Source organism: Papaver somniferum, chromosome 7 (genome assembly GCF_003573695.1).
Source record: "Papaver somniferum cultivar HN1 chromosome 7, ASM357369v1, whole genome shotgun sequence".
NCBI classification, from domain to species: Eukaryota; Viridiplantae; Streptophyta; class Magnoliopsida; order Ranunculales; family Papaveraceae; genus Papaver; species Papaver somniferum.
Genome location: NC_039364.1, coordinates 211083417 through 211155505, shown reverse-complemented (window position 1 = coordinate 211155505; position 72089 = coordinate 211083417). Strand labels below are relative to the sequence as shown.

The following is a 72089-nucleotide window of genomic DNA, read 5'->3' as shown; positions in this document are numbered from 1 at the left end:
TCAGAGTAAGAGAACTACAAAGGTTAGTGGGACTACTACCATTCTTCTTATTCTTTGAGAGACATGTATACACTCTGTTTAGTTCATTTGACCATCCCATTGTGTTCACAAATATTCCGAGGAGCTAATTGTATGATGCATATCGAAACACAGCTATACTTCCTGGCTCTACTTCCTGAGAAGATTGCATGATGTTGTGTAGATGGATTCAGTGACTGCAATAAATATTTTTCTCTCTCTGCTATTAATCAACGCAAGTCCAAGAGTAATAAATTGATGATCTATATATAATAAAACAAGAATCCCATTTTGTTCTTGAAAACACAGATACAAAATTACAGAAATAAATGTGCCAAGACCATTTAGCCTGATCTAATACTTTTTACCCTACAATCTGGATGTGAAATACCAATAATATAGCACCTATTACCCAAGATTCTAGTTCCCCGTTTATCGGGCTTCTGTTATTGTAATTGTCCTGTTGTATAAGAAGAATACTTGGTGTTTTAGAGCTCTAGATTTCTTAAGCAAACTAAACTGACCAAACATTATATACGGGCATGGTTGTTCATTAATTCTGGAAGTCTTAGCTCTACTATCTCACTCTTTTTGAACTTTAGGAAACGCACAGTTGTATCTTTTGCATTTCATACTCCTATTACTCAGAATCATAGCGAACATATTAGCCTAACATTTTGAATCATTTTTGAACATTTAATTAACTAATTGATTACATTGTGAGTTGTAGAGGTAGAAAATTCGAATTATTATTTGCGGCGTTGTCATGCTACTGATTGGCTCTACATATGGCTACGGTGGCTACCGTAATTAGAAGATAGATTTAAAACCATGGGTAGTTCAAATTCTCCTAAAGGCTTATGTTATTCAAGTTTATGCATTCGGTTTGCTTTTTTTTTTTTCTCTCTCTCTTTTTTCATTGAATCGACTGGTGGTGTCCCAATAGTATTGATTGGGATAGTTTAGTTAAGGATGAACAATGTGGAAAAAAAAAGGCTGTAACACGGCATAAGAAAAAGGATATTAAGTAGATAATTTTACAAGACATATTGACATGGAACCATATTTCCCAATCATAGAAAAATTGACATGGAACCGTCTTCTACGACTGGGAAATATTGCTGCAGTTCGTCACTCTTTAGTTTATGAAAACTAATAATATCCCTCTCCACTCTCAAGTAGATAATAGATAATGTCCCTCTAAGTTCATAAAATGGCTACTTATGAAATTTTCGTAATAGTTCAGTTAAATTTAACTAGGAAACTTTATTGATTTTTTTCGGTTTGGATTACAGGAAAACGGAAAGATCACATGGCATAAAGTGACTTCATGCACCGGCAAGGATAGTGTGTGCTCTTATATGCAATTACATACCTTCAGAAGTAAGTACGAGTATGTTTCATTTTTATTTGGGTTATGTATGTTCAATATGAGTAAATTTGTGAATCCAATTACTCCAATTCATGGAGAATTATGCAATCAAATGTCAAACAATAAAAAATAAGTCTTGAACATACAGTGGCATTTAAGTTACTGTAATGTACTTGAGCCAGTGTGATTGGATTTACATCAAATTAATTTGATCCGTTTTTGTTCTCTAATGATCTGCTCAAACCATTTCCAGTTGGTGTTACATGGTCTGAATGGATTCCTTATTTTTTTTTCTTTTGTTTTTATGCAAGCAGTTGAACTCCACACATTTTTGATGCAGTGTCATCTCTATCCCTTCTACATCCTAAATTCCTAATTAGATTGAGAATGTAACAGTTTTTTTTGAAAAACCACTGCTTTTACCTTTCTTCCATCTGAACCCTTTAAAGTATTGTGTTTGTTGGGTGATTATTAAGCCCAAAAGGCCTCCATTGCCTAATGTTTGAAACATTTGGTACCGAATTTTATGCAAGGGGGTAACAATGTTCTTCATTGCAATCTATTGGAGTCTCGACCAAGCTGCGGGTGTCATTTCTGATTCTATTGATTGTCCTTAACCCCACTCGATAATGTGCAGCTCATCTTAGGCCTAACCACCTATCACTTTTTTCCTCTCTATTTTGTCCTATCTATGCTTCATTAGAGGTTACATCTCACCGCCCAGTCATTCATTTTGCCTAACGTAAATTTGAATATTTTGTCTCACACTGAACTCATTTGGCTCTTTTTTGTTATTGTCTCATCTGCTCGCTAAAAGTGTGTTGTAGCCTCTGGAAAATTTAGCCAATCCTATCCATGTAATTTTGGTGATGCAGGGTAAGCAACGACGACCACTGTTCCACTTTCAGAATTGCCCTTCTGTTGTCCCTTTACTTGCAGTGGTGTCTCATCATCCTCGGTAAGTCCTATTATCCATTTCCTCCACTGTATGAAATGTAAAATCCTAATTTTAGATATGCTGCATCCAAATTATAGATTCCAACATATTTTTGGTATTATGTAACAATGCGGGTCAAGTTATTAATATGGTGTTACGCAGTCCATAGAGATATGGTGTAATGTAAGCTTAGGTCACCCTACTATCAATGTTTTAAGGATGTTTTGAAGTAATGAAATTCATGTCCATGAACTAGATGGACCAAATTTCGATTTTTTTGCACGTTCATCACAGATACCTTTTTGAACAACTCTAGGCGACTGGCCGGACTACATAAGGACCCATTCAACAGTCAGAGTTTTTAATTGAAATGTTTTGCTTTTACTGCTGTCGGTAAATATTGATCTCCCCGAATGTGGGAATGTGGATGGCAGAAGCTACAAATGCATATTGAAGACCTAAATATTGGTTAAACTATTCACAATTGTATTCCTGAGGTTAGCCTTACAATTTTCTAATATAATTAGAGGGAAAAATATATTGGTTCTTGATCATTGTGTGTCCAAACCCCTGATGAAACCATACCTGAAAAGACTTGAATGAGGTTTCTGAAGTGGTTATGTGGCAATAGTTAGGTGGTGAGTGTGTGAGTTTTGGATTATATGAAAAAGAAGTTAGGGTCAATGTCTTGCGTCTAATTATTAGATTAGTCTGAAGCATTAAGTAGTTGTATACAGGTATACAAAACTAAGAACTAAGAAGTATTGGTCCAAGAGCTAAAAGTAGATGTAGATGGTGTATAGCAGTCACCTGAGTTTCCGAATGAAATGTTTCTGCTCGCTTGATGTGATATGTATGTTATGTTGGTATGTTTCCGAGCTTTGGAGACAATGTTCTATGCCATATGGAAAGTTATGTGATTGGTTCACTCATTTGAAAGTTTTATGATTGTTCTGCAGGTTCTGCTCGCTTAGTCATGTTTATTTCTGGTAAATGGCTATAATGTGGTTTCTCTATGTGGTTTCTCTATGTGGTTTGTATAAGGTCAGTATTCATTACACTATATAAAAACATATTACATCACAAAACTTGCTCACAACCGAATATATACTGAATTTAATGCATACCCAAAGCATTATGTGAGGTATCAGCTAATGGCATTTTGTAATGGGTACATTTACTATACCCAGATAACAGATTCTTTCTCCCTGATATGAGGTCTCACATTCTCACATATAGATATGGAGGAATAAATATGGTTGTATTCGCTGTCTTAGCTCAAATGGAAGAGCACATGGTTTTCACCATGTAGTTGTGGGTTCGACTCCCACAGATGGGCACAACGCCATTGATCCAGCCCCAGACTTCTCTCTCACTATCTTGCACCATAAAGCATGTTTCTCTTTATCGTATCTCCATCGAATGCCTAAATCACCTTTCCTTACAGATTTTTTCCTTTAAAATTTATTCTCTTCTGTCTGCACTTCAGCTTAATATTCTCATCCCTAATCTTGGCATCTTATTCTCCCCATTCATCTATGTATTGGTAATTTTCAACTCTCATAGCATTGAATTTTTACAGCATCGTTTTAGTTTGACGTATTATGAAAGTTGATTGTGGTTTTGATTTCGTCGTTGAAGATGTTTTTTTCTTATGCTTTTGTCTGAGGATAGTCACTATTAGGATTTCAATTCGATTTCTGCCAAGGTTTTCAATCAAATATAAATTAGCGCTTCATTTGGGGTTTACAGGTATTAAGAATTATCTTCTTAGTTTGATGGGGCATCAATTACTGCAAATGATACTACAGTTAAAGATGGGAGGTAATGTTCTCACCGCTTTTATCTCTATTAAATCTTCTCATTGTGTTTACTGCAAATGATGCTCCGATTAACAATGTGAAACATAATCTCTCTCCACATACTGATCTCTCTCCACATACTCAGTGTTGTAGGTACATTGACTCTCAACTTCCTGATTGGTTATTGGTAAAGGTTAATTTGTTAAAGTTACGAACTGAGGACTTAAAATAGAATTGTGGTGTTTGAAGATTCCTTTTCGAGTTTCAAAAGTGAAGGAAGTTGGGTTCATTGTTGAGAGACAGAGAGAGAAGTTGGTCTTGCAGAAGAGTTAATAAAGGGTGTTTTCCCTTCATCCCTTTGGGTCCTTTGAAATAGATTTCAGTTATTTATGGTGTCATTGGATTGCATATTTATGTTTTTCATATGTTTTTGGCCGTTGGATGCAGATGTGTTTCTTATAAAACCCATTTTCTCTTGCCACTTCTATTTTTTGTTTTTGGGGGTAGGGGAGACGGAGCAAGAGGTTTGTTCTTCATCTCCCACCCTAACAACGACAATTCTTACCGAAAAGAATACAAGTCATCAGTATGATATTGTCTGTGAAGATTAATTTTTGCTGGAAAATTGTTGAAAAAAATCGTCGAAACCCTTCTTCATCAAACTTCATATTTCAAGATTAATGATCTGTTTATTTGCTAGGTTGATTGGGGCTTTTGAGCGATTGATTCTCGGTTTTTTACTCCCCCGTTTCAGCCACTAACGGTTGATGAAGATGATGTTACTCCATCACCATCTCTACCTGTAACTGCAACATCAACACCTCTTTCATGTGATTCCTGCTGCATGGTGGCATGCCAGCGGCCGTGGCATAGCGGCATGTTAGCGGCCGTGGCCTAGTGACATGCCAGTAGCTGTGGCATGGTGGCATGCCAGTGGCCGCGGCGTTGTAGCATGGCCAAAGTTTAAGATTCGGCTCCATGACTAAAGTTAAGGCTTGGCGCCGTGGCCAAGGCTAGAGATTGGTGGCATGGCCAAGGCTAGGGCTTGGCGCCGTGGCCACTTTAGGGTTTGGCACTGTGGCCGAAATTAGGCGCCGTGGCCAATTTAGGGTTTGATGCCGCGGCCAAAGTTTAGGGTTTGGCGGCGTGGTCGCTCAAAAAGTTGCCACAAGCCTGTTAGTTTGGTGGCGAACTTGGATGGCTGAGATTGCATCTCAGGAGGAAAGGTAGCCGTCGATCATGGCTACCTTTAATTGGCAGTGGCGCCTTTAACTTGCGCTAGCGGCATCGCGGTATGGCTGGCATGGCTCGTGCATGCCTTCGGCGCGGTTGCACGCGTAGCCATTGCCACTGAAATTTTGGCACATTGGTGTGGAAATCTTGCCTAAATTAGGGTTTGGCTTGTCGAAGCCCTAATTAGCCTATATGGCACGTCGCATGGGGTGAGTGGCCATGTTTGGCGCGTCTGTCATGTGCATCTGGCATGTGTGCCTGGTATGTGCGTTTGGCATGTTTGGCATGCTGCTTTGGCGTGCTGGTGCGTTTTTGGGAAACCAATTGGCTTTGCGGCCATTTGGCGCAGTTTCCTTCTTTTCAACACTGTGACGAGTTTAAAGTAACGTGATTGGTTAATGTAAGAGGGCCGGCCAGGCATGGGCGTGGCTACACTTCTGTGTGAGTGTGGCGGTTTTAGAGCGACCTGATTGGTCGATGGGAAGTGGGTCCGACAAGCTAGGGCGTGGCCACACTTCCAGTGCGTTGTGGCGGATTTAATCGCCTAGTTTGGCTAAGCATAGTTTTTCGACCAACGGGGTCTAGTGTACTGCGCGGGGCGCGAAATCCTAATTTTGCAAATTAGTCGGGTTTATGAGCTTTTTGTGAGTTATCACAATAATTGGCTGGATTTTGTATGCTGCCACAAAAATCCTTATCTACAGAATGCAGTGTGCTTTCCGTCTGAGCATTTCGTGCGATGGCCTTAACATTGGTACTTGGAGGTTCATGCTACTCCCCTGCGAGTGAACATAAATCCGTCATGCCATACCGATATTAAGGGTTCTGCCGGGAACATAGCACATGAAAGTACTCAGTGAGTCTTGTATTGGCGAGGTGCCGAAATTTACAGAGTGTGTTTGGGATGGTTGCTACATTCTCCAGTCTGGATAAATTTCATGTAAATATATCGAATGGCTCAATAAATATGTCGGTGGAGAGGTTAGCACTTACGACACCGTTTTCTTGCAGAGTGACATCAGATGCAAGGTTTTACGATTTTAACCCTAAGCTAAAAACCACCATCAACACCAGTGTTCCCATGAAAAAAAATTGCATTGATAAGTGTCTCACTGACTACCTTACTGACGAGTCATGAAGTTGAAAGGAATGCAGACAAAGAGAGTGTAGTAATTCTTAAACTTGTGAGAATCCAGGCTGATAATGTCAATCGGTTGAAACACAAAGTCAATGTTCTTGTTGGTATAATAAATGAGCGTGACTCTCTTCTAAAAATCCTTCGTGAGGAAAACGCCTTTGTCTATCCTTCACATACCTTGCATGAGGAGAAACTCAAAGAGGATGCTTTGGAAACTGAACTTCTTTTGAGTAAACTCTCTATTCAAGAATGTTCCAAAGAGTCCACAAAACCAACTGCTCCTGCTTTAACTGGAAAAATTTCTGGTTCAGAAGCAAAATTGAAATCCCTTCCTGTTGAAAAAGATGTGCCTATGTCTTCCTCTAATCAAGGAATGTCCACATCACATGGAAGGAATAATTCTCCCAACAATGGTGTTAAGACTGTTCTGTCTAATCACTTAGGTGATCAGAAAGTGTGTCTCTTTTGTGATTCAAAAGGGATTGGTGAACAAAAGAGGAATTCTAGGTTGAATGACAATTCTATTATTCGTCTTCAACACACCATAGATTTAATTCTCAAAGGTGTAACTGACATTCGTATGTCTAAACCAATTGGTTTTAGCACTCACCCTATGTACCCCACCAGAAAAGTCATTTCAGTGTGTTCCTCAAATGTTCAAATGCAAAACAGTCTTCCTAAACCATTTCGTCGAAGAAGAACTCAAGGATATTTTTCAAGTAAGAAGGGAGATTATGTTGTTCATGACGTGAAAAAGGTACCAGAAGAAGGATGCAATAGAGAGATGGAATCCAACCTAAAAAGGATAATTGAAGGATATAAAGATATCATCAACAAGATGTAATTCCCTCTGGTCAAAATTCTTCAAGTAAGAATCAACACTATGCGTCATATTTTGATGATAGTAAATTTTATGATAACTTTTCATATCATAACGGTTTTTCTCCAAAGATCGGGAAATAAAGGTTTAACCAGAAACAACGTTCATTTAATGAGCTCAAGGCTCATACTTGTGCTAATTAACCATAAGGTTGAAATCTCACTCACAAAAATCCCGGTTGAGTGAGATATGATCAGGTATACTTGTTGGAAAATATGTTTCCTGACTCTCCGTCTACCTTCTTATTGTTCTTAGCCGGTTTATCACTTACACACATTTTGCACGAGTATTTGTTTGTTCTGTTTTGCTGTTATTTTTCGTTCTTCAAAAAAAAAAGGGGTGTCAAAAATTGTTATGCTCTAAATTTTTCTCTTATAAGAACAAATTTATCTGAGAGCCGAGTTTTTGTGAATTTACTCACTATGCAATTTTCTGCTAAATTTTGTTTTTTTTGCAACCTTTGTGTTTGGTATTTTAACCAATAAGGGTAAGTATATGTACGTGTGTGCACCAACTTTACATGGCACAGATCAAACTTGGAAACCCTAAATTCTGGTTCTTGTGAAACCTTTTATGAGAGTACGCATACTCTAGTTTTTCTCTTTAAGGATGGGGTATCCTCCAAGTTCTTGGAATTTACCAGCCTATTCAATTGATGATTCGGTTTATTTGGAGTTTTTTTTGAAGAAGAAAAGAACCCTAGTTAAGTCTGACGAACTCGAATCTTGTGCCTCATGTTATTATGCGTTTTCTCATCAAGATCGAGAAAATGCTGAGATGGCCTCTGCTGAAGTGGTTCATGGTTTTCTCACTGATCTTGGGAAGACTCAACTAAAGCTTGAGAACTCTGTAAAGGATCTTAACATGCTGCGAACTGAGTTGAAAAAGGTTGACTCTGACCTTGTTCTCATGAAGTCACAGGTTAAGGATCTTCTCAATGAGGATATCTTCTCGGAAGATGCAGTTGATATCGTCAGTCACAAGCTTGAAAGTTCTAGATCTCCTAAAGCTTACGTACTCTGATTTTTGGCTTGTGTTTGTTCTTTGTTTTTAGAGTTGTTTTTATTTTTGTCTAGAAAAACTTCTTATGAGAATTTTATTCTTGTGTTTTTAAGAAGGATAACTAGGGTTTGGAATAGCCATTATTGTGAGTACACATAGCTATGTCCAACGTCTTTCATCTTCAATGTTTTTAGATTTATTTGTTTAAATTATAAGTTATTTGGAAGATGATTTTTGCAATTTTAATCTTTATGATATATTGCAAATTGTTATGGGATATGTTGTTTAAGTCTGTGAACCTGTGACTGTCCCATACTTGTTTAAAAGTTATCTCTATTATGTGTCAGTATGAAAGTATTGATAAAAGATAGAATGAACTTTTGAATACAAAAGTTAAAGCCTTTATGTCATTATTTTGATAGAAGAAAGGATAAAACTTTTGTTTACAAAGATTAAATCTATTACATGTCATTGTTCAAATAGTGATGAAAAATAGAATGAATCTTTGTTTATTCCGCAGTATTGGTATATCCCTGATCCACAATTTTTGTGCATATACTGTGTTGCTCTGTAAGTTCTCTTATGTTGAGCATGGTCAATTGAATTGATCATTTTTGTTGTTGATTCAATTGAGATTATTGGATTCAAATATATGTTTTTCATGTGATTTGGTTATGTCCAAAGAAATCCTTCTTTTCTTGTAAAAGTAAGGTCGCCTTTGTTGTTCTTTCGAGAATGACATTTTACGGGGGGAGAGTTCTTTTTGAACTTGTGCTTTATTGCCAAATCTTTGTGGGGAGTGCGGCTGTGGAATATTATAGGGGTTATCTTGTATCTTTATAAACTCCTTGATGAATGCATTTAGCTTCGGCTTTATGATTGCATCTAAATTAGTTGGTATGTTATTCTCTTTTGGTCGTGAAGTATCTCTATGAAAATTTCATGAGGATCCCACTAGTTTTCGTACCTTTGCCAATTTTTATTGAAAAAAAAGGGGAGAATTAATGTGTAGTTTTATACTACAAATACATATGATTTACGGATCATTATGTGAGGGAGAGCGGTTTTCATGTCGAGATGAAGTATTGACTAAGGGGGAGTGACACATATCACCATAGTATTGTTGTCAAAGTTGTGATGCAATTGAACTTTGATGCTGTGTAATAATACTATGATACTGTATAATAATGATTGAGAGCACTTGATTTCATTGTTATCGCTACGGATCTTCAACAACTATGATGCTGAGTTGAACACGTTTAGAATCATGGAGTACTTGGAAGTGATGAATATTTCGAGTCGTGTTGAAGATGCCAAGGAGATCAAGCATTTGGATGAGAATCTACAAAGTTTTATTTATTTTGTAATCCTTGTATATTGATAGTTTTGTCACTAAAATTGACAAAGGGGGAGATTGTTAGATCAATGCTCGGTCGAACTCGCATGCGTTTCTATCTCAAGCATGTTTGTCAATGTTAGTGATCAAAACTATAAGTCTTGATTTCTAGCCTATTTATAGTTGTCTCGGATTAGGACATAGATTGTGTAGTTGAGCATTAGACTTCACGGCGTTCATCATTTGAAGACGAAGAACTACTAAGGGGAGCTTGTGGAACTTCATCAACAAAAGGTATGTGGAGACTGAAACTCATTTATCACTTGGAAAGTCTATTTCTACTCTATTTCCTATATTGAGACATAAGTCGTATTACGATATAGTTTTATATTACACATTTGAGATTTCGACCTGAGTTTATCTCGCTTACATATTTCTCGAAATATGCATTGGAAAGCTTTCGCTTCGACCAAGTTCATCTTATATTATTGACGAAAGTCAGAATATGCTCATGTGAAAATTGCTGAGTAATATCTTACATGGTTTGTGTGATACAATCATTTGGTGTAGACTTGGAATGTTTCGTTATGATTATTTCAATATCTTGAAAATTGCTTTAATGCTAATACTGAGTGAAAACGACTATTGTCATCCTCTAAGAAAGTTTCAATGATTGAAATAAAGAGTTTAGAATCAAGTAACCATGTTTGGATATAAACATAGTGTGTTCTCACATTTGTGTATACGTCCAAAACCGGAACCTGAAGTATGCGTACCCGTACGCGTACTGGCGGTTGTTGGATATCTGGGCAAGTATGTGTACCCGTACGCATACTAGCGGAAGTCTCACGTCCGTGAATTTCTGTTGGAGTTTGGAAGTGTGAATTGGTATGCGCACCCCTATGCAAACTCGGTCCGGCTACTTAAGTATGCGTACCCGTTTGCATACTTGAGTTGGTTACTTTCTAAAATCGGTAATACATGAACTTAAACATTTATAAAAATAAGGAATGCAATCTTTGCAAACCGTGGATATAATGTTCATGAATTGATTCGAGTGAATCAAACCGATTTTGCTTCAATTGTATTCTTGTATACTTTTATGAGAATATAGAAATTGAACGGATCTTTAACTAGTTTCATTTGAGTCATTTGAACTAGTTATGTTTAAGATGAATAAGGTTGATATGATAGTAATCATATGGATAACTTCGATTGTTGAGCCAACATGGTGTACACGTTTGGGTACGGTTACATAAACCTAAACGAGGGTACATTTCATTTGTGTGTAACAAGCTAAGTTCGATCTAATGGTTGAAAGATATTAGCTTGGTTGAATCAGGTTTTGCATCTAACGGTGAATATTGAATGTTTTGTTACCAAGGTAACTTGTATTGCTAGCCATGATTTTAAAACTATATAAAGAGAACTCTAGCAACTGGGAAACCTAATCCCCACACCTCCTGTGTGTTACTAGTTGCATCAACTAGAGTCGATTCTCCTTTAACCTTAGGTTTCTATCGAGACCCTGTAGGTTAACGACAAAGACTTCATTGGGATTGTGAAGCTAGACCCAACTATTTTCCTTGTAGTTGCGTGTTCTGATCTTTCCTGGTTCCATCGTTTGAGTACTATCTTCTCTAAGATTTGCTCGAGATTTAATCTCTGATAGGCAAGATAAAAAGTAATCACAAACACCTTCGTCTCATCGTTTGTGATTCCACAATATCTAGTTTCTCCATCATACGATTTAGATTATTATGAGGTGATTGATAATACTAGATTGTTCTTCGGGAATATAAGTCTGGTTTATCAATTGGTTCCTGTTCACCTTGATTTATCAAAAGACGGAACAAAAAATCATAGGTATTTCTATGGGAGACAGATTTATCTATTCCAATACACTTTTCTGTGTGAGCCAGATTTGTTTATTAGGTCTTCAACTTTGGGTCGTAGCAACTCTTAGTTGTGGATGAGATCATCTAAGGGAATCTAGTGCGTAGTATCCTGCTGGGATCAGATACGTAAGGAACACAACTGTACATTGAATCAGTGTGAGATTGATTAGGGTTCAACTACAGTCCAGTCCGAAGTTCATTGGTAGTAGGCTAGAGTCTGTAGCGGCTTAATACAATGTGGTGTTCAAATTGGACTATGTCCCGGGGTTATTCTGCATTTGCGGTTTTCCACGTTAACAAAATTCTGGCGTCTGTGTTATTTCTTTTCCGCATTATATTTTGTTATATAATTGAAATATCACAGGTTATGCGTTAAGGTCAATCAATTAGATAATCCAACCTTTGGTTGTTGATTTAAATTGATTGACACTTGAACATTGGTCTTTAGTACCGTTCAAGTTGTTTCATATAATAATCAGGCTCGTGGATTTCTATTTGTTTGATTTACTGATTACATTGTGAAACAGAGATATAAAAATCTTTGATATACTTTTCTCTAGATTGAGTCTGTCTGTCCAGTTGATTCTCTAGAAAGTATATTGGAGTAAGTCCTCTCAGATTTCCAAACAAATTGTTGGGTGTGGTTGTTAGACCCCCACATTTTCACTTTGTATAACGGATTAATTCTAAGGGTATTCAAAAATGGACTAGGTCCCGGGGTTTTTCTGGATTTGCGGTTTCCACGTTAACAAAATATTTTTGTGTGCTTTTACTTTACTTTCCACATTATAATTTGTTTAAATTATAATTAAAGTAATTGCACTTGTAAGTTAATCCCAAACACTTGGGTTGATCCCTATAGTTGTGTCTAGTTTCGAACTAGAAATATATACCAAGTGTATACCTTGTGGTTTGTTATGTTCTTGACAGTCTCTGTCTATATTAGATCATGCAAGGTATTAGGTTTATATCGAAAAGATTGTGGTGTACTTGGTACCCTCGTCGTTTCAAGAAATATAAAGATTATGCTCTTTGATGGTATCAGAACTAGATTTAGTATCAAACCAGTGTAGAATCCAATAAAAAATACTTGAGGACAAAAACTAAACAGATGTAATGTAGAACATTTTGTATTTAGAGTTTTCATTATTTTTGGAATTTGTTACTGCTCGGTCGAACTCGCAAGCGTTGCTATCTCAAGCTTGTTTGTCAAGTTTAGTTGCCAATACTATAAATCTTGATTTATAGTCTACTTATAGCTAAGTCTCGGACTAGGATAGTAAGTGTATTTGAGCTCTAGACTCCATGGTGTTCATCATGCAAAGACGAATAACTACTCAAGGAACTGGTGGATCTTCATCGACAAAAAGGTATGTGGAGACTTGAACTTATCTATCACTCAAAAGTCTATCTATTATATCTCCTATCTTGAGACAAAAGTCGTATTGCTATATAGACTTCGATTATACACATTTGCTATTTGGAGCCGAGTTTATCTCGCTTATCTATTTCTCGAAATATGTATTGGTAAGCTTTCGCTTTGGCCAAGTTCATATTTACTCATGGCGAAAGTCATGTTGATTATTTCAATCTCATGAAAATCGCTTTGATGAAAAATAGTTTGTGAATAACAACTATATAACATCCCCTAGGAATGTTTCAATGATTGAAATGAGAGTTTAGAATATATAACCATCAATGGATATAAACATTGTATGTGAACTCATACTTGTGTAAGTCCAAAATCCTTGAACCAAAGTATGCGCACTTTACTGGTTTAGGATGACCGGAGCTAAGTATGCGTACCTGTACACGTACTGTCGGAAGTTCACATCCCGTGAATTTCTGCTGGAGTTTGTGAACTAAAAACAAGCTCAATCCGGGTACTTAAGTATGTGTACCGGTATGCGTACTTAAGTGGGTTATTTTCTAGAAAAGGTTTAATCGTGAACTAAGACATTTATAAATTAAGGAATACAATCTTTGCAAACCGTGGCTATAATGTTCATGAATCGATTCGAGTGAATCAAAATCATTTTTGCTTCGATTGTGTCTTATATACTTCTATAAGATCTAAGCAACCGAAAAACTCTCTAACTAGTTCTTTTGAGTCATTTGAACTAGTTATGGTGAAGATGAATAAGGTTGATATGAAAGTACTCATATGGCTAACCATTGGTTAACTATTGTTGAACCAACTAGGTGTACACGTTTAGGTACGGTTACTCAAACCTAAATGAAGCTACATTTCATTTGTGTATAACAAGCTAAGTTCGATCTAACGGTTGAAAGATATTAGCTTGAATCTAATCAGGTTTTCATATAACAGTGAATATTGAATGCTTTGTTACCAAGGTAACTAAGATTACAAACCCTGATTTGGAGACTATATAAAGGAGAACTCTAGCAACTGGGAAACCTAATACCCACACCTCCTGTGTGATACTAGATGCATAAGATAGAGTCGATTCTCCTTTAAACTTAGGTTTCTCTTGAGACCTTGTAGGTTAACGACTTGAAGACTTCATTGGGATTGTGAAGCCAGACCCAACTATTTTCTCTGTAGTTGCTTGATCTGATCTTGCTGTTTCTATCGTGATTGAGTGCAATCGTAAGATTGGCTTGAGATTTATATCTCCGATAGGAAAGATAGAAAAGTAGTCACCAACATCTTCGTCTCATCGTTTGTGATTCCACAATATCTTGTTTCGCCAGTCGATTAAGATTATTGTGAGGTGATTGATATTTCTAGGACGTTCTTCGGGAATATAAGTCCGATATATCAATTGGTTCATGTTCACTTTGATTTATCAAAAGACGGAACAAAAACTCGTAGGTATTTCTGTGGGAGATAGATTTATCTATTCTTGTAGACTTTTCTGTGTGAGACAGATTTGTTTATTAAAGTCTTCGACTTTGGGTCGTAGGAACTCTTAGTTGTGGGTGATATCAGCTAAAGGAATCAAGTGCGTAGTATCCTGCTGGGATCAAAGACATAAGGAGCGCAACTGTACCTTGGATCAGTGTGGGATTTATTGGGGTTCAAATATAGTCCAGACCGAAGTTAATTTGTAGGAGGCTAGTGTCTGTAGCGGCTTAATACAGTGTGTGTTCAATCTGGACTAGGTCCCGAGGTTTTTCTGCATTTGCGGTTTCCTCGTTAACAAAACTTCTGGTGTCTATGTTATTTCTTTTCCGCATTATATTTTGTTATATAATTGAAATATCACAGGTTGTGCGTTGAATCGATCAATTGGTAAATCCAACCTTTGGTTGTTGATTGAAATTGATTGATCCTTGAACATTGGTCTTTGGTACCGTTCAAATTATTTCTCTTGTATTCAATCAGACTCGCAGATTTCTATTTGTTTGAGTTGGGATTGAATCGAGAAATTGAGATATAACTCTTTGATATACTTTTTATTAAGATTGAGTCTGACTATCTAGTTGACTCTCTTAAAAGTATATTGGAGTTAGTCCATACAAATTGTGATGAATGCCAAATATTGCATATTTCCACATCTTTTTATTGACATTTAACTCATCTTTTGTGCTCTAGCTCTCTATTTTATCCCAAATTTGGAGTTTTCATTGTTTTCAAGAATAAATACTTGTATTAATTAATTTTGTGCTTTTAGATAGTAAATAAAGTTTGGATGAATCAAAAATCCAAAAGAGCAGAGAAATGGTGGCTAGCGACTACGGAAGAGAGACAACACAAAGCTTCAGCGAGAAGGCCGTGAAGCGCAAAGGAAAATCACGCAAAGAGCAGTCGCAATCCGCTTGCGCGCCTTCAGCAATCCGCTTGCAACTCACCCACAAGACACTTGCATGATGAACTGACCAATGGGCTTGGTAAAGATATCAAAACCCAAACCCAAGATCCAAACCCATTTCCATACATGAGCCGTCAGATCTAATTCAACTGCTTATCATCTAACGACAACTCTTTCAACGATGCATCAAACTGGACACAACTGCCCAACACTCGAGTCGCCTCTCTTCTTTTCCCTGTCGAACAGAACCCCAATTTTTTCCCCTTCATTTCTCATTACTCCGCCTGCAGAACCACCAGTACCACCTCCTTCATCTCAATTACTCCATGTCCCCGACTATCTCTGCTCTCAACTTCCATCATAAACACCAATTAAGCCTCTAATTGCTACCTCTCTCAATCTTATCTCTTTTCTTATCAAAAACAGTAACCCTAGAAGATAGATCGAGAAAGCTAGGGTTAGGGTCTATCTTCTACAGTGGAGGAAACATCAAATTAATGAAGTTGTGGAGATGAATTGAAGAAGGGAAACGCGTTTTGGTGAGTGGGTCTTCATTAACTATCGGATTAAAGATGAATTGGAAAGAATTTAGTGTATAAATAGAGGCTTGCTTCTTTGTAACAAATCATCCGAATTGAGCTGGATCAATTGCTTAGTTTAAAACCATTGTTTAATCGTCTTCATTATGTTTTAATTCCATTTGCTAGGGTTTAGATGAATCCCTAACTTTCTGCTATGTTATTCATTCTATATGTGTTGCTCTTGAATGCTTAAGCTGTTTTAGGATAGATTTAATCTTAGTGCTTCAATAATTTGCTCTCACAGTGTATGTCAGGCATCCATTGTAGTTAGAATAAATCTGTGTTGATTGTGCCGCATCTCATGCTTGATAGATTATTGTTAATCCCTTGACTAGTTGTGCTTAATTAGACAGTTAGTGCTCCGGATTAATACATTAGTTGCGATTGAACTATCCATTGGTGAAACACCTTAGATATATGACAAACTTGAATCTTCACCCTTATCTGTTACAAGGACAAGAGTAGTATAATTAGTTGAATACATAGTGTGGGTTAGTGGTGGATTTGACAAACCTAGTGCCTTCATTTTCAGTGTTAGCATCTTTGTTATTGCATCTTTATATTGTTGTTATAATCCTCATCAACATCTTGTCGTATCGACACAACAAAACCCCTTTTTGTCACTTCTCAGTGAATCAGTATAGGAAGACTTTGGACTCAAATCAACATCGCCCTAGTCTCCGTGAGACCGACCTTTATTTGCTCTATCTACAATAGACGTTGTGCACTTGCAGTTAGACATAGTCATAGGCTTGTTTACAGACCTACCAAGTTTTTGGCGCCGCTGTCGGGGACTCGATGGCGGTGTAGCTGCTTCTTTGGTTAACTTCACTGATTTTTAGTATAACCCTGTATATATTTAGTTGTTTCTGTTTTCATGTTGTTAGTATAATTTATCTGTCATCTGTTATATTTCCTGCATCATCATAATCCTATAAGTTTCAGTAGCATATTTGTTAGCTTTTCTTTTCTTTTCTTTTCAGTTCATTGATTTTTACAATCTGTAGCTTAGTTAATCCATCTGTTCATATACCCTGTTAAAAGTTCTCTATTCATCTCTTGTTACCTAGTCAATACTGTCTGTCTTTGTATCTTGTAGCTTTTTAGCATGCTGTAATTTTAGATGTTGTAAACTGTTTTAGAACGACTTAGATTTAGATTAGAGAATCTGTAGCTTTAACTTAGTAGAAACTTAGCTCAGTAGTAGTAGCTGTAGTTCTTAAAATTTCAACCATTCCATATTCAGTTTCATTTAGTTGTCGCTGTAGTTAAGTTCTGTATATATACTTGTTTAGATTTCAGTCATTGGTATAACTTAGGTCTTCAACTCCATCTGTAATTAATCACATCTTGTAGATATTTGTCAGTTTGCATCTAATCATAGTAGAATCTGGAAGCCAAAACCAGTTTGAGTCTGTTGCATTTTGTAGTTTTAGCATGCATCTTGGTGTTATCATTAGCTGTAGTTTTTAGTTCTAGTCATTCCATCACTATTCACATAGTTGCATCGATTTAAATTTTTTTCAATATTTTTTTCATAGTCACACACATCATTGTCTTAAACTGTTTCTGTAGATCAAGTCTAGTGTTAATCAGTTTTATTTATAGCTTGTAATATCCTGTAACTTTCAGTTTGTTGTATTGTTGTAACTTGTAAGTTTCAGTCCTTGTATATCAGTCAGTTCATCTGCATCTTAGCGCTGTACATTGGTGGTAACTTTTATTTTCAGTTATTCCATTTCAGTCTGCATTCTTTTAGTCTTTTTGTTAGTTAGTTTACTTTGCATCATCATCCTATAACATATCAAGCATTCCTGCATATAGCACAATCTTTTTCTTTTTTTGACTTTGTCTATAATTACATGTTGAACATCAGTCATTCCAAATAAGCATAATAGCTACCCATTTATCCCGGCAATATTCTGGAATAGATCATAAGAGTATCCTGGTAGTTGCATCTTGAGAAATCTTAATCATGTTCCATTGTGAGTCACTGATAACTTAGTCTGTTCTAGTTGAGAAAATCAGTGGGACAAGTCAAAAGCATTGCCATACTGCAATTTTCTCTCATTTGTTCATAATCAGTATCGATATTCATTGACTTTGTTTTTAAGATTGCATATTTCTGAGAACTGAAACTCTTCTTTGAGTAAACAGGCACCTGTGAAGCTTTTGTACAAGCCAAAGAAGAGGAGAAAAATGAGAAGGACGATCTGTTTGTCGTGCCTAAACCCGATTTATACCGGTGGTATTGTTTTTCAAACCTTGTTTTACTGAATGGATGTGTAAATGATATAACATGCTTGTCAACTGAACTAGTTACTTGTTGTAGTATCACCCAACCCCTGCAACATCTAGAACATATCCCCATAATTCTGTGATAAGTTGAATAACATGAGTGCTTGCTGAAACCTTCATATTTCTTTTCAATTTTCAAACTCTGAACCTATGATGTGTGTATGTATGCTTGCATAGTCTCTACACGAAAGTCCTGAGTCTCTGATGTTTGCATTTGATATATGTTTGGTCACCATGACATGTTGAATGTTCTGTATGCTGGGCTATGATTGTGACCTTTAGAGACCAAACTAATCGCTTAGTCAGAATTAGCCAGGTGGATATTGTTGATATTCCCAGTTCTGAAGTAGACAACCCTGACCAATATAAAACAATGGGTGAAGAATTGAACCAGGACCGTAGTATCAAGGAGTATATGTACCCAACTAGGGCAAGCCAACCCTCTTGCATCATTCTACCAGCTGATGCTGGCCAGTTTGAACTAAAAGCAAGCACAATTCATATGTTACCTGTGTTTAGAGGGGTTGATGCTGAAAACCCTTACCACCATGTAAGAGATTTTGAACATATATGTGGGACTCTGCGATTTAACCAAATGCAGGAAGAGTCCCTCAAACTGAGATTGTTTCTTTTCTCTTTGAAAGAAAAAGCCAAGTCTTGGCTGCATGCCCTACAACCACAGTCCATTAGAACATGGGATGATCTTACAAAATAATTCTTCAAAAAGTTTTCCCTAATCATAAGACTGCGATAATTCGTCAAAGTCTGAATAATTTTGTGCAATTAGATGGAGAGACTCTAGCAAATATTTGGAGAGATTCAATGAATTATTGCTCCAATGTCCTCACCATGGTTTTGAAAAATGGAAACTTGTGCAAATTTTGTATGAAGGTTTAGATGTCAAAACCCGAACCACAGTTGAGTCAATGTGCAATGGTGCATTTATTGACAAAAGTGCTAATGAGGCTTGGACTTTCTTAATTGAAGTCGCTGAGAAGACTTAGCAATAAGCGTCCATCCGTGAACCCAAAAAGACCAGCCCTGTAGCTAATATCCATAGAATCGAGTCCGATTTTGAAGAAAACGCAAATGTTGCATCCTTGGCTAGGAGAGTAGAAGCGCTAGAGCTGCAGAAGAATATGAAAACTACTGCCCCTACTCTCTGTGACCAAATTGAAATGGCCACTTGTGCCGCATGCCACAGTTCAGACCACCTAGTGGATAGTTTTCCAGACCTACAAGCATTTCATGAGTCTAGACTTGAGCAGACTAATGCTTTGTATCATAAGCAACAGAACAATCCTTATTCTCAGACCTACAACCCAGGGTGGAGGAATCACCCTAACTTTTCATGGTCTAAAGGGTCCGTACAAGGGGGTACAACGAGTAATAACCAAGAATATTCATATCCTAGAAACCCCCAAGTACAGTCACACACACAGTACCCTGTAGAGAAAAGGCCAAACTTTGAGGATGGTGTAAACCAAATGAATCAAAATATTTTGCAATATCAAAATTTAAATGACCAGAGGCTTGCGAGTTTAAAACTCAAATTGGGTCAAATTTGGATGCACTAACTGAGAGAGAAAATGGTAAACTCCCTAGTCAACCTCAAAAAATTCAGAAAAGTGCATTTCAGGCAAGTACGTCATCTTCCAATGAGTCCTCACATAATCACGTGAATGTTGTCACTACTCTTCATAGTGGTAAGGTTGTTGATAACAATGTAGGTGTACTACAGTCAATTGAGTCTAACTCAGACTCGCCAGTACATACAACTCTACAGAAACACCTGTTGTAGAAAAGGAATCTGAGCATGATAGTGAATCTAAGAATTCCAATGATGTTGATGTCCATGTTCCCCCTGTTGTACCTATTGCTCCTTTTCCTCAAAGGCTGGTGCAACAGAAGAAAGGTAACCAATACCATGAGATGTTGGAAATGTTTAAACGAGTCAATATAAATATTACTTTTCTCGAAGCAATCCAGCAAATACCTGCTTATGCTAAACTCTTGAAAGATCTATGCACACAAAAACGAAAGCTTCATGTGCATAAGCGTGCCTTTCTTGCTGAGCAGGTGAGCTCAATCATTCAAAACAAAACACCACCTAAATTTAAAGATCCAGGTAGTCCAACTATCTCATGCACTATAGGCGATCATTCGATCGAAAAGACTTTATTAGACTTAGGTGCTAGTGTAAACTTACTGCCATATTTTGTATATGTGCAGTTAGGTCTTGGGGAGCTGAAACCCACTCCTGTTACGCTACAATTAGCGGACATATCTGTAAGAATTCCTCGGGGTATTGTTGAAGATGTGTTAATCAAGGTTGATAAATTTTATTTCCCTGTGGACTTCATTGTGCTAGATACTCTACCAACACCCAGATTGTCATATTCCTGTAATTTTAGGACGTCCATTCTTGGAAACATCCAATGCTATCATAAATTGTCGTAGAGGAATATTGAATTTTTTTTTTGGTAACATGACCGTGGAATTGAATATGTTTTATGTTAACCAGCTACCCATGGATTTTGATGATAGTGAATTGCATGAGATTAACATGATTGAGAGTCTGATCCAAGATTCATTGCCTGACATCTTGTCTGTGGATCCTTTGCAAGCATGTTTAGATAACTTTGACTTAGATCTTTTTGATTCTGAGTACATTAGTGAAGTACACTCTTTGTTTGAATATGTACAACTCATGGATATTTCTAAATGGCAGACTACTGTGGAAGCACTTCCACTTTCTGATTCCGAGTGTGCCACATCTCTTGTCAACCCACTTAAGCTTGTTTTGAAACCATTGCCTGACACTTTGAAATATGCATTCTTAGGTTCTTCGGATACTTTGCCTGTTATTATTACATCATGTTTAGACGTAGAACAAGAGAGTAAACTTTTAGAAGTGCTTAAAGAACATAAAGAGGCCTTAAGTTGGACCATCTCAGACCTTAAAGGTATAAGTCCCACAATTTGCATGCATCATATAAATATTGAAGAAAATACTAAACCATCTAGGTAAATGCAAAGGAGACTTAACCCCAACATGAGAGATATTGTTAAAGGTGAAATTCTGAAATTGCTTGATGCAGGTATCATATACCCAATTCCAGACAGCCAATGGGTCAGTCCCATTCAAGTTGTACCCAAAAAGTCTGGCATCACTGTAGTTCAAAATGAAATGAATGAGCTAGTCCCTACTCGTGTAACCACATGGTGGCGAGTTTTCATTGACTATAGGAAATTGAACACAACAACGAAGAAAGACCATTTTCCTCTTCCCTTCATTGACCAAATGCTAGAAAGATTGTCGAGGCATAGTCACTATTGTTTCTTAGATGGCTATTCGGGTTATAACCAGATTCATATAGCACCCGAAGATCAACCAAAGACCACATTTACCTGTCTTTATGGTACATTTGCTTATCGTCGCATGCCTTTTGGGTTATGTAATGCACCCGTTACTTTTCAACGATGCATGATGAGCATTTTCTCTGACATGGTAGATAAATTTCTTGAAATTTTCATGGATGATTTTTCTGTCTTTGGGTCTTCTTTTGATGAATGTTTGCATCATCTTACTCTTGTGATGATTCGATGTAAAGAAAAGAATTTGGTTTTGAATTGGGAAAAATGTCACTTCATGGTTAACTCAGGCATCGTTTTAGGGCATATCATTTCTGAAAATGGCATAGAAGTAGATAAAGATAAAGTTGATCTCATTCAAAAATTGCCTCAACCTCGCTCTATGAGGGAGATAAGGTCATTCTTGGGCCATGCCGGTTTTTACCAACGATTCATCAAAGACTTTAATAAAATTTCAAGACCTTTGTGTAGTCTTCTTGCAAAAGATGTTGTGTTTGTCTTTGATGATGCTTGTAAATAAGCATGGGAGCAATTGAAAGCTCTTCTCACATATGTCCCTATAGTCAGACCACCCGACTAGACCTTGCCATTTGAAATTGTGTGTGATGCATCTGACTATGTTGTAGGCGCTGTTTTAGGTCAGCGAGTAGATAAAATACCTTATGTGATCTACTATGCTAGTAAAACACTTAACGATGCTGTTAGAGCATTGCTCGGTCGAACACGCATGCATTGCTATCTCAAGCATGTTTGTCAATGTTAGTGATCAAAACTATAAGTCTTGATTTATAGTCTACTATAGCTAAGTCTCGGACTAGGATAGAAATTGTAGTTGAGCTCAATAACTCCATGGAAATCATCATACTAGAGGAAGAACTACTCAAGGAACTGGTGGAACTTCATCGACTAAAAGGTATGTGGAGACTTGAACTTATCTATCACTCAAAAGTCTATCTACTCTATCTCATATCTTTGAGACAAAAGTATAGACTTTGATTATACACATTTGCTATTTCGAGCCGAGTTTATCTCGCCTATCTATTTCTCGAAATATGTGTTGGTAAGCTTTTACTTTGGCCAAGTTCATATTTACCTAGTGATGAAAGTCATGTTATGTTTCAATCACTTTGAAAATTGTTTACTTTGACGAAAAATAGTTTGTGAATAACAACTATTTAATAACGTCCTCTAAGAATATTTCAATGATTGAAATGCAAGTTTAGATTATATAACCAATGATGGATATAGGCATTGTGTGGTAACACATATATGTATAAGTCATTTTTCTTTGAACCGAAGTTTGCAAACTTTGTTGATCAAGAGAACCGGAACAAGCGCTGTGATCTCAGTCCGCGAATTAAGTCCGCGAACCCAGTCTGCGAACTGGTGGAAGTTCTCGACCCGAGAAAATCTACTGGAGTTTGTGAACTCCTTCCGGGAACTTAAGTCCGTGAACTAAGTCTGCGAACTTAAGTTGGTTATATCTAAAGACGATTGTTTGTGAACTTATATTTATATTAACTAAGGAATGCAAAATGAAAACCGTGGCTATAAATTTCATTAACCGATTCGAGTGAATCAAATCGTTTTTGCTTCGATTGTGTCTTGTGTAGTTACATAAGATTTCCTTGCAATTGAACAACTCTCTAACTAGTTCATTTGAGTCATTTGAACTATTTATGGTGAAGAAGAATATGGTTGATATGAAAGTGCTCATATGGCTAACCATTTGGTTAACTATTGTTGAACTAACAAATGTACATGTTTGGGTACGGTTACACAAACCTAAAATCGTGCATTTCATTTGTGTGTAACAAGCTAAGTTTTCGATACAACGGTTGAAATATATTAGCTTGAATCTAATCAGGTTTTCATCTTACAGTGAATATTGAATGAACCCGTTCTTGTACCTTTACCAATTTTATTGACAAAAAGGGGGAGAATTAATATGTAATTCACACTACAAATAGATATGGTTTTCGGATCATTGTGTAAGGGGGAGTGGTTTCCATGATCGAGATGGAGTATTGACTAAGGGGGAGTGATACATATCACCGTAGTATTATTGTCAAAGTTGTGATACAATGAAACTTTGATGCCGTGTAATAATACTATGATGGATCTTCAACAAGTATAGGATGAACATACGAAGAGTTGAAGAACCAAGGAAATCAAGATTGACGTTTTTACTCTTAACAAGTACAAGCCATATGTAAAATGGTTTTGTCACTAAAATTGACAAAGGGGGAGATTGTTAGAGCACTGCTCGGTTGAACCCATTAGCGTTGGTATGTCAAGTTAGTTGTCGATTTTAGTTGCCAAAATGCATTCTTGATTTAGCATACTAAATATAGTTTCAGACTAGTTTAGGTCTAAGAAGTTTAATCGAAGCTATCCAATGAGCCGAGAATCACTCAATTCCGAGTTATAACGACAAAGTTATGAGTGATTTAAGTTCATTAGTAGGAAACATTCCATGAGCCTTGGAGTGGTCCGCGAAGTTGGGCCCAATACGTGACTAAAAGGGATTTTGGTCAAGTTGGTGATGTTTCCTTATCTAGGCAAGTTAGCTATTGGTCCAAACAATTTTGATTACCACATTAAAGTGTTTGTGATTCCTGCCTAAGTTAAAATGTGATTTATTCACATAAATATAATTTTTGCTAACTAAGTTATTTATTTAATTATTTTGGCAAGAGTTTTAACTTAGGAAAGACTCCCATATTTAGGAGAGTCTTGTAAAAGGAAAATATCTTTGCTTAGCTTCCAAGCTATTATTCATTATAAATAAGGAGTTCGTGAGTTTACACGTTTTTTATCCCTTTGGAAAATTGGTGTAAGCCCTGCAGGTTGTTTTCCACGTCTTCCGTTCTTCGTGAACGAGAGTGAGATAAAAGTCTTTGTATTGGGGATCACAAAGCCAAGTTGGATCTAATCTTCGTGATTGATCATACAACTTGTAATCTAGGTTTTTCACCTCTTGTCTATTCTAAGGTTTTCTCTTATGATATAAAACCATTCAAGAGTTGTTGATCATAAACCCTAGGTTTTGATAGATTTCAGTTTCCGATCGTATATCAACACTTGTTAGTCGAAATCGGAGACTAGAAAGAAAAAATTCTTTTGAGGCATCTCGTAAAAATCCTTGAGAAGTTTTAAACAAGATATCTCTAGATTTATTCTAGTTGTTCTTCTGGTAGATTTATTAGGGTTTTCTTAACTTGAAAATTGATCTTTGGAATCACCCAAGTTTACTTACGGAAATCAGGTTCACAGACTACTTGTGTGTACGCATACCGATTGTAAGTTAAAACCCTAATCTTCAAGTTTGTTTTGATATTACTTTTACCTAGTAATTGTCTTTATCAAAATAAACACAAGATTTCCAAAACCTTGATTCACATCTAAAGGGAAATCAAACTGGTTTTTTGTGCAAACAAAATATCAAATCGTATCGATCGCTGTGGTGTATCTTCTAAGGAGAATTATGGGTTCTGCTAGAAGATTTGTGTGAAGAATTTATAAAGAGAATCGGTATTCTGCTAGGAGTTCTACAAGTGCTGAAGAATGTATTACATCTAGTCCGAATAGGTAGTAGGAATTCGGTGTAACAACTTATAATTAGTGTGTGTTTATTCTGGACTACGTCCCGGGGTTTTTCTGCATTTGCAGTTTCCTCATTAACAAAATCTGGTGTCTGTGTTATTTCTTTTCCGCATTATATTTTATTTATATAATTGAAATAATATAGGTTGTATGTTAATCAATCATAGTTGTTAAATCCGACCTTGTTTGTTGGATAAGACTTGATTGATCTTGAACAATTGATTTTGTTATTTTCACATTGTTAGACCAGTCTGGACTAACCCTAATTTCAAGTCGACACTGTGTTGAAATATTCCTTTAGTGATTGTTGCTTAAAGAGGTTTATACACGATGGATATTGAATAGGTTGTGATTAAAACAAAAGACTTTGTTTCAAGAGCTTCACACTAAAATCAGGTTTACGGACTTGTTTCTGTTTAACTTTGATTGTGTTGAAATAGAGATATTAAACTCTTTGATATACTTTACTCTAGATTGAGTCTGACTGTCTAATTGATTCTCTAGAAAGTATATTGGAGTTTGTCCACACAGATTGTTAATCGAAATATGGGGTGAGGTTGTTAGACCCCCGCTTTTTCAATTGGTGTCAAAGCAGGCAAACACGTTAAAGACCTTACAAGTTTGTGTTTGTAGCGATCTGACTCTATGGACAAAGGTGTTATCTCTATTAACATACCACAAGTCTTCGATGGCTCTAATTACTTATGGTGGAAAATTCCTATGCGAGCTTTTTTTCAAGCACGTGATTTTCAATCATGGGTATATGTTTTTAATGGATATGATGCTCCCATTATGGCAGTAGGAAATGTAAACGTTCCCAAGAATATTGGTGAATACAGTCCTGCCGAGATACTTGCTGCAAAGCAAAATTCCGACGGTTTGAATGCCATCATACATGCCATTACCCCAAATCTTCAGCACCATGTGTCAAATTGCACTAAGTCTAAAGAATCTTGGGATATATTAGAAACCGTATTCGAAGGTAATACCAGTGAAAAGGAAGCTAGGCTTCAAAACCTTAATTCCGACTGGGAAAACCTTCGTATGGCAGATGAAGAAACATTTGATGAGTTTAATCACAAAGTGTCTGAAATTGTTAATGCATCTTTTGCATTGGGTAAGACTATTCCTGAAAAGGACATTGTGATGAAAATTCTCAGATCATTACCATCTAGATACGATTCTAAGAAATATGCCATTGAAGAAACAAACGATCTTTCTACACTCTCCAGAAATACTATTTTTGGAAAGTTAAAGATCTTTGATAATGAACACGCTAGAAAAGAGGTGATTTCTCTTAAAGCTGCAAACAATTCTGAATCCTCTAAGGATAAATCTGGTTCGCCAGATATTAAAGATGTTACTCCTCGACAATTTAGAAAATTCTTGAGAGACAGGAAAAAGAGTTTTTATAAAGGTGCAACATCTCCTAATAATGATGTACAATGCTATAACTGTCGAGGTTTTGGGCACTTGTCTGCAGTATGTCCTAGATGGAATCGTAGACAATCGGCATATGCAGCAGACTTGCCTACTCTTGATGATGGACCTGAATATTATAATCCTCAAGAGCTCATAGGCGAGGTTGCATTAGCTTCTGAAAAAATTCTTTCGGATACTGATTCTGATTCTGACGAAGAAGTGTTCCATGTTGATCCAGTTTCTAATAATCTTCTTAAAGAATGTCATCGGAAACTTTCGGAAGCTGATAGTACCATTTTCAGTGAGAAAGTTAAATATGACAGACTTCGTAGTCAGAATAAAGACTTGCAAGACCAACTTGATTCTAGTGGTGAAAGAGATTATCTCAACGAAATACGAAAGCTTAAAGAAGAAATTGCCGAAGGTCGATATCGGGAAATTACTCTTCAAGCAAAGCTAGATAACTTGGAAAACATTGAGATGAACTTGTTATTTGATTTGGAACGAGAAGATCTCAAAGTTCAATGTGAATCATCCAAGAAAGATCTAGTTATTGCGATTGAGAAGTTCAAAAGTTTGGAAGAAGAAAACTTGAGCTTAAAAGAGAGTTTGTCTAGAAATAGCATCTCAGATAAATTAACCTCGATATTGGGAGCATGTGGAATTCATCGTGATACACGAGGATTTGGATATGAAGGAATAGACGCTCCTAGTATTTGCAAAGAGGTAAAATTTGTCAAATCTAAATATTCTTCTCAACCAAAACCTTCCCCGGTTGACAAAAGTACAGTATCTCTACCAACTACGGATGGCGAAAAGAAGAAATCCTGCCAAGCTCCAAAGAAAGCACATACACATTCAGGTAATACTAAACATAACTTTTTCCATTATACTAAACATTGTTTTTATTGTGGAAAACTAGGTCACTTGCAAAGGAATTGCAGATTTCTTAAACGAGATAAAACCAGATATGATTCTGTTAGGATGACAAGATCTGATGTTCCAAACTGGATAAAAACTGAGCCTCATAATATCAGTTCCTTCAGTATTCCCCCAAAGAAGTTTCACAATTATATTGGGGAGTAAAAGAAATACGTTGCTCCAAAAGCTACTCAGAAATGGGTACCAAAGAAGACCAATAAAGCAACGAGTTCTATTAAGAAGGATCTCCCAGACAAGAGTTTGACAAGGGATAACATCTTAAAAAGGTATGGAACATTTATTGAAAGTTTCAAGGAAGTTTTTAAGTTCCTAGAGTCCATGCATGATTTTGTTTCGAATACCTGTAGTGAGCAAGATTTTGCTCACCTCAGCACAACCTGATTGTGTTGAAAGTGCATCCTCGCCAAGAAGCCCTAATAAATGCGGTGAGGATTGCAAAAGAATTGGGGCGCACATATTAAGTTTGGAAATTTCTGAATATGTGGAACAATTAATTGTTTCGAGCTGAGTTTAACTCGCTTATATATTCCTCGAAACATGTGTTGGTAAGATTTCGCTTCAATCAAGTTTATCTTCACCTAAGGACGAAAGTCATGAAAAGTTTCAATTACTTTGAGAATTGCTCTAACGTGAATCGGTCTGTGTATAACGGCTACATAGTGTCCTCTGAGAACGCCTCAACGATTGAAATGAAAGTTTAGATTACATAACCATGTATTCCTTGAACTGAAGTTTTCGAACTTTGTTGATCAAGAGAAATCGGAAGGATTGTAGAATTGGCTTGCCGAGTCCGCGAACCCAGTCTGCAGACCAGTCCGCGAACTGTCGAAAGTTCTCGACCGAGAATTTCTGCTGGATTTTCTAAAACTCGTTGTGTGCTAAGTCCGGGAACTGGCGGAAGTTCTCTTTCCGAGAATTTCTGCTGAGTTTGGAAAACTCAACCGGTTTACTTAAGTCCGCGAACTCGTTTCTAAACTTAAGAGGTTATGATCTAAAGATGTGCTCTGAACATGAAACATTAAATTACTAAGGAATGCTTTATGCAAACCGTGGCTATAATGTTCATGAGCCGATTCAATCGAATCGAATCATCTTTGTTTCAGTTGTGTAGTTACATAAGATCTCATAGCAATTGAACAACTCTTTAACTAGTTCATTTGAGTCAATTAAACTAGTTATGGTGAAGAAGAATATGGTTTATATGGAAGTGATCATATGGCTAGATACCACATGTATGAGTCTTAATTACCTAACTTGATTTGTGATTGAAATTCTTAAATTTAACAGGTTAGAAGCAATTATCAAAGCCATGGATGTTGGATTCTATTGTCAAAGAAATTTTTTCATACTCCTATGGTAACCATTCTTGGTGTAAATCCTTGTGGAAAAGTTTATTCTTCCTTCTAAGCATATCAAGTCTTGTTTATACAAGTTTGTATCTTAGAAAAGATGATCACAATACTTGATCTTCATGATCACATATTGTGTATTGTTACCATGAGATAGTTCTAAACTTTTTTAGTAACATGATCTCATGAGAGACTTTCAATGATTGGTTCTTAAATCACATCTCCTTGTGGGTTTTCTAAAATCCAATTTTTAAATCCTTATATCTGGAGTTAGGTCACTCTTGTTGTTCTTTCGGGAATGACATCAAATGGGGGAGAGTTCTTTTGAACTTGTGCTTAATAGTAATATCTTGCGGGGTGTGCGACTGTGGAATCTTATAGGGGTTATGTTGTATCTTAAAACTCCTTGATGAATGCATTTAGCTTCGGCTTTATGATTGCATCTAAATTAAGTTGGTATGTATTTTTCTTTTAGTATATGAAATATCTCCTGTGGAAATTTCATTATGATCCCGATCTTGTACCTTTGCCAATTTTATTGAAAAAAAGGGGGAGAATTAATATGTAGTTCACACTACAAATACATATGGTTTTCGGATCATTGTGTAAGGGGTAGTGGTTTCCATTATCGAGATGGAGTATTGACTAAGGGGGGGGGGGGGTGATACATATCACCATAATATTATTATCAAAGTTGTGATACAATGAAACTTTGATGCCGTGTAATAATACTATGATGGATCTTCAACAAGTATAGGATGAACATATGAAGAGTTGAAGAACCAAGGAAATCAAGATTGTCGTTTTTACTCTTAACAAGTACAAGCCATATGTAAAATGGTTTTGTCACTAAAATTGACAAAGGGGGAGATTGTTAGAGCTCTGCTCGGTTGAACCCACTAGCGTTGGTATGTCAAGTTAGTTGTCGATTTTAGTTCCCAAATGCATTCTTGATTTATAATACTAAAAATAGTTTCAGACTAGTTTAGGTCTAATAAGTTGAATCGAAGCTATCCAATGAGCCGAGTATCACTCAATTCCGAGTTATAACGACAAAGTTATGAGTGATTGAAGTTCATTAGTAGGAAACATTCCATGGACCTTAGGGTGGTCCGCGAACTTGGGCCCAATACATGACTATAACGGATTTTGGTCAAGTTGATGATGTTTCCTTATCTAGGAAAGTTAGATATTGGTCCAAACACTTTTAATTACCATATTAAAGTGTTTGTGATTCCTGCATAAGTTAAAATGTGATTTATTCACATAAATATAATTTTTGCTAACTAAGTTATTTATTTAATTATTTTGGCAAGAGTTTTAACTTAGGAAAGACTCCCATATTTAGGAGAGTGTTGTAAAAGGAAAATAGCTTTGCTTAGCTTCCAAGCTATTATTCATTATAAATAAGGAGTTCGTGAGTTTACACGTTTTTCATCCCTTTGGAAAATTGGTGTAAGCTCTGTAGGTTGTTTTCCACGTCTTCCGTTCTTCGTGAACGAGAGTGAGATAAAAGTCTTTGTATTGGGGATGACAATGCCAAGTTGGATCTAATCTTCGTGATTGATCATACAACTTGTAATCTAGGTTTTTCACCTCTTGTATATTCTAAGGTTTTCTCTTTTGATATAAAACCATTCAAGAGTTGTTGATCATAAACCCTAGGTTTTGATAGATTTCAGTTTCCGATCGTATATCAACACTTGTTAGTCGAAATCGGAGACTAGAAAGAAAAAATTCTTTTGAGGCATCTCGTAAAAATCCTTGGGAAGTTTTAAATAAGATATCTCTAGATTTATTATAGTTGTTCATCTGGTATATTTATTAGGGTTTTCTTAACTTGGAAATTGATCTATGGAATCACCCAAGTTTACTTACGGAAATCAGGTTCACGGACTCCTTGTGTGTACGCATACTGATTGTAAGTTAAAACCCTAATCTGCAAGTTTGTTTTGATATTACTTTTACCTAGTAATTGTCTTTATCAAAATAAACACAAGATTTCCAAAACCTTGATTCACATCTAAAGGGAAATCAAACTGGTTTTTTGTGCAAAAAAAATATCAAATCGTATCGATCGCTGTGGTGTATCTTCTAAAGAGAATTTTGGGTTCTGCTAGAAGATTTGTGTGAAGAATTTATAAAGAGAATCGGTATTCTGCTAGGAGTTCTACAAGTGCTGAAGAAGGTATTACATCTAGTCCGAATAGGTAGTAGGAATTTGGTGTAACAGCTTATAATCAGTGTGTGTTTATTCTGGACTAGGTCCCGGGGTTTTTCTGCATTTGCAATTTCCTCATTAACAAAATCTGGTGTCTGTGTTATTTCTTTTCCGCATTATATTTTATTTATATATGTTAATCAATCATAGTTGTTAAATCCGACCTTGTTTGTTGGATAAGACTTGATTGATCTTGAACAATTGATTTTGTTATTTTCACATTGTTAGACCAGTCTGGACTAACCCTAATTTCAAGTGGACACTGTGTTGAAATATTCCTTTAGTGATTGTTGCTTAAAGAGGTTTATACACGGTGGATATTGAATAGGTTGTGATTAAAATAAAAGACTTTGTTTCAAGAGCTTCACACTAAAATCAGGTTTACGGACTTGTTTCTGTTTAACTTTGATTGTGTTGAAATAGAGATATTAAACTCTTGGATATACTTTACTCTAGATTGAGTCTGACTGTCTAGTTGATTCTCTAGAAAGTATATTGGAGTTTGTCCATACAGATTGTTAATCGAAATATTGGGTGAGGTTGTTAGACCCCCGCTTTTTCAATTGGTATCAGAGTAGGCAAACACGTTCAAGACCTTACAAGTTTGTGTTTGTAGCGATCTTACTCTATGGACAAAGGTGTTATCTCTATTAACGTACCACCAGTCTTCGATGGCTCTAATTACTTATGGTGGAAAATTGTTATGCGAGCTTTTCATCAAGAACGTGATTTTCAATCATGGGTATATGTTGTTAATGGATATGATGCTCCCATTGTGGCAGTAGGAAATGTAAACGTTCCCAAGAATATTGGTGAATACATTCCTGCCGAGATACTTGCTGTAAAGCTAAATTCCGACGGTTTTAATGCCATCATACATGCCATTACCCCAAATCTTCAGCACCATGTGTCAAATTGCACTAAGTTTAAAGAAGCTTTGGATATATTAGAAACCGTATTCGAAGGTAATACCAGTGAAAAGGAATCTAGGATTCAAAACCTTGATTCCGATTGGGAAAACCTTCGTATGGAAGATGAAGAAACATTTGATGAGTTTAATGACTAAGTGTCTGAAATTTTTAATGCATCTTTTGCATTGGGTAAAACTATTCCTGAAATGGACATTGTGATGAAAATTCTCAGATCGTTACCATCTAGATACGATTCTAAGAAATATGCCATTGAAGAAGCAAACGATCTTTCTACACTCTCTAGAAATACTCTTGTTGGAAAGTTAAAGATCTTTGATAATGAACACGCTAGAAAAGAGGTGATTTATCTTAAAGCTGCAAACAATTCTGAATCCTCTAAGGATAAATCTGGTTTGCCAGATACTAAGGATGTTACTCCTCGACAATTTAGAAAATTCTTGAGAGACATGAAAAAGAGTTTTTATAAAGGTGAAACATCTCCTAATGATGATGTACAATGCTATAACTGTCGAGGTTTTGGGCACTTGTCTGCAGTATGTCCTAGCTGGAGTCGTAGACAATCGGCATATGCAGCAGACTTGCCTACTCTTGATGATGGACCTGAATATTATAATCCTCAATAGCTCATAGGCGAGGTTGCATTAGCTTCTGGAAAAATTCTTTCGGATACTGATTCTGATTCTGACGAAGAAGTGTTCCATGTTGATCCAGTTGCTAATAATCTTCTTAAAGAATGTCATCGGAAACTTTCGAAAGCTGATAGTACCATTTTCAGTGAGAAAGTTAAATATGACAGACTTCGTAGTCGGAAAAATACTTGCAAGACCAACTTGATTTTAGTGGTGCAAGAGATTATCTCAACGAAATACGAAAGCTTAAAGAAGAAATTGCCGAAGGTCGAGATCGGGAAATTACTCTTCAAGCAAAGCTAGATAACTTGGAAAACATTGAGATGAACTTGTTATTTGATTTGGAACGAGAAGATCTCAAAGTTCAATATGAATCATCCAAGAATGATCTAGTTATTGCGCTTGAGAAGGTCAAAAGTTTGGAAGAAGAAAACTTGAGCTTAAAAGAGAGTTTGTCTAGAAATAGCAGCTCAGATAAATTAACCTCGATATTGGGAGCATGTGGTATTCATCGTGATACACGAGGATTGGGATATGAAGGAATAGATGCTCCTAGTATTTGCAAAGAGGTAAAATTTTTCAAAGCTAAATATTCTTCTCAACCAAAACCTTCCACGGTTGACAAAAGTAAAGTATCTCTACCAACTACGGATGGCGAAAAGAAGAAATCCTGCCAAGCTCCAAAGAAAGCACTTACACATTCAGGTAATACTAAACATAACTTTTTCCATTATACTAAACATTTTTTTTATTGTGGAAAACTAGGTCACTTGCAAAGGAATTGCAGATTTCTTAAACGAGATAAAACCAGATATGATTCTGTTAGGATGACAAGATCTGATGTTCCAAACTGGAGAAAAACTGAGTCTCATAATATCAGTTCCTTCAGTATTCCCCCAAAGAAGTTTCACAATTATATTGGGGAGTAAAAGAAATACGTTGCTCCAAAAGCTACTCAGAAATGGGTACCAAAGAAGACCAATAAAGCAACGAGTTCTATTAAGAAGGATCTCCCAGACAAGAGTTTGACAAGGGATAACATCTTAAAAAGGTATGGAACATTTATTGAAAGTTTCAAGGAAGTTTTTAAGTTCCTAGAGTCCATGCATGATTTTGTTTCGAATACCTGTAGTGAGCAAGATTTTGCTCACCTCAGCACAACCTGATTGTGTTGAAAGTGCATCCTCGCCAAGAAGCCCTAATAAATGCGGTGAGGATTGCAAAAGAATTGGGGCGCACATATTAAGTTTGGAAATTTCTGAATATGTGGAACAATTAATTGTTTCGAGCTGAGTTTAACTCGCTTATATATTCCTCGAAACATGTGTTGGTAAGATTTCGCTTCAATCAAGTTTATCTTCACCTAAGGACGAAAGTCATGAAAAGTTTCAATTACTTTGAGAATTGCTCTAACGTGAATCGGTCTGTGTATAACGGCTACATAGTGTCCTCTGAGAACGCCTCAACGATTGAAATGAAAGTTTAGATTACATAACCATGTATTCCTTGAACTGAAGTTTTCGAACTTTGTTGATCAAGAGAAATCTTATAGGGGTTGTGTTGTATCTTAAAACTCCTTGATGAATGCATTTATCTTCGGCTTTATGATTGCAACTAAATTAAGTTGGTATGTATTTTTCTTTTAGTCTATGAAATATCTCTTGTGGAGATTTCATTATGATCCCGTTCTTGTACCTTTGCCAATTTTATTGACAAAAAGGGGGAGAATTAATATGTAGTTCACACTACAAATACATATGGTTTTCAGATCATTGTGTAAGGGGGAGTGGTTTCCATGATCGAGATGGAGTATTGACTAAGGGGGAGTGATACATATCACCGTAGTATTATTGTCAAAATTGTGATACAATGAAACTTTGATGCCGTGTAATAATACTATGATGGATCTTCAACAAGTATAGGATGAACATATGAGGAGTTGAAGAACCAAGGAAATCAATATTTTCGTTTTTACTCTTAACAAGTACAAGCCATATGTAAAATGGTTTTGTCACTAAAATTGACAAAGGGGGAGATTGTTAGAGCACTGCTCGGTTGAACCCACTAGCGTTGGTATGTCAAGTTAGTTGTCGATTTTAGTTGCCAAAATAAATTCTTGATTTAGCATACTAAAGATAGTTTCGGACTAGTTTAGGTCTAAGAAGTTGAATCGAAGCTATCCAATGAGCCGAGAATCACTCAATTCCGAGTTATAACGACAAAGTTATGAGTGATTTAAGTTCATTAGTAGGAAACATTCCATGGGCCTTGGAGTGGTCCGCGAAGTTGGGCCCAATACGTGACTAAAAGGGATTTTTGGTCATGTTGATAATGTTTCCTTATCTAGGAAAGTTAGCTATTGGTCCAAACACTTTTGATTACCATATTAAAGTGTTTGTGATTCCTGCCTAAGTTAAAATGTGATTTTTTCACGTAAATATAATTTTTGCTAATTAAGTTATTTATTTAACTATTTTGGCAAGAGTTTTAACTTAAGAAAGACTCCCATATTTAGGAGAGTCTTGTAAAAGGAAAATAACTTTGCTTAGCTTCCAAGCTATTATTCATTATAAATAAGGACTTGTTTCTGTTTAACTTTGATTGTGTTGAAATAGAGATATTAAACTCTTTGATATACTTTATTCTAGATTGAGTCTGACTGTCTAGTTGATTCTCTAGAAAGTATATTAGAGTTTGTATATTCAGATTGCCAAACGGAATATTGGGTGGTGTTGTTAGACCCCCGCTTTTTCAGTCTTTGGTACCGTTCAAGTGATTTCTCTTGTATTCAATTAGATTCGCGGATTACTATTTGCTTGAGTAAAAATTGAATCAAGAAAGAGAGATATTAACTCTTTGATATACTTTATTAAGATTGAGTCTAGTTGATTCTCTTGAAAGTATATTGGGTTTTATCCATACAGATTGTTAATCGAAATATTGGGTGAGGTTGTTAGACCCCCGCTTTTTCAATTGGTATCAGAGCAGGCAAACACGTTCAAGACCTTACAAATCTGTATTTGTAGCGATCTGACTCTATGGGCAGAGGTGCTATCTCTATTAACGTACCACCAGTCTTCGATGGATCTAATTACTTATGGTGGAAAATTTTTATGCGAGCTTTTCTTCAAGCACGTGATTTTCAATCATGGGTATATGTTGTTAATGGATATGTTGCTCCCGTTGTGGCAGTAGGAAATGTAAACGTTCCAAAGAATATTGGTGAATACAGTCCTGCCGAGATACTTGCTGCAAAGAAAAATTCCGACGGTTTGAATGCCATCATACATTCCATTACCCAAAATCTTCAGCACCATGTGTCAAATTGCACTAAGTCTAAAGAATCTTGGGATATATTAGAAACCGTATTCGAAGGTAATACCAGTGAAAATGAAGCTAGGCTTCAAAACCTTAATTCCGATTGGGAAAACCTTCGTATGGCAGATGAAGAAACGTTTGATGAGTTTAATCACAAAGTGTCTGAAATTGTTAATGCATCTTTTGCATTGGGTAAGACTATTCCTGAAAAGGACATTGTGATGAAAATTCTCAGATCGCTGCCATCTAGATACGATTATAAGAAGCATGCCATCATTGAGGGAAATAACCTAGATAATCTCTCCAGAAATACGCTGGTTGGGAAGATTAAGATCTTTGATCATGAGCATTCATCCAAATCTAAGGATATTGCGTTCAAAGCACTAAAGGACACAAAATTACTTGATAAAAGTAAAAAAGTGTATATCTCTGAAGACGATCACTATGAGACTGATTCATCAGATGAAGATCTTGACAAATCGGCTCGATGATCACTAGAAAGTTTAGGGATCTTCTGTTGAAGAGAAGTAAATGGTTCTCCAGAGATAAGTATAAAGCATCAGTCAAACCTCATAATTGTGTTCGTCCTAAAAATAGGGATATTGATGAAACTGATGACAAGGATATGCCTCAGTGCTTTAAGTGTAAAGGATTTGGTCATTTTACAAACGAGTGCCCAAATCGTAGAAAATACACTGGGAACAAAGGTCTTGCTGCAACTCTTGCTGAAATGTCTGACATCTATGATTTTAATGAAGACAAAAAATCAAGTGTTGCACTTCTTGGGGAAAATATTGATTTTGATAATTGTAGCAATATATACATCAATCTTGATATTCTTTCTGAAGAAAACCCAACTAATCTGGAAGAAAAAATTGACCAATTCTTTGGAAACTCTATATGTAATGTTTCAGGTTCCACCATGTGTCTAGCTGCTTGCACATCTCAGAAGCCTGATTTTATCCTCGATTGACGTGCTCATATTATTCTCTAAAGGGTCGTGAAATTTCAAAGTGTTACAAGTACAAACACCAATTGAGGCACTTCAACGAAGAGAAAATCAATTAGCAAATAAGCTTAAACTTGCTCAGAAGACCGCTGAGGTATGTAGGTTTTTATCTTCGTCTAAGAAGTTAGTTTCCAAGGATAAACCAAGACTATTAGAGAAGAAAGTATGGTCAAATCACTTTGATAGACAGAGGTGGATTCCTCTCAAGAGGAAAATGGTGGACAAATTGTTGTTCGCCACAACTTGATTGTGTTGATTGGTGAATCCCGTCTCATGTTCCTGATCAAAAGAGACAAGATTTTCCATATCTCAAGCTTTAAGAAAAATTTTGTTTTTTCTTCTTTTCTTAGTTTTGTGTCTATCAATAAAGGAGGGTTATTCTCGATAATTCTACTCTCTCTAGGGTTCAGAGTTGTGCGTGCACGAACCTGTTAAAAGGTTGCGTGACCCTACATTCTTTTTTCCTTCCCTGAAACTTCTTTTTATCTCAACAGCACTTCTTGAGAATGTGAATTCCTCTCACAAATCCATACGCCTATGGATGCTCCAAGTACCATGTCTTCTGATGGAAAGGATGTTAATATGATTGTCAAGCTATCAATCATGAAGGAAAAAGAGAAATCCCCGTTAGCTCCGACATTGAAAAGAAAAAGAAGGAATGTGAGGAAGCCTAGAACCGTTCCTTCAAATTCTCAAAAGTTTTCTGATGTTCTTGAAGTGTTGAAGGAGATGCAAATGGAGATTCATCAAATAAAGGCTTTTGTGTTTAAGACTCATGAGATTCAGAAGGCCCTGGTCCGATATCAGTCAAGAAGGTTTATTGATATTAAATCCTATCTTCATGAACCCTATGTCCCAATGGCTGTTGACGACAAGGAGTTCGGGGACGATAAATAATTCTTCAAAGGTCTTAACGTCTAGTAAATCTTCTATTTTCTTGTTTTATTTAGATGAATATATAGAGTTTGGAATAGCCATTATTGTGATTACACATAGCTATGTCCAACGTTTTCATCTTCATGTTTTTAGATTTATTGGTTTAAAATCTAAAATTGTTTGGAAGATGATTTTTGCAGTATTAATCTTTATGGTTTTATATATTTCAATTTGTTATGGGATATGTGTGTTCGCGTCCGTGAACTGTGATTGTCCCATACTTTGTCAAAAGTTAAGTCCTTTAGATGTCGATATGCATGTGTTGATAAAAGAAGGAATGAACTTTTGACAATACAAAAGTTAAGCCTATTATGTCAATTATTGATGGAAGATAGGTTAGAATCTTTTGTTTACAAGGATTATGTCTATTATATATCATTGTGCAAATGGTGATGGAAAATAGAATGAATCCTTGCTTATTCCACAATATTTGGTTGACCTCCGGTCTACAATTTTTGTGCATATACTGTGTTGATCCATAAGGTGTCTTATGTTGAGCACAATCGACTGAGTTATTCATTCGCTTATGATTAGATTAGTTGTTGCTCTGTGAGGTACTTTATGTTGAGCATGATCAACTAAATAAATCATCCTCGTTTGGTTATTTAGTTGTTGCTCCGTAAGTTCTCTTATGTTGAGCATGACCAATTAAATTGATTACTTTTTATGATTAATTTGGTTGTGTATTCTGATTAGATTAGTTATGGGTTCTCTTGTGATTAATCTAATAGAGTATTTTTGAGACTCCATAAGTTCACTTATGTTGAGCACTTCCGATTAAATTAATCATGAGTTCTCTTATGGTTAATTTAATTGAGTATTTTGGATTCAAATTCATACTTGTATGTGATTTGTTATGTCCAAAGAAATCCTTCTTTTCTTTTGAAATTAATGTCACTCTTGTTGTTCCTTCTGGAATGACATTTTATGGGGGAGAGTTCTTAATTGAACTTGTGCTTAATCGCCAAATCTTTGTGGGGAGTGTGGCTGTGGAATATTATAGGGGTTATCTTGTATCTTTATAAACTCCTTGATGAACGCATTTAGCTTCGGCTTTATGATTGCATCTAAATAAGTTGATATATGCTTTCTTTTGGTCATGAAATGTCTCTTTTGAAAATTTCATTAGGATCCCGTTTTCGTACCTTTGCCAATTTTATTGACAAAAAGGGGGATAATTAATATGTAGTTCACACTACAAATACATATGGTTTTGGGATCATTATGTAAGGAGGAGTGTTTTCCATGTGAGATGGAGTATTGACTAAGGGGGAGTGATACATATCACCATAGTATTGTTGTCGAAGTTGTGATACAATTGATCTTTGATGATGTATAATAATACTATGAAATTTTATAACAATGATTGAGAACTCTTGTTTTCTCATTGTTATAGCTACGGATTTTCAACAACGATGATGCTGAACTTACAACCTTTGGGATCATTGGAGTACTTGGAAGTGACGAAGATTTCGAGTAATGTTGAAGATTAGGCATGTAGAATAGGAGCTACAAAAGTTAATTCATTTATTTTTGTATTCCATATGCATTGATAGTTTTGTCACTAAAATTGACAAAGGGGGAGATTGTTAGAGCATTTTTCAGTCGAACTCGCATGCGTTTCTATCTCAAGAATGTTTGTCAATGTTAGTGATCAAAACTATAAGTCTTGATTTCTAGTCTACTATAGCTAAGTCTCGGACTAGGATATAAAATGTAGTTGATCTCAAGAACTCCATGGCAATCATCATACAAGACGAAGAACTACTCAAGGAACTGGTGGAACTTCATCGACTAAAAGGTATGTGGAGACTTGAACTTATCTATCACTCAAAAGTCTATCTACTCTATCTCCTATCTTTGAGACAAAAGTCGTTTTGCTATATAGACTTTGATTATACACATTTGCTATTTCAAGCCGAGTTTATCTCGCCTATCTATTTCTAGAAATATGTGTTGGTAAGCTTTTACTTTGGCCAAGTTCATCTTTACCTAGTGATGAAAGTCATATTATGTTTCACTCACTTTCAAAATTGCTTACTTTGACGAAAAATATTTTGTGAATAACAACTATATAATAACGTCCTCTAAGAATGTTTCAATGATTGAAATGAGAGTTTAGATTATATAACCAATGGATATAAGCATTTGTGTGGTAACACATATATGTATAAGTCATTTTTCCTTGAACCGAAGTTTTCAAACTTTGTTGATCAAGAGAACCGTAACAAGAGCTGTGAACTTAGTCCGCGAACTCAGTCCGCGAACCCAGTCCGCGAACTGGCGGAAGTTCTCGACCCGAGAAAATCTGCTGGAGCTTGTGAACTCCTTCCGGGAACTTAAGTCTGCGAACTTAATTTGGTTATATATAAAGACGATTGTTTGTGAACTTATATTTATATTAACTAAGGAATGAAAAATGCAAACCGTGGCTATAAAGTTCATGAACCGATTCGAGTGAATCAAATCGTTTTTTCTTCGATTGTGTCTTGTGTAGTTACATAAGATTTCCTTGCAATTGAACAACTCTCTAACTAGTTCATTTGAGTCATTTGAACTAGTTATGGTGCAGAAGAATATGGTTGATATGAGAGTGCTCATATAGCTAACCATTTGGTTAACTACTGTTGAACCAACAAATGTACGTGTTTGGGTACGGTTACACAAACCTAAAATCGTGCATTTCATTTGTGTGTAACAAGCTAAGTTTTCGATCCAACGGTTGAAATATTTTAGATTGAATCTAATCAGGTTTTCATCTAACGGTGAATATCGAATGCTTTGTTACCAAGCTAACATTGATTGCAAAACCTGATTTGAAAGACTATATAAGGGATAACTCTAGCAACTGGGAAACCTAATCCCCACACCTCCTTTTGTGATATTAGTTGTATTAGCTAGAGTCGATTCTCCTTTCACCTTAGGTTTCTTCTTGTAATCCAGGTTAACGACTTAAAGACTTCATTGGGATTGTGAAGTTCGACCGATACTACTTTCTCGTAGTTGTGTGATCTGATCTTGTTGATTCTATCGTTTTGAGTACAATCGTAACGATTGGCTCGGGATTAATATCTCCGATAGGCAAGATATAAAAGTAGTCACAAACATCTTCGTCTCATCGTTTGTGATTCCACAATATCTTCTTTCACCGCATCGACTAAGATTATTGTGAGGTGATTAATAATACTAGGTTGTTCTCCGGGAATATAAGTCCAGTTTATCAATTGGTTCTTGTTCACCTTGATTTATCAAAAGACGGAAAAAAAACTCGTAGGTATTTCTGTGGGAGACAGATTTATCTATTACCGTATACTTTTCTGTGTGATACAGATTTGTTTATTAAAATCTTCGACTTTGGGTCGTAGAAACTCTTAGTTGTGAGTGAGGTCAGCTAAGGGAATCAAGTGCGTAGTATCCTGTTGGGATCAGAGACGTAAGGAGCGCAACTGTACCTTGGATCAGTGTGAGATTGATTGGGGTTCAACTACAGTCCAGACAGAAGTTAGTTTGTAGTATGCTAGTGTATGTAGCGGCTTAATACAGTGTGGTGTTCAATCTGGACTAGGTCCCGGGGTTTTTCTGCATTTGCGGTTTCCTCATTAACAAAATTCTGGTGTCTGTGTTATTTTTATTCCGCATTATATTTTGTTACATCATTGAAATATCACAGGTTGTGCGTTAGAATCAATCAATTGGAAATCCGCCCTTTGGTTGTTGATTGAAATTGATTGATACTTGAACATTGGTCTTTTGTACCGTTCAAGTGATTTCTCTTGTATTTAATTAGACTCGCGGATTACTATTTGCTTGAGTAAGAATTGAATCAAGAAAGAGAGATATTAACTCTTTTATATACTTTGTTAAGATTGAGTCTAGTTGATTCTCTTGAAAGTATATTGGAGTTTGTCCATACAGATTGCTAATCGAAATATTGGGTGAGGTTGTTAGGCCCCCGCTTTTTCAGATGCTCAATTGAATTATTCAACCACTGAGAAAGAATTGCTACATGTGGTGTTTGCATTGGATAATTTTAGATCTTATTTGATAGGGTCTAAAGTCATCATATATTCTGACCATGCTGCATTGAAATATATTCTGTCTAAGAAAGATGCTAAGGCTCGTCTAATTCGATGGACACTCTTGTTACAAGAGTTCAATCTCGAAATTCGAGATAAGAAAGTGTATGAAAATGTTGTTGCTGATCACTTATCTAGGTTGAATGTTGAATCTGTTGATGAATCATTGCTTATTAGAGAGTCATTCTCTGACGAACAATTGATGCTTGTATATGAAATGCCTTGGTTTGCTGATATTGTTAACTACCTTGCTACTGGTAGAATACCCTTGCATTGGTCTAAACAAGACCGTTCTAAATTCTTGGATGAAGTAAAATACTTCTTTTGGAATGACCCATGCTTGTTTAAATACTGCCCTGACCAACTCATTAGGAGATGTGTCCCAAATTCTGAACAAAGAGATGTCATCTCTTTCTGTCATGACCGTGCATGTGGAGGCCACTTTAGTGCCAAGAAAACTGCTGCAAAGATCTTGCAGAGTGGTTTCTATTGGCCATCATTGTTCAAAGATAGTCATGCCTTTTGTGTTTCTTGTGAACGATGTCAGAAATTAGGAAGTATCTCAAAAAGAAACATGATGCCCTTACAACCTATTTTGATTATTGAATTGTTTGATGTATGGGGTGTTGATTTCATGGGTCCCTTTCCTAATTCTGAAGGTAAGTTTTACATTCTTGTTTCCGTTGATTATGTCTCCAAGTAGGTAGAAGCCATTGCCTCCAAAACAAATGACCATAAAGTAGTTCTTTATTTTCTTAAAGAAAATATCTTTTCTCGTTTTGGAAAACCTAGAGCCATAACCAGTGATGGTGGCAAGGTAGTTAATATCGCGTATCGGTCTCGTATCGGCCGGGTCCGATACACCTATACAAAAGATATTATCGATTTTATCGGCGATACATCATTTAATATATAATTTAAATAATTATAAAACCATAATAAAAAATAATAGGAATCATGCACATATCTCAAATTTTTAAAATACAAGGTGGTTTATTAGCCAACGTTGTGATTGTTGTCCCATGCATTATGACGATAAATCTTTTTTATTATCCTTCATACTTATCTTTTATATTTCTCAGCCTTGCAATCGAAATATGGTTTCCATCTTATATCATACCATATAGTCATTGATATCTCTTTATTAAGAAAAAATGGTGGTTATGATTGGGGTCATTCGTGATAGTAGGATTGGGCGATCTTGTGGCCTGGAAAGGCTGCTGGGGGAGAAAAAAAAGAAATACTTGAGACATATCCGCCGTCGGATCGGGCGATCATGGGGCCAGGATATATCGTGGGCGAGGGATATATCGTGTCCGTCCAGGTCCTCGGGAGTAATTCAGGGCCGTCCGATTATGTTTTAAAACACGGGATCCTGTTGTTTCTTTTTCTCCTTAACCTCACCAGCATAATATGAGGAGAATCAATCAGGCAGAACCCCAACACCACCATCAACAACAATTGATCACGGCAATCGAACATAAACTGGTTATTATGTTTACAACGGAAATCGAACATAAACTGGTTAATATGTTTATAACAGAAGCAAAGCTTTGATTTTTAACATACGATTTTCTCCTGGGAAGGAATCAAAAAATCACAGGTGAAGTAGGATTAGGGTTATGATTGGGGTCATTCGTGATAATAGGATCGGGCGATCTTGTGGCCTGGAAAGGCTGCTGGGGGAGAAAAAAAGAAATACGTGAGACATATCCGTCGTTGGATCGGGTGATCCTGGGGCCAGGATATATCGTGGGCGAGGGATATATCGTGTCCGTCCAGGTCCTCGGGAGTAATTCGGGGCCTTATTTTTTAAAACACGGGATCATGTTCTTTATTTTTCTCCTTTACCTCACCAGCATAATATGAGGAGAATCAATCAGGCAGAACCCCAACACCACCATAAACAAAAATTGATCACGACAATCGAACATAAACTGGTTATTATGTTTACAACGGCAATCGAACATAAACTGGTTATTATGTTTACTACAGAAGCAAAGCTTTGATTTTTAACAGACGATTTTCTCCTGGGAAGGAATCAGAAAATCACAGGTGAAGGTCTCTCATGTCACTGTTATTATCCCAGTTCAGTTTTTGTATACTTATTAGGTTTCTTCGAATTAATCGTGATGAATTTTTATTTTCAATTTTGGTGTAGAAATATAGATTAGGTGAGCGATTCGTTTCTAATAATTTTAGATTTGAGAAACTTCTCTCGGTTTCTGCTCTTGGTTCTCATAGAATTCAAGCCATCTTGATTTGTTCTGATTGCTCTGTGATTGATTTCTCGGTTGATGCATGAATTTCTCGAAATTGTGGCCCTCAGGTTGATCAAGCAGGTGTGAAAATACTGGATACTTTGATTGTTTATTTTGTTCAATGTATTTTACTGTATTCATTAAATTATTACTGTGTTATTTGGGATTTTAGGGCAAGTTGATCGAATAAACTTTGAAATTCTTCTTCGCAAAATATCAAAGATCCTTCGACATCAATTAGTCCTTCTCCGGATTTCTTTTTAATTAGTGCTGGTGGTTGTCGGATTAAGGTAAAGAAATATTCTGATTTTGTATATAATTGGAGGGTGCTTGATTATTAAGATGTGAAGTTTACCATCTCAAATATTCGTCTCCTCTTTTTTCCGGCATGTCTGGGTATTGAAAACCCTAATACTCCTTTGCATGTCTTTGTGCTTTTGGTTTTCACATGATGCAGTTTCGTATTGGTTCAATACGAACATAAAATGAGCCACTATTCTAATGCGTGCGTACTGTGAATCTTTTGTTAGACATTTTGGTTTAGACGACCTTTGGATCATCAAAATTCACACGTGACAACAATAAATCAGCCAGGAAGAGATTTTTCAAGAGATTCTCTTATGTACTAAAATATTTCAAAAGGCAACGACCAAAGATATCGGATATTATTCGAATGCTTGAAGGTGATGGGCTTGAAGAGAGATAGTTCTCTATCTTTGGCCCAATGTGGAGGAAACATAAGCATGTATCTAAGGATTTTATATAAGGGAGCCATCTTTGAAGCGCAGGGGTTTATGTATGTCGATACCGTAAGAACAGTGGAGAATTAGAACCTTAAACGCGAGGCTCAATATCATAACTTAACAATTATCTTTTATTTTTTAAATCGGCATCACAACTTAACAATACCAATGGTCTAATGCAGGTAATCTTCTTAATAATTTACTATCTGTTGATATTGAAGAGTTTTCCTGTATTGGTTTAGCTCATCATCTCCGGGTGCTTGATTTCGAGAATGGTGCATCGAGTGTTTCTTATAACCTCTTAGAAGACATTTTAGAGTTGAGGTGAGTACTATATTCTTAGGGTTATTTGTTTTTCTTTTGATTCTTCTGATTAAACTATAACGAGAGTACATCCCAATAACGCTGTGGCGTTTGTATTTCTAATATATGTTATGGTTGTCTAACTAATATATGTCGAATTTTGGGTTGTTGATGTTGTTATGAGTTCTATATCATCTTCAAGTTTACTGACTCTAATTACTTGATATTAGATGGCAGCATTACTCTTTGCGTGAGCAGTGAACTTAATAAAACGTTTTGCATATTGGAGGTACCGCCTATGCTAAGGAAGAAGGCAGATGTCAGGAAAAGGGAAAGGGAATAGCAGCGACACCATTACAGGTTGCTAATGGTTCATTTTTCTCCTGTCTTCTTTGTTTTGGCGTTCTTTTAGTAGTACTACATTTTAAAACTGAATTACTTGGCTAAATTGTGGACATCAAATTTTTATAACATGACAATCAAGGAATATTTTGGCTTTCTTTCATCTGCAGTTGGTTCTTTGAAAATCTAGCCATAAGAATTTTCTTATTGATTATGCAGGTGTGAACCCTTATACTGGATGCATTGAATTCAAGTACTTCTTTTTCTAATAAGTAAAGCTAATCAATGTGTCGACTAAATCCCGATTGAATTTAATTTAACTTCTTTAGGGTGGCAGCTGCTTTGTGCTAATAACCATTTTCATATTTTCTGTCGAATTCGAGTTCCGTTACTTTAAGGTAAATATAGTTCAAAATTATTGTACGATTTTTATTTTATTTACATACATTTTGTTGCATCTCAGTAGGAGTAATAATGCTTCCATTGAATAGTTTCCGCAACATTGTGGTTGTCCGAGAACTAAATTGGAATTTTGGAACATCTTATACAGTGGTTTAGTAGTTCATACAATTTTTTTCTATTTGGGTTCATGTTTATTTAATTTTGGCTTTGTATTTTATGTTGTCGTGGTCAATGTGTTTTGGTTTAGTGCACATTAATGATCATTAGCTCCATCTGTTTTCTTTTCTGCAGATGCACATGGGAATAGAGACGATCAGGTATGTGAAAAGCTTCAAGGTCCGGTGTTGGGATTGTTCAGTGCTGTTGTACAACCTCTAAGGTAATTTAATCCTCTTTTTGAGGGTTCATTATCGGTTTTGCTATCAATTAGGAATTAGTGTTTTGAAGGTCTAATACCTTTGTTCGATAAATTCTTACATGTCAAGAGGCTCATTGCAGATTATCAAGATGTAGGTGGTGATGAGAAGGAGGAGGATGTAATGGCACCACTAATTTGGATATGATCTTGATAAGGGAAGTCGTGTTTCAAGAGGATGTCCCAGATAAGATATGGTAAGATTTACTCTTTTGTGTAACTGTTGCTGTCTTAGAATAGGGAGTCGTGTTTAAAGGGTAATGAAAAGTAACCATTGATTAACCTAGGACCCTTTTTCTAAATATTAAGCTACTTCGTTATTGCTGGTAACTATGAAATAACGGGATCTGATTTCGAGATTGTTAGTTTTTGTTTTTAGTTTGGCATGGAAGATTCTCTTGGTGATTACCATGGTGATTTTAGTTTTGTTTGATTCGGTGTGTTTTATGCATTGATAAATCAACATATTTCTTTCTGGTATCTCTACTCCATGGAAATAATATTTATTTAGACATAAGTACTACAGGACTTGGATGGTGGAAATAAAGAACAAGTGCTATTTAAAACTGAGCAGGAGAAAACATTGCTTCCGATGAGGTATGGTTTTCTGACTTTAAATTGTTAAGTGCTACTTTGTTTGAAACTAACTCGGATATGCTATTGTATCTAACACATTATAATATGAAACGACCAATTAAATATTGGGACCGTTCTACTATGATCCGACTAAAAAAATATGCTCCCGACTATTATAGACAGGACCAACAAACACGTTAGTTTTAACGTTGGCACTATATCTGCCTTTGAATTTTCTCCACACGACCAATTAAATATAGGGACCGTTCTACTATGACCCGACTAACAAAATATGCTCCCGACTATTATAGACAGGACCAACAAACACGCTAATTTTAACGTTGGCACTATATCTTCCTTTAAATTTTCTCCACGTACGGCCCCGGCCATATCCGGATACTATGATCCAACTAATTAAACACGCTACTGTGACCTGACTAACTAGCACACTATAATATGACACGACCAAGTAAATATTCAGATTGTTCTTCTATGACCCTACTAACTAAATATGCTCCCGACACTAACACACTAATTTTAATGTGGGCACTATATCTGCCTTTAAATTTTCTCCACCGCCGGGGCCGTAGGCCCCGACCCTATCCGGATACTATGATCCAACTAATTAAACACGCTACTGTGACCCGACTAACTAATACACTATAATATTTATTTATTTATTATTTATTAATTTTTTAATAGACTAATACATTATAATATGACACGACCAACTAAATATTGGAACCGACTAATTAAATATGCTCCAAACTATAATTGACAAGACCAACTAACCCACTAATTTAAATGTGGGCACTACGTCTGCCTCTAAATTTTCTCCACCCCCAGTCCCCTACGGTTACTATGATCCAACTAATTAAACACGCTACTATGACCCGACTAACTAACACACTATAATATAACATGACAAACTATATATTGGAACTAACTAATTAAATATGTTCCCGACTATTATAAACAGGATTAACTAACACACTTATTTAAATGTGGGCACTACTTCGGCCTTTAAAATTTCTCCACCGCCGGGGCCGTAGGCTCCGGCCCCTTCCGGCTACTATGATCCAACAAATTAAACACGCTACCGTGACCCGACTAACTAACACACTATAATATGATAAGACCATCTAAATATTGGGACCGTTTTTCTATGACCACAAACTAAAATTGCACGAAAAGATACTGATCGACCGACCAAACAAATGAACAATAAACAAAACTCTAAAAAGGTTGAGGGATTTGTCTTGGTATTTTCAGTTAACGTTCAAACCTATTATTGTTTAGTATCTTTAATTAATATAAAATTATGTAAACTTTATACATAAGCTTAGAACAACTTTTCGAAAATTGCCAAGAGGTTGAGCGCCGGTCGTAGGACGGCGTTGTACCTAGTTATATTATCAATATATTAGGTCTTTTTACCTTCTCCAATTGACATTGTACTTGTATGTAAAGATTAGATGCATGTTGATGAAAAATTTATTCACGAAACCAATATTATCGGTGTACAAGTAAAACCGATATATCGGTCTGTACCGGCCTGTACAACCGATAATATTATTCCGTCTTTGTATCGCCGATATCCGATAAAAACCTGTAATATCGGCCTGTACAACCAATATCAACTACCTTGAATGGTAGTACTCATTTTTTTAATAGAACTTTTGAATCACTTATGCGCAAGTATGGAATCACACGTAAGATAGCAACACCATACCATCCTCAGACCAGTGGCCAAGTATAAGTTTCTAATAAGGAAATTAAGCATATTCTTGAAAAGACTGTTAATACTACTAGGAAAGACTAATCTTTATGTTTAAATGATGTTTTGTGGGCCTATAGAACTACATATAAAACTCCTATTGGCATGTCCCCTTATAGACTTGTGTATGGTAAAGCTTGTCATCTACTTGTAGAGTTAGAACATCGAGCATATTGGGCTGTTAAGAAATTGAACTTTGATCTTGATAAAGCCGGTACCCAAAGGAAATTTCAACTCAATGAGTTAGAAGAACTAAGAAATGATGCATATGATAGTGCCAAAATGTACAAAAATAGAATGAAAGTGTTTCATGACAAGCATATTCTACGCAAGTCTTTCACATCTGGTAAAAAAGTTTTATTGTACAACACTCGTTTGCATCTTTTTCCAGGAAAGTTACGTTCTCGATGGTCAGGTCCATTCTTGGTATGTACTGTTTTCCCCCATGGAGTTGTTGAAATCGAAAATACAGCAAACAAGAACATCTTCAAGGTCAATGGTCAGAGACTGAAACCATTTCTGGAACCTATTCCACCAGAAGTTGAGACCATAGACTTGGAAGACCCCGTCTATGTGGACTAAACTGGTTCACCTGTGTACATACAAATGGATTAAAAGTCCATTCTATTTTCCCTTTCTTTCTATTTGTATAGTTTTTATGTGTTCTAACCAAAATTTTTGTCTTATCGTTCTATATCTTGTTGTTTGCTTTCAAAGCATTCATCCACTTCTGGTTTAGCACCATCCTTTTTGCATCTGGTAATCTCTTTCTTTTAAATCTACTATGCACCGTTCTCCTGGTATGTTGTTGAAATTCGGCTCATATGTTGAAACATTGAGGATAATGTTCGATTTAGGTTTAGGGGAGTATTTTGCATATAGAGTTTTTAGTCTTTTGCACTTTTTTTTAAAAAAGAAAAGAAAAAATCAAACAACTTTGTAAAATATGTGCATAAAACCTCCTAACTTGTAGAGATTTTAGAGTCACTAGCATGCTTATAGCTATGTTTACATAGAGAGTCTGTCCGAACTTGGAAAAACTAGAGAACACAATCATGTTCTTAGTTGTTAGAGCGTTAAAGTTGGATTTAACCATGTCGGTGGGCGAATTAAGTGCAGTAAAGATATTTGGAATTAGAGTTGTGATCACCTTTAGTGGAGACTACCTATTTTTACATCAACCGAGGCACCGACCTTTAATTTTTGTGACTATCTAAAAAGTCCTTTTAGAGTGTGTGTCACCGTACATAAATTCCGGGTAGGAACGGTGAGCTACCCAACTTCGCACCACTTTCAGCACTATTTTTGATCTCTTGAGTGCTAATTTTGTCAATCATGAGGGTGACGTCTGTAGATGGTGGATTTTCGACAAAGGCTAAAATCGTAAACCCATAATTATACGAAATTCTGATCCAACAATCAGACGCGAGTATCGAGACAAGGATCTCTCATCGAATCTCTGACTGAGAATACTGTCTCTCAGAGTATATGCAGATATGTAGTCTCTCGGCTAGGCAACGACATATCTCATGAATACTGAACACTTCAGTAATTACTTCTATATAGAATCACGAGACTGGAAGGCTCCTAGACAACTTGCCTGCTAGTATAGAGCAATAACGCCTTCAGGATACAAACAACAGTTTTCCCTGATTATATAAAGTATATGACGCTTCAACTAGCTCATGTCGCTCAGAATAATTAATGCTCCTAGACGATCGTACTAGTATAGAGCTATCAGTTAATTATTCTTAAATTCTTGGATTCATCCACTAAATTTCTGAAAATATTCAAATATTTTCGTAATATTTCATTACTTCAATCTATGGTTCTTCCCAGCAGAATTCCATGGGTTAGTAATAAATATTCAACGTACGGGCGTCTGAGTTACCTTCGAGTAAGCCCCGACTCAAAAGGTGCAAGTGTATTCGACGATGATGCACTAACAATCACCTGAACGCACGAACGAGTATTTCAAAATACGACGAAACGATGAACCTATGCAAAATAGGAAAGAAAATAATAAATAATAAAATATTGACCAAGGCGCTGGGGGACTGGGCCCACTAGCCGGCCGGCCGTGCCGTGGCCAGTCCCACGCCAGTTTTATATTTTATCATATTTTTGTTATTTTCCTTGATCTTATGAAAATCCTTTCATTTGAACAAATATCCTTCGTTTTGAGGAAACTCCTCAGTTTCATGGTGTTTCCTTCGCACCAAGGAAATAATATAAAATTGGAAAAAAATGCCGTGGGGTCGTGTTTACTGGCCAACCGGCCATGCCTTGATCCCGGCCGGCCCCACACCTCATGGTTCCTTATTATTTTATTTTATTAATATTTCCCTAATCTCATGAAAACTCCTTAATCTCATGGTATTTTCATAAAACCATGAAAAATATAATATAAAATTAGGGAAACTCGTGGGACCGGGCCCCAGCCGGCCGGCCATGCCCTAGCGGGTCCCACACGTCCCTTTATTTTATTATTATTATTTTAAGTTTCCTTGATCCCATGAAATTCCTTGATTTCATGGTATTTCTCCCAAATTATGAAAATTCCTTCAAATCATGGAAATAATACACAAAAATTACATAAAATTAGGGAAACGAACGGGACCGAGCCCCAGCCGGCAGACCATGCTCAAAGCCGGTCCCATACGCCCTTATTTTATTATTTTAATATTATTTGTTTCCTTGATCCCATGGAAACTCCTTCACTTCAAGGAAACTCCTTGATTTCATGATATTTTCATAAAATCATGAAAAATAATATAAAATTAGGAAAAGGCACCATGGGACCGTGGTCACTGGCCGACCGACCATGCCTTGGCCTCAGCGGTCCCACGCCTCATCATTCCTTCATTTTATAATTATTTTCCTTCATTTCATGAAGTTTCCTCTGTTTCAGCAAAACCCTGATTTTGTCATATTTTCTTAAATGGTTGCTCAAATGCACGCCAGAAAATATCAAAATTCTCAGGACTGAGACACAAACGTTTTGATGATGTGAGCATGTTACCTTGACCGACCAAGGTTGGATCTTTGGCTTGCACGGAGCCGGTCCCACATATTTTCATGAATTGACCTAATTTGCGTAATTGCACATATTAGGTCCAAAAATCTTCCAAATAATTTTGGAATTTTCATAGAGCGATCGTCATTCGATCCCGTGACCATCCAGGGCCGGTTTCATGACCCCTTGGTCGGTCCCTCATCTCTTCATAATTAATTAGTTTTTATCACCTAAGGCTCAGACGAGCATTTTTCTAATAAATGATTAAACCAGCATTTAATCATTCTTTCATCAACAAATCACCAACTCTTCAAGAGACCTTGGTATTTGCTCACTCGAGCATATGGGTTCTACATGGACGATACATGATCCCATGTAGCCGGCCCCTCCTTCATTCCATGGTTAATTTTCAAATAAACCATCAATTGGTCATCAATTGATCGAATTAGGGTTTCTGAGTCCAAGGATCATAATTCCAGATTCAAACACCAATAACTTTACGACGATATCATGATCAGTATTTTATTAATTATGCTCGGTTCAATTACCAGTATTTTAAATTAATATTTTATCTTGGTCACGCTACCAATAATTCATCAAATGAGCAACATTTGCTCAGATGAGCAATATTTGCTCAAACCAAGGAATATTGGTTCAACTATCAATATTCAACAATTCATCGAATGAGAAATACTTGCTCACCTTAACTATCAACATTTCCTTAAGAATCATACCTCTGTCTCAACAGGCATGTTCAATTCATGAGTCTCAGAACATTTTGTAAAATCATGTTCAATTCAGCAAATACATGGACTCATCGTCCCATGAAGTCAACAACTGACTAATTAACCACGAGACGTAAATCGTGTCACATGGGGGGATATTAATTAGGGTTTTGGTCTGGCGGTCTACGGCACGTGTGTTCATACACACGATGGAATGTGAGCAAGTCGTGTAATCAGTTGAAGGAGTTAACAAAGTAGTGGATGGAAAATCGACCAAGTCTCCGCACGATGAGCAACTGGTTTCAAACACGATTTCCATTTCCCCACTCTTTGATTCCATCAACTGTCACACTTCATGGGATCATGGTGTCTACAATTCCAGCAATATAAATAAGTCTCTGAATCACGATTGAAAACAAGGGGAATCTCACGTCAAACAGACAACAAGAGATTAACAACTCATCATCTCAACAGAGATTCAATCATTCAGAACTTATCTTATTCAGAATACACAACACACCTACAATCTTTGATTACCATCGATTCCACACATTTCTCAGCTTCCCTCCTACAGATCGACCCATCCTCTCTTGTGATCGAATTTACTCTGGAACGGCCATTGTCTTGGTTTAGGCCGGGGTACTACAGATTGATCTCTCGAATTCAAAGCACTCCGTTCTTGCAGTGCATCTGTGTGAGGTTGAACATTTCACTCGGTTCAAGGAGTCTCCTCCGCACGGTCGTCTCCTCAATTCCGTAAAAACCAGCAAATTATTTTGCCCCATCTACAGATTGGCGACCACAGTGGGAGATTAATCTCTCGGTTGCAATCTCAATTCTCACAAAGATGGTCGGTCTTAGGTATTCATCAGAAACTCCAGATCCTAACCAGAGTATTTCAAATGGTGACACTCCTCATGCTCGATCGAACTAATCTGGTAATATTCGTCACTCCTACTTTACTACTCTGTTTCCCTCTATTGATGCGTCCGACGGAGAAATCCCATCATTAGCTGAATTGGCACGGAGGCAAGAAATTATGACTAGGAGCATCAATCGATTGAAGGAGGCAATCGATGAACTATTCAACTGTATGGTAGAGTTGAAAAGACTTTTGGGAGCAGAAGTGGTAGATCATACCGGCTCTACTTCCATCAATACCCCTCAAACCAACAGTTTCACTGCTTACGAGAAGCCGGTGGATCAGGAAGTTACGTATCTGATCGAGAGTTTATGTGAGCTTCTACACTTCTCCAGAGATCAGCGTACGAGCATATTTGCTGCACTCAACCAAATATCATCCGACGTGCAAGTAACTCCACCGTCTCCAGTCGTTGAGGTATCCATGGTATCTGAATATTCAATCGACAACATCACGTTCGGGGAAGAAGACCGCATGGCAGATGAAGGACATAACCGAGCTCTGTACGTAACCGGTCTTATCAAAGACTCTGAATTCAAGAGAGCTCTCGTTGACACAGGCGCTTCTACAAATATCGTCACTATGAAGGCTCTCAAGGCGGCCAAGTTCCCACAGAATAAGGTTGTTCGCCATCCTATCTTGATGACAGGTTTTGAGGGAAGTCAGATTCATACATACGGGTATGCATACATAGACTTGAAGGTGGGGCTCATTCAATCAAAGACCAAGTTTCACATGATCGAACAGGAGCCTGACTATCACATGATACTCGGACGACCATGGCTCCATTACAATAAAATAGTCCCTTCAACATAACATCAATGCATGAAGGCCCTGCTCAATAAAAAATCGTTCGTATTGCGGCTTCAGCATCTCCTAACGCCCCAGTCTATGACGCTGAATTCCTCGAGTCTCAGCAGGACATCCCTGAACCTCCGAACAAGATTCACAACACTCCACTCCCAAGCTGGAAGTCCATTGAAGAAGAAGTCACGGATAAACCATCATCCTCAGGCGTTAAGTTGATTAAGTCGTCTGCTACGCCGATTAAGCGCCGCAAAGGTCAAGTCTCAGCTCCTGGATCTAACTTCATAACTGATAGGTGTCTAAAACACCTAATTTTATATCTAGTATTTATGCTTTCTGTGCTATTGTCTTTGTGAATTGTGTCTCTTATGTTTGATTTTGAGTTTATCAGGTGCAATGGAGTCTAGGGGTGTCAACGGGTCCGGGTCCTCCCGGGTATCACTAGACCCGGACCCTACTTATAAAGGTCGGATCCGGGTCCTAACGGTTCCGGGTCCGGTTCCTACACTTGTGGACCCAGAACCGGACCCGTTTAAATACCCGGGTGCCAGCCGGTCCCGGGTACCCATTGGGTCTTAAGAAAACTATTAAAATGACGTCAAAAACTTAATATTTGTCTCTTTTTGGCTTGGATTTAAATAACTTTTATAAAATTTATTATTATTTCTTATTAATGTACTAAATAAAGATTAAATGTAAGAGAAAAATTTAAAACGAGTAAAATATCAAAGCTAAAACTAGCAAAAACATGAATAAAAGTATGAATAAACGGGTACCCAACGGGTATTACCCGTTTGGACCCGTTTAGATTCGGGTCCAATCGGGTAATTACCCGTCGGGTCCTAAGTTGCTAATGGGTCCAACTTTAGGACCCGGAACCGGACCCAAATCTACCGGATCCGGGTAATGGGTACCCATTGACAGCCCTAATGGAGTCACTTTGAGCAAAAGAAGGAGAAAACGTCCATTTTAAGCGTAAAAGGCAAAGAGGTCAATTCACATGCGAGCTATACTTGGAGTGGGCTAAGGTGCGCGAGAAGGAGGTGAAGAATGAACTGTCAGTTCTTCAAAACTGACAGTTGAGTTGAGAAAAGAAGTTATCATTCTTTGGTGGCTTATTATGTTATTCTGGGTACCTCTTATCTACTCTCCTTGGGTGCATATATCCAAAATCATTCCTACACAAGACCTGAAATTCAGAGTCTATCCTATCATTGGTGTCACCTGAGATGAATTTGGGAGAAGTGAGAAAACGGCTGCTGTTATTGCCGAGAGAGTTCGAGAAAGAATCTACAATGGGTTATGAGAGAATTAGGCGATGTTGCTTCCGATTGGAGTAATGGAGGATTTGATACTGAACTCAAGACAGTGAAGAACAGATTCAGGGGATTGATGGATGATGATTCTGAAGATGAGAAAAGAAGAGAAGACGCAGAATAATTGGTGGTCTGAGTTTGGGTACGATGGTGGAATTGAATCTGAACCGGAAATTGCTGATGGGAGTTGATTTTATTAATGCAATCGAAGTTAGGGTTTTGATGTTGGCTTCTAAATCTGAAATGTGTATGAACTGAAATTAATTAAGGGTTTTTGTCTCTGTGAACGATGAAGTGAAATCAAGAGATCGATGGGTTTCGCAGAGAAGAAATTGATGACCAGAATGGGTCTGTGGTTGATTGTTGGCTTGGAGCAGAGATGTTGTTAATGCAGAGATGAAGTTGTAGGTGCAATTGCAGGTTAGCTGAGATGATGTTGCTGCCATCACTACATAGTAATGAAATGGTGCTGTACAACTGATGCAGTGAACTATGGCCCAAGTCTGAGATGGAACTGAATTGCAAAGCAGATGGACATCACAGGAATGCTCTAGATGTATGTTATTACAGGGATTTGAAGCTGCATAATGAAGTTAAAGCAGGATGCTGCCATGGGTTGTAATGATTTTGATGCAGCAACGAGGTGCAAGTGCAACGGCTACAGAATGGATGGTTTGATTTGGCATGTGCAGTGACTAGTACTGGTGGTATTAGCTCTAGTGCAGGGTTTGGTTCACTGAATGCTGTGTTCGAGTTTGCAGCTGGTATTGATCTGAATACAAGGGTTCACTTATGGAGCTGAGTAAAGTCAGCTGGGAGATGTTGCTGCCATGGATGTTTGTGAGCTCAATGCAGGGGTGATGCTGAAATGAGTGAGCTGCGTGTGTGCCATCGATGATAGAAGAAGGAAATTAGGGCTGAGCCCGTGGCAGTGTTGCTGAGTGATTGAAGTTGCAATGGTTGAATTGAACTCAATTACAGGGATTTGAATGTGCTAGTACTGGTACTGAAACTGCTATGGGTATGTGGTGTTTGATGCTCTGGGGATTATGCAATGAAGAGACTGAGAATTGTTGCTGCTACAGGCTAATGCAAATGTGAGAAGAGTGCAAGAATGGGTTTGTGTATGAGCTGAGACCCATTACAGGGATGTGGTTTGTTGCCGTTGAAAGAATGGTGAAGTAGTATTGCTACTGGTGCTAGAGAGTGTTGCAGTGTTGCTTGTGTGTGAAGTTGGAGCTTGGCAGTAATGAAATGAAGCTACAGGCGATGGTTTTGAGAAATGGCTCGAGTCTCTGGGGTTATTTGCAGTGAGAATGTAAGAAGAAGCTGAGAATGAGTTGTTGCCGCATAATGGTCAAGGCTGGCACTGTTGTTGGTTATTGCAAGCAGCTACCGCAGGAAATGGCACAAGTTATGGAAATGGCAAGCTGGTGGCGATGTACAGAGTTGGCTGGTGCAGTTGTGCAATATAGAGATGGTGCTGCTGAGAGCTGGAGATTTCTAAGGTTGTGGTGCTGGTGGTAAAGGGTTGGAGATGCTTGTCAGTTCCACAAGACTGACAAGCATAGCAAGTGAATTTGTGGGCCTGTGGGTTAGAATGAGCTATGGGCTTGGACTGGATGACAAGGAAACATACTGGCCGGTGGACAAGTGATTTGGAATTCTACTCGAAGTGAGATGGGCAGAACTGAAAAGTTATATAAGAGGACCCTCTTCTCACACTTCGGGCAATCTTATCTTTACTTCTACTTTTGGTTCTAGGGTTTTAGACATGGAAACTTTTATTTTTCTTCTTGTTATGAACCCCATTAACATGAGTAGCTATTCTTATTATTGGTTATGGATTAATTTGATTTCATAAAGCATGTTTTTTGTTCAATAAATTAGTTTTGTCTCATAATTATCGATCATGGTTCACTAGATTTATCGCCATGTATGATTTGATTGCTTGTTTAGTTGAGTGGCCAATTGATTGAACCTGCATTCACATCTTTTGCTAGTTTAGGGTTTATTATACGCAAAAGTGGTGTACCTTGAATGCAAGTAGCATAATTGTGGTTGTTGCTTGTAGTGATGCATCCTAGTAATCGCAAGTGATTTATGACCTTTGTTAAATCGGATTAGTGCTTTTACACGTTCGATTGCTTTGATTGACCTGATTTCATAGAACTTAATGCATCTAGGGAATTAAACTTGATTAGTGCCTTTACACGTTAGGTTGTTCTCTTAGATAGAATTCATATTCGCATCTTTTAATGTGTTTGTTGATGACAAGAGGAAATTAGCGGGATATTCTTGCGATCAAGGTATCCTAGGGCCTTTGATAATGGGAGACTAATTATTAATTCTAGTTATTGTGTTGAAAACATGTTTGTGATTGAAGATGAAATCCTTAACCAATATCTTTATATCTTGATTTGCTTGTTTATTTCTTTCTTTGCTTTTATTTTAGTTTACTTTATAAAAATCAGAAAAATCCCCCCTTTGTTTATATAAGAAATCGAAACAGACGACAACCTAGACCTCTCTGTGGGAACGATCCTTTCTTACCCTTGCTATATTATATATTTTGAGTAGTGAGAAAGTGTAATTTATTTTTGACGCATTCGACAGCGATCAATAACCAGTCATGATGCGGAGGGGAGAACCATTTACCGCAGACGCAAAGATTAGCAATTAACAGGGGAGAACGATGAAATTCTCCCCACCCCGAAGAACCATGTCAAAGCGAATCATCACTCGAAGAAGAGGTTCAAGACGTTCCATGACAACTGCAAGACAGTACTGACTCCACTACTGACGACCTCGAAACAATCAACATCGGAATAGAGGATGATCCAAGGAGCGAGAAGAACTGATAAACTTGTTGAAAGAATATCAAGACGTCTTCGCCTGGACCTACGAAGAAATGCCTGGTCTAGATGAAAAATTGGTTACTCATCATCTGCACATCACTCCGGGCTCCAAAGTTGTCAAACAACAGCCTAGGCAATTTAGACACGAAGTCGAGGAGCAAATCAAAGTCGAGATCCAGAAACTACTAGCAGCGGGATTCATCAAGCCTATTCAACATCCAACGTGGCTAGCAAATGTTGTTCCTGTCAAGAAGAAAAATGGTCAAATCAGATGCTGTGTCGATTCCAGGAACCTGAATAAATGTTGTCCGAAGGATGATTTTCCTCTACCCAACATTGATATGCTCGTCGACGCAACCAGTGGCCACGGTATGTTCTCGTTCATGGATGGTTACAGTGGATACAACCAGATCAAGATGTATGAGCACGATGCCAACAAGACTGCATTCCGTACTCCCATTGGGAATTTCCACTACAGTGTGATGCCCTTTGGATTAAAGAATGAAAGTGCCACTTATCAACGAGCTATGACTGCCATATTCCACGACATGATGCACAAACAAGTGGAAGACTATGTTGATGATGTGGTGGTGAAATCGAAGACTCGAGAATCTCACCTCGAGATTTTAAGACAAGTGTTCGAGAGATGCAGAGAATACAAATTAAATATGAATCCTCTGAAGTGCGCTTTTGGTGTTTCCTCTGGAAAGTTTCTAGAATTCCTGGTCACAGCTGAAGGAATCAAAGTCGATCCAGACAAGACGAAAGCTATCACCACCATGCCTCCTCCATGCACTGTGAAGGAACTACAGAGCTTTATGGGAAAGGTAAATTATATTCGACGCTTCATTCCTGGATTGGCTCAACTCATTACTTCGTTCACCCCTCTACTGAAGAAAGGAGCAAGTTTTACCTGGACGACTGTTCAACAAGAAGCCTTCCAGAAAATACAGCAGATACTATTGTCTCCTGCTGTCATGAAGTCTCCAGTACAGGGACGACCCCTGATACTTTACACAGCTTCCAGTGATGTTGCTATTGGAGCGCTCCTTGCTCAGGAAGATGACGAAGGCATCAAACTACAGATCTACTACTTCAGCCGCACAATGAGAGATGCTCAACTCCGATAACCAAAGGATGAAAAAGCATGTCTAGCATTAGTGCATGCGATCCAAAAGTTCAGACACTATTTGCTATCTAACAGGGTCGTACTCGTCTCCAAAGCTGATCCTAAAAAATTCCTACTATCAAAGCCAGCCTTCATAGGAAGACCAGCGAAGTGGTTACTCTAGATGTCAGAATTTGACATATCTTGCACGCCACCTAAAGCAATCAAAGTCCAGGTAGTTGCAGACTTGCTCGCTGCTTTTCCAGGAGAAGATACGACAACGTTACATTAAGATATACCCGGTGAGTTCCCAGATATCTTAGTTATCAAAGAAGAAACATGGCTTCTATACTTTGATGGATCCTCCACCCCTAGCAATGACACCGGAGGAGCAGGCATAGTGCTGGTGTCTCCATCTGGTGAAGTTTTCTCACATTCGTTCAAGTTGGATTTCCACTGCACCAACAATTCAGCAGAATATGAAGCTTTCTTATTAGGGTTGTCCCTGGCCAAGCAAGCAGGAGCAACACACCTTGAAATAAGAGGAGATTGAAAATTACTGGTCAATCAAATGAATGGAACATACTCTCTCAAAGAAATCACGCTCGCTCCATTCAGAACCGAAGCTCAACGGCTATTAACCCATTTTGCCGATGCCACGGTCGTCCATACTGGACGAACTAACAACAGGCATGCCGACTTCCTGGAAACTCTCACTTCTAAGATGCAATTCGAAGGGGCAGAGAAAACAATCACCGTACAGAGGCGTACCGTGTCGTCCACCTGGCTCACTAAAGTCGAAGACATTCCAGCAGATGATTGGCGAGCGCCCATCATTCATGAATTGAGCAGCTCGATTTCAGAAGGCAAAGTCAGCCTCAAAGAATTAAAGAATTATTTCTTGCTTCACGGGGCGCTGTATTATCGAAACCCTGATAGATTCCTATCACGGTACCTTGGAAACGACGAAGCAGAAGAACAACTTAAGCGCATACATGAAGAAATCTGCGGGCAAACGCTAGTGGTAATACTTTACAGGAAGCTTCAAAGGGTGGGATACTACTATCCTTCAATGGAGACTCAGTCAAGAGCCTTACAAGGGTCTTGTCCCAATTGCCAGACACCTCCTCATCACTTAGAGGTTTTAGCAGTCCATCACACTGGGGGAATGGAGGGAACCTTACACCAAATACCTCCGGGACAATGAACTACCACTGGAAAAGAAGCAAGCAGTCAAACTCATTCAGAGAGCTAAGAGATTTGTCTTTCTTGACGGAATCTTATACCGCAAAATCTTTGGTGGAAACTTACTGAGATGCTTGGCTGAGCATGAAATCCCGACAATTTTGAAAGAAATGCACGATGGAGAACATCAAGGAAAGAGAAAATTATTTCTTAAAGTTCATGAGAAATATTATTGGCCGACCATGGAAGACGATGCAGCTGCACACGTTCAGAGGTGTCACCAATGCCAAATCCATGGTAATCTCATCCACACTCCTTGTCTCTCATTGAATTCTGTGAATAGTCCATGGCCTTTCTATAGCTGGGGACTAGATATCATCGGAAAGATCAATCCAGCGTCTTCAAAGCAGCATGAATATATCATCACCGCAACTGAGTATTTCACTAAATAGGTCGAAGCTATTCCTCTTTGAAGCACCACCGGAGTCACGATTGCAGCCTTTATCAAAGAGCACATAATATGCAGATTCGGAGTTCCTAAGCACATTGTTACTGATAATGGAACTCCTTTCGCCAACAAGCACGTGACTGAACTCCTCGAGGAATACGGCATCAAACAAGTCTTCTCCACACCATATTATCCCCAGGGAAACAGACAAGCAGAGAGCGCCAACAAAACTTTGATCTGAATTATCAGTCGGACAATTCATGACAATCCTCGAACGTGGCATGAATAGTTGCCTATGGATCTATGGGCTTATCGAACCGCGCCAAGGAGCTCAATCGGGACTTCACCATATTCCCTCGTCTAGGGAGCCGACACCATACTTCCAGCAGAGATCAAAATACCTTCAGCAAAGATTGCAACATCCAGCGGAGTACAATGGGATGAAGCCGAAGTATCCAAATCAAGAATCGCTGAGCTAGATATGCTCGAGTCAAGGAGGGCTAAGGTGGAAAAATACGTAGAAGCCTACAAACAAAGGATCTCCAGAGCCTACAACAAAATGGTAAGACCTCGAACATTTCAAGTAGGATACCTGGTATTAAAGAAAGCAAAGCACATTCAACAAGACATGTCCGCTCACAAGCTCTCTCCGAAATGGGAGGGACCATATGTAGTCATCAAAGCAGTATCCAGTGGATATTACAAGATCTTAGTTGTTGATGGAGGAGTGGAAGGAAATATAATCAACGGCAAATGGCTCAAAGCTTATTACGCCTGATCCATAAAAAACAATTACCCTTCATCATTTCAAGCATTTTCAAAAATGTAATTTTCAGTCCTCCAAAGAGCGTGCAAAACGCTCCTTGGTTCATTAAACGTTTCATAAATGAGCAAAATTCCTTCATATCATGATCAATTATTCCACCTAACCAGAAGCTTAAACTTATCAAAAAAAACAACAATTATAAATGCTCACTCAGAGAAAACCGTCCAGCAATGGGTAATCTCTGTAAGCAACCCTGTAAAGTTTCTTCTGAAAACTCTTGGTTTTATTCTTCAACTCCTGTACCGCATTCTCAACCCTGGACGACTCCAAAGCGAGCATCTTCTCCTCCTCCAGTAAAGCAGTGGTCAGAGAAATCGCATCAGCAGCCTCCGCCACCTTATGAATCTTGATTATCTCGAGCTGACGGCGAATCCATCCTACATTGAACCGTAAAGTCTCGCAGTTCGAAATCATCTCATCCCACCTGTGCAATTCCTGATTCTTGACATCTCGCAGGCGCATCTGGTCCATCTCCTCAATGATCGGTAGCAACCCTGCAACTGTAGTCAAGAGGGTTGGTAGAAAACCTTTCCACACTTCGGTTGTAGCAATATGCCCGTATCTTTTCCAGATTTTGGTGTAAAGGGGCGTATGACACTTGGAAATGACGAATCCATCGACTACTTCATTGTCCGGGAAAGTATTGATAAAAGGAGATTCAAACAAGAGTCCATCTATTGGATATTAATGAGCATGAACTCTGTCTTCAACCTCCACGGATTCTGCAGAGTCTTCACCAACTCGGTTGCTGCTGTCTTCAACCTCAACCACGGTCACAGACTTTCCACTCCTTCTCCTTCTAGCATCGATGATGACACGAACATTCGCCTGTGACGAAATGAGGAAGTGTTTAATTTTATCAAAGTTGAACGTGATAAAGCCTCGAAAGCTATAAGATTACTTACAGATGATCCAGCCTCAGCATGAGCCGACCTGTACCGCGCAGGAGCTCTAACGGTCCGCTTGGGCCACAAATTATGAGAAGAATGATCCTTCCGTTTATCCTGCAACAAATACAACAAATCGTTTTCTTATCATCAATAACCTCGATCAAACAGAGACGAAAAATATGTACAACTTACTGAGATGGACGCTTCTACTTCATGCTTCGACTGGAGTTCATTTCGAGAAGAAGTACTATCGCTGGACATAGTGATGGAAGGAATGACAATCAAAGTTTCTTCTGCGATGAAACTAACTCAGGAATAGAAGAAATATCTGCGCAAGTATTAAACCCTAAATCTTGAAGATATATACAAAATACAGCGGGTTCTTATCTTCTGCAGATAATCAATTCAGTTGCGAGTTTTACTGAAACCCTAAGTCTCGAACAAGGTCAATATCGGAGATGCGGAGTAAAATAATACACTGGGGACTGACCAAAGCTGAGCATGGTCAGAAAGTCACACGTCCTCTGTGTGTTACATGTCATCTGTGATGTGCCTTAGAGCAAGCAAAGGGAAAATCACGATGGGATCGGCGTATTTTCAATCAAGAAGAGCCAACATTAATAAAGAATATCTCGTTTGAAAGGAAAATTATTAATACAAAGTCCTCCAAATAAGATGTCTGCTACGAAGGCTAAAGAACATTCAAATTTTAAGAAAGAAAAGAGGATGGAAGTAAAGCTACTCGTCAGACTCATCCGAATTATCGGATTCGTCATCACTGTCATTCTCGTCATCCGAGTTATCAGATTTGTCATCACTGTCTTCCTCTTCGTCGGAATCAGTATCGTTGATAAAGTATGGATGGGTATCAGGATCGTCTGAGTCCGAGTCCTCTTCTGCTTCAGCTTCAATTTTCTTCATATTCTTCAGGAACTCTCTTTCATATCGGTCAGGCTTGATCTTACGCTCTGTAAACACCCACGCAGTTTCTTCTTCAGAAGCATCAGCATCAGTGTCAGAGGGTACCCCATCAAGGAATTGACGTCTCTCCTCAGCCGCTTGTATTCGACGCTGAATTCGATCCTTTCTGTGTTGACGATTCTCTGCTTCATCATCTTCAGCCTTTCTCTTCATAAGTTCAGCATAAGTGACTCTCCGATCATTCAAGGGTATGCTATGCTTTGCTCCCTCATCATGAGTTATCTTAGCTTTCGATTTAGGTACAGAGGCTTTGGAATACTCGTCAGAGGAGATGGAGGAAGAAGAGGAATAGCTATAATCGTAATCGCTGTTGTTGGGAGTTGACATTTTCTGGAACCAGGAGCACAAAATTACCAACATGCAAGTAAATCCATCTACAAAATGGTAATTCTTAACTCTTACCTTTTTTACGATTCCACTAACATTAGTGATAGTAATGCAAGAGTTAATACCTCAAAAATCGTTCGTCTCTGCGAAACCTACAAAAACGAACGAAACTCAGATTTTCATAAAATCATGAACATTTCTACTGTGTGAACATTCACCATGGAATTATGAAAACTAAAACATTATTTCATCATAAATAATTGTGTACTTTGAATATTACTCAAAATCGAACCTGGGTTTTGAAAATATATGTTTACAAAAGCATGAAAGATAACTCGCGTTTTTATTTTTGTGAGTGGTAACTCACGCAAAAAAATATTCCGTGAGCATGTCACGGTTTTATGTACAAAATATTTTTCATGGACATCACGATTTTATATATAAAAAAAAATTTCCTTCGTGTCGTCATTCGTCTTTAAAACGAAGGTTTATTTCAATTTTGTGAAAGCTCACACCTTATAAGATAAAGTTTTGATTTCCACGAAATCTCATACAAAAAATTTTATCACTGGAAACAAGTCTATATATATATAAAAAAAATAAAAAAACTTTTTTCCTTCGTGCTATCGTCATTCTTTAAAACGAGGGTTTATTTCGGTTTAGTGAAAGTTCACTCCTTTTATGATAAAACCTTGGTTCTTATGAAAGCTCATAAACAAATTTTTATCACTGGATCTAGGTCTATGTATAAAAAAAAAGTCTCCTAAATCTGGGATTTTTATTAGCTTCTCAAACTAACGATCAAACGAACATACGTTTTCAAAGAAAAAGGGGTTTTTCAACAAAACTCACACTCATATATATGCACATGTATATATAACCCAAACATGATCACTTCATGGAACTCTTATGAACTTCAAAAAGAAAAAATCGTACCTGGTCGGCGCCGGCCGGAAATTGGTCGGACGGTCGGCGACGCTGGAAACTCTGGCGAAAATTTTCTTCCTCCCTGGCGTGAAGGTGATGAAGGCGTGATGAAGGTGGTGGTCGGTTTAGGTGAAGTAAAAAAAAAAGGATTAATTCCCTTTTATATCAAATTTTATTTCCAAAACCTAATTTCACAAGGATTTCCTTATTGGGCCCGGCCCCGCGAATCCTAAACGACCAAGGTCCCGTCCTCCAAATCAGCGGTTCAACACCAATTTATGCTCATTATACGATGCTCTATCATGCCACTGGGGTCTTCATTCAAGTCGTGGTTTGCTCGTACTATCAGAAATCCGGTAACGTCTTAACTTACGATTAAGTTCAATTACTTATTTTGTTATAACCGGAAAATCACCATTTAATGCTGACTGAGGAACACCGCTTTCCTCAGTAAGCAGGGGACTTAATGTAGATGGTGGATTTTCGACAAAGGCTAAAATCGTAAACCCATAATTATACGAACTTCTGATCCAGCAATCAGACGCGAGTATCGAGACACGAGTCTCTCATCGAATCTCTGACTGAGAATACTGTCTCTCAGAGTACATGCAGATATGTAGTCTCTCGGATAGGCAACGGCATATCTCAGGAATACTGAACACTTCAGTAATTACTTCTATATAGAATCACGAGATTGGACGGCTCCTAGACAGCTTGCCTGCTAGGATAGAGCAATAACGTCTTCAGGATACAAACATCAGTTTTCCCTGACTATATAAAGGATATGACGCTTCAACTAGCTCATGTCGCTTAGAATAATTAATGCTCCTAGACGATCGTACTAGTATAGAGCCATCAATTAATTATTCCTAAATTCTTGGACTCATCCACTGAATTTCTGAAAATATTCAAATATTTTCTTAATATTTCGTTACTTCAATCTATGGTTCTTCCCAGCAGAATTCCATGGGTTAGTAATAAATATTCAACGTACGGGCGTCTGAGTTACCTTCGAGTAAGCCCCGACTCAAAAGGTGCAAGTGTATTCGACGATGATGCACTAACAATCACCTGAACGCACGAACGAGTATTTCAAAATACGACGAAACGATGAACCTATGCAAAATAGGAAAGAAAATAATAAATAATAAAATATTGACCAAGGCACTGGGGGACGGGGCCCACTATCCGGCCGGCCGTGCCGTGGCCATCCGACGCCAGTTTTATATTTTATCATATTTTTGTTATTTTCCCTGATCTTATGAAAATCCTTTCATTTGAACAAATATCCTTCGTTTTGAGGAAACTCCTCAGTTTCATGGTGTTTCCTTCGCACCAAGGAAATAATATAAAATTGGGAAAAATGCCGTGGGGCCGTGTTTATTGGCCAACCGGCCATGCCTTGACCCCGGCCGGCCCCACACCTCATGGTTCCTTATTATTTTATTAATATTTCCCTAATCTCATGAAAACTCCTTAATCTCATGGTATTTTCATAAAACCATGAAAAATATAATATAAAATTAGGGAAACTCGTGGGACCGGGCCCCAGCCGGCCGTCCATGCCCTAGCCGGTCCCACACGTCCCTTTATTTTTTATTATTATTTTAAGTTTCCTTGATCCCATGAAATTCCTTGATTTCATGGTATTTCTCTTAAATTATGAAAATTCCTTCAAATCATGGAAATAATACACAAAAATTACATAAAATTATGGAAACACACGGGACCGGGCCTGTGAATCACCTCATTGTTGTGGTTAAGTACTTGTTCAATTCTTGGTCTCTTTCAATCAAATTTTTTGATGACATTTCCTATAACCAAATGATATCGAATTGGAAAGAAGTGTACTTCAAACACTTTAAGTTTTTAATACTTTTAATTTAAGCATTCAGGATGCCAAAATAACGAGAATATAAAGACAAAGATGGTAATTAATTGTCATCATATTTATCTAATCGATTATGCAGATTGACAATATGAATTTAATGCAGATCAGGATAAAATATTATAATATGCGTGATGAAAATTACACTAAGATGATTTTAACAGACAAATAGATAAATCGATTGTTTAAAGGTCGATCTATGTGCATATTAAACTAGAAATGTCAATTTTAGATGAGATTAAAATGCAGATGAAGAGATTAAACATGTATAATAGATAACAACATTCAGCTTCATGATTTGAGATTAAGATAATCATATTTATACGTAATTTTCATTGAAAATCATTTTTCACCCAAATAAAGGATAATTATACATTAAAATTATGATCTAGCAAGAGATTATGATGATGCATCAAAAATGTGATGCATATCTCCCTAGTCGGCGCCAATGAAGATACATCTTTTCCTATATGTAAATATGTACCTACACAAGATTGAGATGTGGTTATTAGTCTGAATCGATCTTCTGGCTTGATCTGATTATTGATCTTCGTCTGTAGATTACTTAGTTCTTATTCCATTTAAGGTTTACCAATTTATCTTTAGGTCGGTTAACACGGTTGGGTTGTAAAAGAAAGTAGGAGAGAGAACAATTAAAATATAATTCTCATTGATCAAGTTAGATTGAATAACATGTCTTAGATTACAAAATGAGCCTTTTAGGCTTATAGAAAGTTACTTAACATATGAATCATGCCAAGAGTATGTCTAATGGGTATCACTCGTGTATACCTGGAGGTGACGTTATGATCCACTCAAAATTTACTTCATTAATAAGTTAGTTCATCGACCTGTTATCTTAATTTACTCCCGATATCTAGGTCTTGACTCTGACAACCTCGGTCTTGTATATTCTTCTTGCTCCAGAACTCATATCTCGCACGTGTCGTGATATCAGTTATCTCATCTCATTTTATGTTGAGTCATCATCTTCAGTTCGTATTCGAGCAAAGAACTTATTATCTTTGACTCGACCTGATCTCTTTATTACATTGAGATCCAGGATTTTGCACTTGTTGGTTGTTTGGTAGATGTTATTTTGTCATCTACAACATCTCTTATAGAGGCACTCTGTGCCATCATAGAAGAAAAGACGGTTGATAGGTGAAAGAAAAACAGAAAAAAAATCAGAGAGCAAAAGCAGAACAGATGCATAAGTGATAGTGTATATGTTGCCATCATGGAAATACAAGATATTACTGTGGATGAACGGTTCCAAGCGGTAGAGATGTTGAATGCTAAAAGCAAGAAATAAATATTCATGTACTTGTATGTAGATGATCGAAATGACTAGATTTGTTCTAAGTTAAACAAGTGATTTCTGCGTAGGGTAGGATTTCATGTCTTTCGCGAGTGTTTTAGGATTTAGGCGCTTGACATAATTATTAGCTCGCAATAATATTTTTCGTTTTATTTTATGTTTTGCTTTGGGTATTTCAGTTTTGAGTACTTCGTTTAAAATGCTATTTTTTAATATTATTAACTTATATTGAGGTGTTTATGTGCATGTCTTAATTGTTTGATACGTGCATATCTATTTGGTGTTATCGTAATAATGTTTATAGTTTGTATTGTTTGTTTTATTTTGTTTGTTTAGGCATAAAGACGTCTATCCTAGAAAAAATATTATATGAGGGAGACTGGAGTATGGAAGAAAGCAGTGAAGAAACTGATGAAGAAACCCAAGAAGGAAAAACAGTGATGATGAAGAAAGTCAAGATGATGAATATGAAATGGGTAGGGCAAGTGAGGAAGAAGATGAAGAGTTATCTATTATCTTATTATTTTCTTAGCATCATATAATTTGCTAAATATGATAATGGATTTGATGGAAATCATAACACAAATAGAAATACCAATACCTCGTAGATTAATCACGATATTTGGGTACACACATATATGTAGAGAGTATTAAGGTATAATCTCGATGACTTCCGACGAAATACTGAATATATTCGTCTGTGTTTTTAAAACTCTGTCGTATAATTAGAGGAAGAAATCATGTACAAGAGATACGTTTTATTTCCGTCGAAGAAATGCTGGGCACATTCCTACTTATTTTCAGTAAGCCATTGTTCGTGATACATTTAGTTTATCTCGTCGGACGGTCAGCTAAAACTTCAATCGAACGTTGATGGCCTTGAATACCTTATCATCACAGATGATGGTCGGTCCATCGATAACAACTCAAGCTAAGATAAAAGGGTTTATCCTTACCTTAAGGTAACAAGGAAATTATATATTTTTTCTATATATACGCGTACATATATATTTTCATACAATATAATTATAGTAATCAAATTATAGAACCTTTGGTTGGCAGCCGATCAACAAGCTGAGCACCAACCCCTTTCTGAATAACAACACCCAGCCTATGGAAAATAAAACTACCTAAACCACTACCAGCGTCATTATTAACTAAACAATTCTTCAGACGCTTTAAAAAACAAATAAAATCTTCACTAAGCTCCCCTAATGTATTAAAATCTAAGACACCCAAACCATAATCATGTGAACCACATTCAGACAAATATTTAGTACGTTTGCGCGAAATTGCTCTCGAAATAGCCTGGCCTGGGATGAAGGCACGAACTCCATCACCAGTAAAGGGTGAGACACCTGTGACATCCATACACACATCTTGACGGTTTTCCCAATTGAGCACAAGGATATCCGCTGAACGTAAATCCTTGTTATCATCTGATAAAATACCCAAAGCCGCTTCTTTGCGCGTAGGTACACTCGCTTTGTAACGGATGTCAGTAACCACAACACGAACTATGTCATGGCGAAACTTAATCCCAACATCCTTAACACAATGAAGCGCATGATCCCCGTAAATGTCCATTGGTTTATTGCAACAAGAGCATAATCCGCCTTCGGAGAACAAAGGAATACCAAGACGATAACATACTACAGCTCTGAATTGGCGGGGACCAAGGCATTGATCTAGCCCACTGATGGGAACAACCAAAAGGTAGTCTTGAGCATGTTTGATCTGGTTACTGTTAGAGCATAGCTCAGTCGACCTCGCATGCATTACTATATCAAGCATGTTTGTCAATGTTAGTGATCAAAACTATGAGTCTTGATTTCTAGTCTATTATAGCTAAGTCTCGGACTAGGATAGAAAAGTGTAGTTGAGCTCAAGGACTTCATGGCGATTCATCATACAACGACGAAGATCTATTCAAGGAACCGTGGAACTTTATCAACAAAAAGGTATGTGGAGACTTGAACTTATCTATCACTCAAGAGTCTATATATTCTATCTCCTACTTCTTATGAGACAAAAAGTCGTATGCTATATAGACTGGATCATACACATTTGACATTTCGAGCTGCGTATTCACTACTTATCTTTTTCTCGGAATCGTGTGTTGGTCAAGCGTTTCGCATTTATCAAGTTTATCTTCACCTAGTAACGAAAATCATGAAAAGTTTCAATTACTTTGAGAATTGCTCTGACGTAAAACGGTCCGTGAATAACGGCTATATAACGTCCTCTGAGAATGTCTCAATTATTGGAATGAGAGTTTAGATTACATAACCATGTATTCCTTAATCCGAAGTTTTCAAACTTTGTTAATTGAGAGAAACCGGAGGAATTGGCTTTGCCAAGTCCGCGAAACCAGTCCGCGAACTGAAGGAAGTTCTTTTGCCGAAAATTCTGCTGGGATTTTTCAAAAACTCGTGTGCGTGTTTAGTCCGCGAACCTAGTCCGCGAACTGGCGGAAGTCTCTTTGCCGAGATTTTCTGCTGAGTTTGGAAAACTCTGCCGGTTGCCTTAAGTCCGCGAACTTGTTTGTGAGCTTAAGTGGTTATGATCTAAAGATGTGCTCTGAACATGAAAATTAAATTACTAAGGAATGTTTTATGCAAACCGTGGCTATAAAGTTCATGAGTCGATTCATCGAATCGAATCATATTTGTTTCAATTGTGTCTTGTGTAGTTACATAAGATCTCATAGCAATTGAATAACTCTTTAACTAGTTCATTTGAGTCAATTGAACTAGTTATGGTGAAGAAGAACTAGGTTAATATCAATTGCTCATATGGTTAACCTTTAGGGTTACTACATTGAACCAACATACACGTACACGTTTGGGCATGGTTTTCAAAAACCCAGTAAACGTCTACCCAAGTGTGTGTGACAAGCTAAGTTTTTGATCTAACGGTTGAGAAATATTAGCTTGAATCTAAATCAGGTTTTCATCTAACGGTGAATATGGATTGCTTTGTAACTAAGGTAAAACCTCGATTTGAAGGCTAGATAAAGGAGACATCTAGCATTGTGCAAAACTAATCCCCACACGTCTTTGTGATACTACTGCGCTCGCTAGAGTCGATTCTCCTTTAAGCTTTGGTTTTCTTCTCTAAAACCAGGTTAACGACTTAAAGACTTCATTGGTATTGTGAAGCCAGACCGATACTACTTTTATCGTAGTTGTGTGATCTGATCTTGCATCTTCTATCGTATGAGTACAATCTATTGATTGGCTTGAGATCGTGAGAGTTGTCCGATAGGCAAGATAAAGAAGTCACAAACATCTTCGTCTCACTGTTTGTGATTCCTCGACAAACCGCTTGTGTAGTCAAGAAGGATTGTTGAGAGGTGATTGATTAAGCTAGGTTTTTCTTCGAGAATATAAGACCGGATTATCAATTGGTTCATGTTCACCTTGATTTTATATCTTAAGACGGAACAAAACCTAGGGTTTTTCTGTGGGAGACAGATTTATCCTTTGATAGACTTTTCTGTGTGAGACAGATTTGTTTATTATCAAGTCTGCGATTTTGGGTTGTAGCAACTCTTAGTTGTGGGTGAGATCATCTAAGGGAATCAAGTGAGCAGTATCCTGCTGGGATCAGAGGTGTAGGAGTATAGTTGTACCTTGA

General features: G+C 37.3%; 1 protein-coding gene and 1 long non-coding RNA gene across 12 annotated transcripts; one reads left to right on the top strand and one right to left on the bottom strand.

The window, feature by feature from the left end:
- The first annotated feature begins 43513 nt into the window (after positions 1 to 43513).
- Positions 43514 to 49687, top strand: LOC113299488. 11 transcript variants are annotated; one of them, XR_003334997.1, is made up of 11 exons: positions 43514 to 44141; positions 44256 to 44260; positions 44416 to 44428; positions 44520 to 44637; positions 44878 to 45414; positions 45624 to 45753; positions 46065 to 46133; positions 46429 to 46516; positions 46636 to 46749; positions 47079 to 47149; positions 49297 to 49687. It is a non-coding gene; the product is annotated as an uncharacterized LOC113299488 (long non-coding RNA). The 11 variants fall into 11 exon arrangements; XR_003334994.1 differs by having other exon boundaries at positions 44248 to 44260; XR_003334989.1 differs by having other exon boundaries at positions 44248 to 44428; positions 44878 to 45156; positions 45273 to 45414.
- A 14057-nt stretch (positions 49688 to 63744) lies between these two features.
- LOC113295888 (trigger factor-like) lies at positions 63745 to 64314 on the bottom strand. Its single transcript, XM_026544222.1, has one exon. It carries the CDS (start codon positions 64312 to 64314, stop codon positions 63745 to 63747), a length of 570 nt encoding a protein of 189 aa, XP_026400007.1.
- Between the last annotated feature and the right edge of the window lie 7775 nt (positions 64315 to 72089).

What these genes read in the sequence shown, in the direction of transcription:
- LOC113295888 (XM_026544222.1), bottom strand. Translation starts at nt 64,314, where the DNA reads ATGTCAACTCCCAACAACAGCGATTACGATTATAGCTATTCCTCTTCT.